At 36.7% G+C, this 60,948-nt stretch overlaps 4 protein-coding genes across 4 annotated transcripts; 1 reads left to right on the plus strand and 3 right to left on the minus strand.

Moving 5' to 3' along the window:
• Positions 1-2,032: 2,032 nt before the first annotated feature.
• LOC149023312 (exopolygalacturonase-like) lies at positions 2,033-4,285 on the minus strand. The gene is made up of 4 exons (XM_089142731.1): positions 3,683-4,285; positions 3,315-3,604; positions 2,642-2,867; positions 2,033-2,257 (listed from the first exon to the last, which is right to left on the minus strand). The coding sequence occupies exons 1-4, from the start codon at positions 4,283-4,285 to the stop codon at positions 2,033-2,035; spliced, it is 1,344 nt and encodes a 447-aa protein (XP_088998857.1).
• Positions 4,286-31,006: 26,721 nt separating this feature from the next.
• Positions 31,007-33,201, minus strand: LOC149023313 (exopolygalacturonase-like). The gene is made up of 4 exons (XM_089142732.1): positions 32,599-33,201; positions 32,229-32,518; positions 31,617-31,842; positions 31,007-31,231 (listed from the first exon to the last, which is right to left on the minus strand). Exons 1-4 carry the CDS (start codon positions 33,199-33,201, stop codon positions 31,007-31,009), a joined length of 1,344 nt encoding a protein of 447 aa, XP_088998858.1.
• A 7,789-nt stretch (positions 33,202-40,990) lies between these two features.
• LOC149023314 (exopolygalacturonase-like) lies at positions 40,991-51,075 on the minus strand. Its single transcript, XM_089142733.1, has 6 exons — positions 50,804-51,075; positions 48,521-48,950; positions 48,153-48,442; positions 47,479-47,704; positions 46,866-47,080; positions 40,991-41,348 (listed from the first exon to the last, which is right to left on the minus strand). The coding sequence occupies exons 1-6, from the start codon at positions 51,073-51,075 to the stop codon at positions 40,991-40,993; spliced, it is 1,791 nt and encodes a 596-aa protein (XP_088998859.1).
• A 3,411-nt stretch (positions 51,076-54,486) lies between these two features.
• On the plus strand, positions 54,487-55,449 carry LOC149023315 (uncharacterized). Its single transcript, XM_089142734.1, has 2 exons — positions 54,487-55,151; positions 55,209-55,449. Exons 1-2 carry the CDS (start codon positions 54,487-54,489, stop codon positions 55,447-55,449), a joined length of 906 nt encoding a protein of 301 aa, XP_088998860.1.
• Positions 55,450-60,948: the final 5,499 nt, after the last annotated feature.

Consider the following 60,948-nt stretch of genomic DNA (forward strand, 5'->3'; position numbering starts at 1 on the left):
CCACCTTGATCTGCCTTCTCCAGAGATTTTTTGCTGATGCAATACCTTCTGCACAGACTCTCCACATGAAATTCCGAATTTTAGGCAACGTGTTGCATTTCCAAAGTATCTTCCATTCCCCCTTCTTGATACTCTCCCACCTGTGTCGCCTTGAGGATGAAAGCAAATTGTTGCATGTAATTTGATTGGTAAGAACAACTTATGTTTTTCAAAATCAGACCTCTCAACGGTTTAGAAAATGCATAGGAAATGGAAGAAAGCCTAGTAGTTTCTTGTGTGAATATTAAAACCCAAATCGCGGAACCCGAACGTGATCAGTTAGAATCTTCTCCTCAAAATTGTTCCGAAGCTCAGGAAGATCGTTGTGAATTGAATGAGTCACCTGATCATCAAATGGGGATTCTAAAAGGTGTCTAAGTTATTGAGAGGGACTTGATGGCCATTGCTGAAACCTTCACCACCCTTTTCTCTTCTCTCTATCACCGGACTGCTCTGGTTTTTTGGAATCCTGGTCTCAAGTCACAGGGATCTGAGCAGGCAATATGAAACTGGGGATTTGGGAATCAGGTAAATGAGGGGTCTGCTTTAATAAATTAGCAAACTTTGAATCCTTAAAATGCAAAAATAAAAAATAGTATTTACAAGTAAACTCTTGTCATTTAATTCTCAATTGTTCGACCATAATTTGATTATGTGGTGCGATCAACGCTGCTGGCTGCTGCAAATAAAAATACGAGGATCACTCTCCGCTGTTCATTTTTTATGTGATTAAAAGAATTGCACCAAAACAACAACCTCTTTTTTTTGGTTAACCTATGAATTTATTCAAAAGCAAACCAGGAAAAGGTCAAGGCATCCTAACTAGATAGGTCTTAGAGCCATGCAGTGGATTGGAGCTAAGTTGTTGAGCCAGAAACCAACAAGCTTTCGAGGCTAGAGTATCTACCACATTATTGGCTTTTCTAGGGATGAAAAAGTAATTACATATCATCATTCGGTTTGCCAAGTAATTTAATTTGAACATCATGTAATCTGGAGACAACATTAAGTGGTAGGGTTTGGATGCACTCTATTAACAATTTGAATAGTCTACGATTATCAGTCATAAGCTCACTTCATCGAGGCCTTCTCCAACAGCGAAAAGGAGGCCTAGACGTATTGCTATGGCCTCATCTTAGATTAAAAATGGAAAGCACATGGGCTGTGAGTGGGTTAAGGTTCGTGCTATCTCTAAAGATAAAGCACGAACAACCAAGGTCTCCTTCTCCAGTACTAGAGGCATCACAACACATCTGTGTCCTATTTGCCATAAGAATTTGTAGGGGCCTCAAACATAAGAAAATAATTATTTTCTTTGAAAGAGAGTGAGTGTTGAGTATGGAAAGCAACAAGATTAGGTAATCAAAATGACAAAGGGATTGAGAAGTAACCCAATTGTGGTAGAGTTATTAAAATTGAAATATCAACTATGTTTTTAATTTTAAATATCTCTTAAGATTTTGGTGGTCAACAAATAGAATTACCAGATAATTGTACCAAATTATTTAAATTTTATACCGTATGTATTCAAAAGGAATGACATGTTACATACGTTGTCTTTTCTTATTCCTTAAACTCAAAAGGAATTAGCTGACAAGTGAAGTGATATTTATTAATCAAAATTTGAAATAATGACGATGACTTCGTTATATTGTCCCCTCCCTTTCCTTTAGTCCCTTCCTTCTGGCTACTAGAGGAAGTTTAAGAAAAAGAAAAATGCAATTGGTGATATACCAATCATCAAAACTGGAGTACTTGAAAAGAAAAAAGAAGCTCATTTTATTGAACTCCGAATCAAGTCAGAGAGAAGTAATACAAGTAGCAATGTCCACACAAAGAAAAAGGTTTTCGATGCATTTTGCCTTTTGAAATTCCTACTTTGTTGGGCTGGTCAAACTAACAAATCAAAGCCTCCAACCAGAGTAATCTCAATTTAAGGACAAGGCACAAATAACCAGACTTGTTTGTGTGTGAGAATTGCAATTGAATGGGCTCAAAAGCACGAAGTTGGCATTTGAACACCAGAAGCAACCCCTTTTGCATTTGTGCAATTTGAAGTGGTTGCACCACTAGCCAATGTAGATTTCAAGTTGATATCAACAAGCTCTACCTTTTCGCATGGTACATCTTGACTACATGAGATGAAAACTGCATCCTTGGTGGCAGATGTACCCCTGATGTTCTTGAAATGAATGTCTGTGAGCTTCACACGGGAAGGCTGTGCATTGGGTAAGGACAATATACAGCATTAGTAATGTTAGAGACTTTTTATAAAATCAATAATTACTAGTCCTCAAGGAAAAAAAAACTCAAGGAGTCAAGATTTTCTTCCGTGACCCAATCGACCTACCTCCCTCCCTTCTATTAACCACAAAAGGGGATGGTTATACAATACACCCATTCCAACCTAGCAAAGAGAGCTCACCCACAACTAAACTTGGTAGTTTTATTGCATTGGAAGTGTATGTGTATTAGTTCAATGAAAAAAAGAATGGTTTTAATGAAGTGGAATTGTCTATCGAGAGATTGTTAGGAAGACTGCAGTCATCTGAGTATTATTTTATGGATGTGACACTATCTTTAATGAGCTTATTGAACTTACCTTGGTGTCGCATTTATTCTTATCACAATATTGTTGGGTGACGATGATGGGATTTTGTACATTTGTCATGACAATATCCTCAAATATAACGTCAGAAACGGTGTTCTCTGGTGATGCTGGCCATGTTTTGATCCGAACACCATTATCAGTCTCAGTTAAGCTGCAGTTCTGCACCCTCAAACCCTTCACTTCCTTTTCATTTGGATTCTTTCCAAGGCTTCCCAAGCTACAAAACAATGAACACAATTTGCTTATGTTCAATTAAAGCATGGTTCATCTTCCCCCTTTACATGAGTCAAGATTGTCTTAAACCTGAGCCTAACCATCATAGTCTTAACCTAAACCTAGCCGACCCATGCTAGGGCCGAGAATATGGGCAACCTGATCATTCTTTTTTTTCCTGCTCTACTCCCCCCAAAGAAACAAAGAGGAGGGGACATGGACGGCTTCACCGCTTCCTGGACTTTGCCCAAACGAAGAAGCAGCTCGTTGCTCATCTATATAGAGGGGGCTGTTCTTCATCTAGCCCATGTGGCCCAATAGTAGTAACATGGTTAAGGGGGCTTGGGCTAGTTGGGTTTTCTTAGCACCCCCGAATTATATTAGATCAGTTTTCTATACTAATTACTTGGGAGATTTATTGAAGTATTTAAGCATGATTAACAGTAATTACCTGATGCCATGACCTGGTCCACAAATGACATTGGAGACAACAATGTTGGAAGTACCCGCTCCAATGGACACGCAATCGTCACCCGTTCCAATTTCACTATTAGTAACAGTGATGCCGGATGAGTCGCCAATGTGCACACCATCAGTATTTCGGCTTGTTTTAGGGGCTTGGATTTTAACATCATGGACTGTAAAGTCACTGCTTTGGCCAATAACTACGTGAAAAGCCTTACTGTTAATCAGAGTTATGTCGCTTAATGATCCACCAGTAATTGAAGTAAGGTGCAAGCTCTGCAACCAAAGTGAAAGTTAAGAAAGGGAAATAAATATTATTTTCCATTTCTTTTCATGTACAAAAGAACTACTCACTGTTGGGGCCATCTTGCAATCTGCATTCGAAGTATGAACACAACTTTTGGGCCAAGTGGCTTCTCCTTGACCGTCCAAGGATCCGGTTCCAACCCCAGTGATATTCAAATCGCTCAGGCCTTTAAATGTGATCCATGCTTCACTAGATTCCATGGTTGATGGAGCTATTAATTTGCCGTTTATCTCAACACGAGGGGATTTCTTGTTTCCGCAAGGACCACCAAATGTTATTGAAGTAAGAGAATAGTCTCCTTTCGGGACCACAAGGGTAGCTGGCTCTGTAGATTTACATGCAGCAGCCCACGCATCAACAAAGGCCTTATTGTTATCTGTTTTTCCATCACCACTTCCTCCATACTTGGTGACATCAAACACTGTACCTTGTGCATCATTTCCAGATGTTGGTGCTAATGCTGGTGTTGAAGCATTTCCTGTTGGTGATGGCGCTGTTGATGGAGTTGTTGACGGAGCGGGAGTTTCAGCATCTGAGGTATTATTTCCATCAGTTGATTTTAGAAGCCGAAACTCAAAAATTCTAGCTTCAGCCTCCCATAGAAGGAAACCTAATATACAGATTAACATAAGATGCTGGCGTGAGCCCATTATCAATTCTCCAATAAAATTCAATTATTTGAGCTAAAAGAAATTGAAACAACAAGTCACCAAATGAGATGGGATCAAGTAGAACCTTAGACCTCGTTGGGCAAGAGGCTCAACCGATCCCAGCTCAATAGATTTCTGGTAGACCTGATTCAAGTTGTGATGCATTTTGGGGGATCTGATATTTATACCCTGAATTTTCAACCTAAGTTGGGCAAAACTATTTTAGCCACGAATTTTTTGGTAGAAATTTGTATCGATGAATTTTGCATGAGAGAGGGAGATAGAGATCCATTCAACTTACTATTTTTGTTAATATTAAATTGTGGTAGGAAATCCACCTACAAATAGGAATGTGCTGCACTTTCATTAGGAAGAATAAAGGGAAAAAGAAAAAAAGGAAAAGTAATATGAAGTTTAGTATGGTTGATTTTTATCCACCATTGGTAAATTTACGGACTCCACATGGTAATATACCAATAAGTTTGATGTGGTCAGTTTTTATTTACCATTGTTGCAACTCATCACTTAACCCTTTTATACCCTTTTTTTTTTGTTGTGTCAAAAGCTAAAAACTTGATCATATAAAGGATTCAAAGCTAGGAGACCTGAACAACAACAACCAAGTATCACTCATGAAAAAAGGAGAAACATTCCACCAAGTCTTAGACACAGAATAGCGTCTTGTCCCTTAGTAGGAAAATAGCAAAAGTATTTGAAGACCTAGATGTATAATAAAAGAAATCCCCAACCAAACTAAGACGTATCCAATCTAAAGAGGAAAGAAGTTCCTGCAAGGAAAAAATCTCTGGAGAATAGTCCGAATTGACTTGAATCTTCTCCACCCCCAAAGCCTTTCCTAGAAGTAAGCCATCCCGAATAGCAAGGAGTTCCATTTCTGTGGCCAACAAACCTATACAATCCTTGCATTGAGCAGCCATAATATATAATAATGCATATGAAATGGTAGAAGTGCATAAGTTTAGCAAACATATTAACCCAAGTATCAAGTGTAAGTGCATGGACAAACACGTATAATAAAAGTACATAAAACATGTCTATAAACAACATAAGCCGAGTGAGCAACTCGGGGATGAACCAAACATCAAGAAGGTAAGCTGAGACACTAGCGCTTTGGAGGTGGTGGAGGCTATGGCAAGTATTGGAACATGAATAACTCCCAGTGGATGATGCAGTCCTGTATGTCCCTCTTCCGTCGGACCATATCTTGTTGGCGAGTGTAAATCTGGCACCTCATGAAGTTCTGGTTTTGCTCCATCTTCCCTATGCAAGCACCCACTGAGAGGGGTTGACTGTAAACGTGGTCAGTCTTGTGGACACTCCCAAGCCCGGGAAGATTCACCCATCCCGGATACCCTTATGAGAAAGAAGCTTCCTCCCTATATTCCTTCACGTACTCTCCCGTAGCTCATCTGTGTCACTAAAATCCACCCGGAAACACATGAAAATGTGGGTAACGAGTGGTTCGAACCCAAGGTTCGACAATGTGAGGTTCTCTAAAAAGTAGACCATCGGTCACTGGATAATGCAGGAAAGGTCTATGGCGTACCCTACATACAGTCTTGATGCCCTCCCTTGGGCACAATATAGCGGATCACAATCCAAGAGATAAGTCTAGGAGTGCGGAGCATGTTGATACTCATCAAGGAGATCTTGTCTTGATGCCCTCCCCACGGGGAATCCATCTCCTCTCACCATGGACATATGGAACCCCCAATATATCAGGTAGGGACTCTATGTTGAAGTGAATGAAGGTACCTCTCACCCTAGACAGAGTGGATAGCACGGTGTCTCCTCCAATGACCTCATCCTCGATAAAAGTCATGTAGCTGTAGAAATAACTGATGAGCTCACTATAGGTGGCTCATTGAGGTCCAACATGCAACTCCATCTCAGTGGTCCGAATCTCTCCTTGATATAGAAAGGAACAATGGGGGTGAGGCTCTATGAATCTCACATACTCAATGGGTCTTTCTCTGAAGCATTGAGTGTATAAGAATTCGACCACTGTTGTGCCAAACAAGTCGGGATGTTGTATCCCCTGTACGCGGCCTCCACTGGCACCTTTTTGGGTCGATCGACCAAACTAAGTCAAACTCGGTCCGAATCGCTCCGAAATCGACTCGACTGACTGAGTTACGATCGGTGTGACCACGCGGTCAACCTGTCCTGCCTACCGGCCACCCTACAAGACCACCCCCTGGTTTGCCTTCCAAATTCTTGAAGTAGGCGGTCGATTGGGTCCATGGCCAATCTACCGGTCACCCTTCTGAGACAAGTTTTGGACCCCAGAGAAGAGGCGGTTGACCGGGGTACTACTGGCCCCATTGAAGGTTGGTTTTGGGCATCTTTGGTATTTGAAGTGATTCTCACACTTGTATTGAATCAAATAGATGTGTTTCTTGGATTTAATGCATGAGATTGGATGATTAAGCTTGTACTTGTGTAATTTGGGAATGATGGAGTTTTGTTGTTTTCGATAGCATGGTTAACTTGAGAAACCAAATGGTTGGGAATGGTAGTGGTAGTAGCTCTAGTCAAGAAATTGGGAGTGGAAATCCCCCTCCTCAAGTTGAAGTGCCATCCCGCTTAAGGTGGTGCCGTACCGAATGCTCCACCAATGGTCACAACTCATAATGTGTTGAATATCATTGCCAATATGATACAACAAAAGCAAACCCAAATCACACACTCATGCAAGGGATGGTAGCAGCAATGAAGTCGGGAGCTCCACTAAAGGTGGGAATAATTGGAATTATGATTTGGGACCCTACACCAAACTCATGGAGCATTTCCTTAAGCTCCAACTTCCTGCATTCACCGGAATAACAAAGGATCCCTTTCTTCCACGTAAATGGCAAAGAGAAATGGAGAATGCCTCCGTCACTTGAGATGCACCAAAGACCAAAAGATCTTGTTTTTCGAACAAAAGTTGCAACATGAAGTGGATGCATGGTGGAATGCCACACAACCTAGTTTGGTGGCACAACACCTAGTAGTGACATGAGAAGTGTTCAAGGAAGCCTTTTGTCAGAGTTATTTTTCGGAATCGGTCAAAGATTCTAACGAAACACAATTTATGGCACTCCAACAAGGGTCTCTTTTAGTTTGAGAGTAACAGAAAATATATGAAGAGCTCTTTTTCTTTGCCCTAGCTTTCATAAAGGTCGAAATTGATAAGCCCCAAAATTCCTACATGGCAATTCAAACCATTGTAGTATTCTCCAATAGTGAAGACGGTGAAGAAAATTGAAGGAGAGAGAGAGAGAGAGAGAGAGAGAGAGAGAGAGAGAGAGAGAGAGAGACCTATCAGTTGTATAGAAACTTGGCAAATAGAGGAAGCAGTCCATATGTGAACAGGAAACAGGGAAGATTCAACAGGCATGCACCTTACCCTACCACTCAGTTCTAGCCAAGAGGTATTGGGTTTGGACAAGGAAGCAGTGGCACTATAGTTCACCTAGTTGGTGCCCCTCAACCTTCAGGCCAGTCTACGCAAATCCCCATCCAAGATTCGATTGGAGAGTTGTTTAAAGCCTATAAACAACAAGCTTCATAGTCTTCTTTACGGACTACTTGGATTATTGGATGTTGTTTGCTATTATACTTCCTTTGGATGGTCGCAATCAAATCCAGTTTGAAATTTAAAATTTTAGGACTGATGAGGTGGTGAGTTTAATTTTTTCAAATTTAGTACATTTTGGTTTTAAAATAGATGAGAAAATAGTTACTCCTACCATTTTTTCGGATGCAAGAAGATTGGGCCTTAAATTTTATGTCATTGGTGCTGCTCCTCCACAAGAATTTTTTTGGTGTCCTCCTGCTGCAGAAAGCTTAATATGGATGGGTCTTCTTTGGGCAATCCGGGAAGGGTTGGGGGTGGAGGCATTTTTCGAAATGAAGTTACTATTGTGGTTTTTAATTTCAGTGTTTTTTTAGATGTTAAAACCAACTTTGAGGTTAAATTGGAATCTTTCATTCACAGATTGCTTTGGGCAAGGCACTTAGAAATCTTTAAGCCTTGGATAGAAAGCGATTCTAAAGCTGTGGTGATTTTAATTCAGCAGAAGAAAAAACCTTGGTATATCCTTCAATAGTGGAGAGAGTTCAGGAATATTTGATGACTATAGACTGGAAGGTTTCACATTGCTATTGTGAATCTAATACAGTGACAGTTATTTTGGCGAACTTGCTTGCTAGGACGGGAACTTCTGAAATTAACATTCCTTGGTCAGCTTCAATTCTTAAAGAACTTGATTTGGATGCCTCTAGATGTCCGAGATATCGTTTTTTATGGGTTTGTTGTTTTCAAATGTCCGTAGGAACAAGTGAGGAAGGGTGTATTGGGGGCAACGGTTGTTGCGGATGAGAGAGGTTGGTTCCTCTTAAGTTACTAATTGCTGTATTTTTTTTTTCTTTTTTCTTCTTCGCTTAATATGACCCTTTTAGCGGGAAAAAAAATGTATAGGTATTGATGCAGACCATGCTTTTGAGTAGTGTTGTTTTCGTATTTTAACTTTTTTTATATACTAATTGGTTAAAATTATAATGCAACTGATAGAAAATTTGTTTTTCTAGCTTTAGTGTTGTTTGATGTCCGAACATAAAACATAGGTGTCCAAAATGCATAGTTTGGCCCCCCAAAATAAGTTCTTCTTATAGGAGTTTTATCTGGGTTAATCAATAAGCAACTCGATCTTATACCAAAAAAAGGTTATGTCTAGGTTAGTTTATGCATCATTTTGACTTAATGTAATTTTTTAGATACAATTTAAACGTATGATACAACTTTAATTTTTATTCTATAAAGCTTTCAAATTCTTTTTTTGTAATGATTTATTAAACAACAATCACCAGATAAGGTTGAAGAGAATAAGAAAGAAAACTTACGTTCCCATGCACCCACCTCCCCAACTCTCTGACTAACATTCCTTTGACATCATTAGATCTTTGCACATCAAATCATTATACATTAGAATTCCTCTCATGACTCATATTTGTTTATGCTCTTATTAATAAATATCTTTCATTCTTTTTGGTAAAAAAATAAAATCCTTCGTTGGTGACAAAGAATTATGGATGGAAATAATGAATTATTCTTTTTTTGTTTATAGGATCATTTGTATTAAAAAGCAAAAAGAAAAACTTACAAACATACAATCAAAAACCATCCCTAAAAACATTAGATGCCCCCAAATACACCCAACCGCACCGGTTCCAACTCACATAATCATAGATAGCAAATCAAAACCTAAAACGAGAACAACCATAAGCCTCTAAATCAAGTCCGCCTTATCAATGCTTTCTAGTGTATATTAACATCTAAATAACCCCATCTTGCCACCCAATTTGCCAAGAAATCAGGCCTGATTGTTTACCCTATAACAATGCAAAATTTTCCGAGGATGACTAGAAAAAAACACCACTCCTGCGCTGCAAGAAAAACCATGGAATCTTCCTTTGCTGAATTAACGCCACAACTGCCACTGAATCATATTATATCCATAAAAGGTAGAACGTGTGTGTATGAGGGACACGTCTTTAACATTATTACATCTATACATGTCAAATTAATTATATATATTACTCATATTGGTTTTTCAAGAAAAGGAAAAGGGGGAAAAAAACATATCACCATGGCATAGTTCATTTAAAATGTTAATTTTTTTTTCTTGTTTAATTTTATGTTTTCATTAATTAACATCCTTCGTTTCTTCGGTTCAAAATTAAAATCTTTTATTGATGATGTAGAATCATAGATGATAAGGAAAACTATAGAATACTGCGAGAAAGGTTCCTAGAAAAATCAGATGCAACTTCCATTGAAAAGTTACATATAAATAGGGAAGAGCATAAAAGCTAATTAGGCAGGTTAAGTGTCCTTTGTCATTGTTCTTCATTCTTTCACGTGTTCTGTCCAACTCTCAGAGTTTCAGAGGGTTCTGGTTCCTATTCAATTGATTCACAACAGTCATGGGAAAGAATGAAGCTGCCAACAAGATTTCCAAGAAGAAAGAAGTTAATCTCCTTCCTCCCCCCCCCCCCCCCCTCCCAAAAAAAAAAAAAAAAAGCGGGCAGATTAAGAAGAGGATGTTTTCTGGGTTGATCAGCTCTTATCATCACAGTTATAGACCCTTTCTTCTGGGGTCCCCGGGGAGCGGTGCACTCCATTACTCCATTGCTGCTCTCCATTATTCATTTCAGTGAGCTGAGTGTCTGTGTGATTTGGGATAGTATTTCTTGTCCTTATCTTCTTCATTATTTATTATTATTATTATTATTATTATTATTATTATTATTATTATTATTATTATTATTATTATTATTATTATTATTATTATTATTATTATTATTATTATTATTATTATTATTATTATTACTATTATTTATTTTATTATTATTATTATTATTATTATTATTATTATTACTATTATTTATTTTATTATTATTATTATTATTATTATTATTATTATTATTATTATTATTATTATTATTATTATTATTATTATTATTATTTATTTTTGTTGTTGTTGTTGTTGTTGTTGTTGTTATTGTGGGGTTCAAAAACTCATATTTATCATCCATATAAGAGATCATACTTATACAGTAATCAAGCAAGCAATTGTTTGGTACCGAGATCATATTGTAGAGGTGATGAACATGAATGTAAAATGATGATGATGATGTTGAGAGCTTTGTGCTTATACGTTTAATTCTGAAAGGTGCTGATACAGATATTAATATTATTTAGTTTTGTATCAGAGACATTCTTCATTAGTTACGCATCCTTCGAACCACCAAAGCAGACACAATCGGCTCTTCCGTTTGACTTGGTGACAGGTGGTGTTGCTTGCATATACTCTTTATTCTTTCAGTTCTTATAGTAGTAGTTGCGGAGTTTAGACCTGTGACATTTTGGAACCTCTATGCCTTTCAGAGTCTCTTTATGTGTTTCTCTTGGAACCAAGTGAAAGATCTTTCAATCTAATATTGTTCAACAAAAGGTCCTTGAGCAACGAGGAGGGCTTGCGTTTGGATGTCACTTGTGGCCTTGGTCAAGCTCAGAATGAGATGTGTTCGTAGATAACTGCTCATCCACAACCTATGTTCCAACATAACAGCATATCTAGTTACTCTTTTAGCCATTGTTTCTCTTTATGTTTAAGATTTATTCTCTACATTTGTAGTCCACTTATAGCTATAGATAGTTAACTACGATTTTTTTAACCGAAGCTACTAGTCTCTTCTAACTACAATTTTTCCATGTGTAATAATATTAAATAGTTATTGTTGCAACATGTAGCACTTGCACTAACAAATATATTTATAGATGTGCTTATAAAATTATAACTAAAAAGTGTAGTAATATGAACAACCTTTTACTACAGTATTCAAAACCGCATTAATATATTACATTTAATTGCAAAAATATAACTACAGTTATCTATTGTAGTAATTTAAAATATTTTTAACTACGATATTCAAAACCATAGTAATAAAAAGACATTGTAACTATGGAAACAAAACTAAAACTAAAAAGTGTAGTAATATATGAAACTTATTACTATGGAATTAAAAGTGTAACAATGTCAACTTTTTTGGCTACTAAAATACAACTACAATTATGTAAGTAATTTAAAATATTTTTAACTACGATATTCAAAACCATAGTAATAAAAAGACACTGTAACTACAAAAACAAAACTACAACTAAAAAGTGTAGTATATATGGAACTTATTACTACGGAATTAAAAGTGTAACAATGTCAACTTTTTTGGCTACTAAAATATAATTACAGTTATTTATTGTAGAAATTTAAAATATTTGTAACTACAATATCCAAAACCATAGTAATAAAAAAACATTGTAACTATGGAAACAAAACTACAACTAAAAAATTGTAGTAATATATGGAACTTATTACTATGGAATTAAAAGTGTAACAAAGGTAGTATGTTAAAGCGGTTAAAGACCCAACTTCCCTAGCGGAGGTCTTGGGTTCGTACCCACTCTTTTAATATAAAGCTCCCCCTGATAATTTAAGATATTTTAGATTATAGTATTTAAACCACAACAATGTAAAGTAAAAATATTCCCTCTAACTTAGAAAATATTAGTGAAGTAATGATTTAGTAAGTTCCCAAATAAAAAAAATAACTACATAAACAACACTAAAAATTAGGAATTCTAGTAATATGAGAAACATATTGCTATGATAATTAATAATGTAGCGACATTGAGTTTTTTACTCTATATTAGAATAAAACTGCAGGCTCGAGAGTGGAACCTAAGTCCAACCAGACCCTACCAAGGTCAAGTATTTTGTAATAGACTTGTAAATGGATAGCTAAATTTTGCCATCGAATTCGCATTCATATTCGTTTAAGGGTGTCCGTATTTGAAAATTTTCTTATCGGAAAATATCCATATCCGTATCCGTCCGTTAAGCAACCAGATTCGGATTCAAATAATTGCTTATCGGATCGGATAATATCCGGATAAAAAATCGAATGAAGTATTCAACATTTTTTTCTCGAAAAATGGATGATAATCGGATTTGGAAACCGATAATTAGTAATCAGATAATCGGAAATCGAAATTATCTTGTCAAAGTAAAGTATATAGCACTTTTCTCTAAAAAAGGGTTGATAATCAGATTCAGAAACTGGTAATCGATAACAGGAAATTGTAAATAAAAAAAAAAAAAGAAGACAATCACCAATCAATAATCGGATAGTTTATCAAATCAGATTATTATCGAATATTCGATAAAGTTATGGATTTGAATTCTGATGCCTTCTCTAAATTTCTGCCAGATTATTCGGATTGGATAACAGTTTTGCTAACCGGATTTGGATACTTGTGTATCCAATCCGTTTACAGATCTATTTTCTAACCCTAACTCGCCCTTCGAGTTGACTCTGCCCGAGCTCGGGCCGGGGGGGTTAGGGCTGGGCCATGTCAAGCGGGCTTTATTGGCACCCCTATATTTCATACATGGAAAGAAGGTCAAAGGGAAATTTTTTAAATTTTTATAAGGGAATGGAGTTTTTTTTTTTTTTTTTTTTTTTTTTGTAGCTTCACCCATGGGAGATATAGAAATTTCTCCTTTTCCTAGACCTATAAATTGATAGGTGAAATCCGCCTCCGAATTCACATTCATATTTGTTTAAGGGTATCTGTATCCAAAAAATATCGATGTCCATCTGCTAAGCAACCGGATTCGGATTCGGATTCGGATAATTACTTATCGGATTGGATAATATCCGGATAGAGTAAAGTATACAACATTTTTTTCTTTGAAATTGGATGATTATCAAATTCAAAAATTAGAGTTTATAAGTATTTAGAGTCTCCTTTCTTTCTACATCAACTTTTATTTTTTTTTGAATTATTGGAATTGTATTAAATTAAAATTTTTATAATGACCCATGAAAGGAGGAAAACCATGAAACATCAAACGAATTAAACAAAAAAATAAACAATAATTTTCTAGAAACAATGTTTCCCCTAAAATGAAAATATTTGATGATTTAAATTATTTAACAAAAACCCCAAATATTTAAACTTAAATCTTGCTAATACGAAAGAAAATATAATAAAGAAACAAAATGTATTTATAAGGAAAATTTATTGAAACATTAAGGAAAGAAGAAAAACTTGGATTTTATGTAATGTTTTGATTTAAAGTGGTATATTTGGATTCTTCTACCCAATAAAAATGGAAGAAGTTATATTTGGATTCAGTTTCTAACCGATTTTTTTGGGGAGAAATCGTTCTCTTTGAAAAAGACCAACATTTTCACACCCAAAAACCCACGTTTCCTAGCAAACCCATTCCCTCCTAATATTCCCACCATCTCTTCTCCTCTTTGTGAATAGAATGGTGCAATTAGATGAGTAAACAATAGTTCGGGAAACATAGGTTTGATGTGGACAGAGCAGCAAGATCAGTCTGAGGTGCTTTCTTTTGATCCCTTTCTACATCGTTTTTTCGATAAACTGATCCCTCTCTACATGTATTAAAATGAAACAATGTGTTCTAAATTTTTTTCTGATTATTCTAGCTACCAAGAAAGGTTGGAAATGGGGGAGGTCGTGATTGTGACTTCCAAAGGTGAGAGAGTGAGACAGTGAGATGAAGAAGAGAAAGAGAATAACCTCTCCTTCCCCCTCCTCTGTCTCACAATTTGCACACTCGCCCTCTCTCTCTCTCTCTCTCTCTCTCTCTCTCTCTCTCTCTCTCTCTCTCTCTCTCTCTCTTTGTGTCTCTAGTTAAATCCTATCTTCATGCTTATTCCAAAAAGGGGGTTTAATCTGAGGTTTGGGTAAAACCCACAAAAGGAACAGGTTTTTTTTAATATGTATAAATATAATATTGTTTTCCTGTCTTTACTTTGCCTTTATTATATTCTTTTCTGAGAGAACATGGAGATGTATGTATAATATGTTCTTCGTCTGCTATCCCATTGAATCTCGACAAAATTCACTACATTGCTCACTTTCCAAGACCATTTATTTGCATTTACATACTTTCTTAAATACGGTGATATTTAAGGTAAAATGGTCAATTTTTTGTTTTGCTTTTTGTTTGTGTTTCATTTCATGGAGTCTCAACCATACATATCCTCAATGTTTTCTGTTTCTAATCATTGGTATATGTGTCTGATTGCACCCACTTTTCATTTTCATTTCTTTCATTTGTCATGGTAAGTAGTACCGTGCTTGTTTTTGTATGTGTCTGATTGCACCACTTTCATTTTTGTATGCATTTGTCTTTTCATGTATATTTTCCTGTGGCACAGAATTGCTGCCTCAGGTTTTCATAAACAGAGTAGATATGACATCTGTTTCAAATGAAAGTTTTAAATAGGTTACTCCTTTGCCATGATGAAGTTATCCATGAAGATGCTGCAGCATTCATACATGCATCGTTTGATGTCAACCTCTTTAATCTATAATTAAGGGTAGTCAATTAGCTAGATTATAAATTGTTGTCTGAATTTTAGTTACAAAATTGTTTTTGCAGCCAATTCTTTTGCCCCCACCCCCTCCTTCTGTTCTCTTCTCTTCTATTGGCTTTCTTTTCCCATGAATAATTTCTTTCTTTCTTTTTGTGTGAAACCCATGAATGATTTCACAATGTATATGTAATCAATGGTATGATTGTGTTGGTTCCTTTTATTTCTATCTGCATTTGTTTTTTCGTCCCGTGGAGGGGTACTAGGAAGAGAGAGGTTTCTTAATTAATTGTCATGTTTTGATTTTAGTGTGTTTGCAAAATAAAATAACCACAAGTGCACAGTATAGTGTAGCTAACGGGTCGATCTCAGGGAGATATGCCACCTAGAATTCAACTTCTTAATAGTAATGTGAGAGTGGAATAATTCAATTTTTGTTAACTAATTACTTAAATTAAACCAACGATCCTAATCCATACATCTAATGCAATCGAATTGAAACGAAAAAAATAATAAAGCAAATATAACTAATGCATAAATAAAAGACAGGAAAAAAAATGCGAACAATAAAAATAAAAAGGAAATGCAGATGCAACACCACCCGTCACCAGAAGCAGAGGCACGACTGTAGACTTGCTCCGGTTATGTGGTCCGAGATGATGAATGAATAGGCAGAAAGTAAATAACAAAAAGTAAATAACAAAGCAATAAAAGGAAAAGGAAGCCTTAACTAAAGAGAGGCACGACTGTAGGCATCTCTGATCAAGGATCCAGGGGAAGGGAGAACAATAAATAATGCTGAAAGTAAATCCTAAATTAAGAATATGGAGGAGTAGATAGAAGCGGGAATGGAGGGGGAGAGAAGACTATTGAAGAATCTTACTTACTTGCATCTTCCAAACAAAACTTGAATAAATGATTCGAATCTCAACCAACCCTAACAACCAGATCTAGAATAAACTAGATCTGCAATTGCTAGACCCAGCGAGAAAGCGAATCCTCTTGAAACTTGAATTTGAACTTGAACTTGAAATTGCATTGATAAACTAAAGGAATTACATTTGCATAAAAAAAAAATTACATTCAATCATCTAAAAACTAGAACTAGAGCCTACAAATTAATCAAAGAACTAGAGAAAACTAGAGCAAACTAAAGAGAATAGAAAGTGTAAGACTAAAGTAAAATTAAAGAGAAAGTAAAGTGTGTCCTAGACCTAAGAGGGAGGTAATATTTATAGAAGAAGGAGAATAATTTACAAACAAGGAAAATAATAATAATAATAATAATAATAATAATAATAATAATAATAATAATAATAATAATATCAATAATAATAGTAATAATAAGGAAAAAAAAAGAAGAAAGAAAATAAATAAAGAAAGAAAGAGCTAAAATTCGTTAGACATTCAAGGGAGAGAGAGAGAGAGAGAGAGAGAGAGAGAGAGAGAGGGAGAGAAAAAATAAATAAAGTGAAAGGGAAGAGAAAGGGGGGAGAGGGAGAGAAGGGGGGGGAGGGAAGAAGAAAAAAAAAAAAAAAAAAAAAAAAAAATATATATATATATATATAATATATATATATATATATATATATATATATATATAAATATATATATATATATATATATATATATATATATATATTGTTAACAAAAATATAAGTGGGTTGGTTATTAAGGGAATAAGAAAGTAAATAAAATAGAAAATGGGGAGAGAGAGAGAGAAAAACTAATTAGAGAAATAAATAAAATCTAACAAAATAAAATTTCTAAAAAAAAATAGAAAATCCTAGTCTTTGACTACGTGTGGGCCCCATACAATTCTCAATTACAATAAAGAAAAATAAAATGAAAATCTTAATCTAATTTTACAAGATATTCTGGAGTTGGCCCATAATCGCATTTTTAGCCCATCATGCTCCAAATCAGGCCCACTTTCGCACTTGAGAATTTGAACGGACCTCTTGACGTGTAAAACTCCAGATATTCTGTTAGAACCAATAGACCAGAGGCAGAGTACAGACAGGCCAATTACAGAATCAAGAAGAAACAAATATATAAACTATTCTTTATGTCAGAATCACTTACCCGAATGTAGTAGAATGAGCGAAAGGAAAAACAGCACGAACTTTCACAGAGTGAGTTGAGGTGTACGAACTGTACTTTTCCTTAAGGTATTTGAACGCCCCCTTTATGGTGCTGGGTTTGACCTTGACGTTCTTACCTCCAAGATACAACAACTCTTAGATCCGAAGGCAGCACTCCAACGGAATCTACTTGCAAAGGAGATCCGAAGGTAATACACAACACCGAATGAAGAAAACAAAAGAAGGAATTTTCTAACACTAGATTTTCAAAATTCTGTTTTTCACAAAACGGAATGGCCTCTTGTTCAAAGCTTAACCTCTATTACGACCCGTATGGACACCTTGGGGCTGCATGTGTACGTAAGGTCATGGGCTGTATCTTGCAAAACCCAAAGCCGGGTTTTTAGATCCATGACCCCCTTTCTAGATCCATCACCCACGACCCAAGTCCCATCATAGACAACTTAATATTATTTATATAATATTAAGGTGCCCCATGGCTTGGTTAGACTAGGGTCTACGGACCACTACCGCAACAATGCCCGACTTGGTCCACCTCGTTGCATACGCGTGATCCACACATAGCTCTCTACCGGCATACACCCCACTTAGGAGCTATATACTATTATATAATCATATAATCATTAGCTCCATCCGATGTGGGACTAAACGCATATGGTAATCTAAATCACCTAATATACATCCAGAAGAGTCCTATAGAAACAAGAGTCCTAAAACAAAACTAGGGAGATAGAGTTTTAATGATTTTGAAACTTATCTAAATAGTATATTATATTATATTATATATTTTTTAAAACAAAATCCAACAATCCCCCACAAGTTTCAAAATATCAGTAAATCTGCAAAAACAACATAAAACCCAAGGTAGCTCCACTCTAAGTGTGTAAAATGCATGCTTTATGCCCTAAGATTTCACCCATAAATGTGCTCATCAGATTCCCCCACACTTAAACTAAGCTTGTCCTCAAGCAAGAATAAAAGAAAAATACAAATGTATGAAAGAAACTAATGCAACAACATAAAATCCTAACTCACTTTCGTAGGAATCACGGTTACACTTAGCATGTGCAACAAGCCTTTAAACCACTAGGTTACCCCTAGAGGACGAGTTTTGTCTCGTGTATGTTTGCAGAGAATATACATCCAAAATTCCAATTCAGCTCAAAATAAAACATTGCAAATTTCAACTCTAACAATTGGAAAATACTTATACAGAATCAACAGCTATGATAACTTTCCTCACCATTGATTTAAGATCCCCCACACTTGAACTTTATTACCCCATATTGATTCTTGAGACTAAGCATATATCTCAATCAAAGACTCACCTTATATCTTTCAAGTACACCTCTCCTTTAAGCAAAACCACTAATAGAGTAAGAGGACCAAGGACTAAGGTTTTGAAGTATTTTTGACCAAACATTTCTACCAAGGCATTGATGCCACTTGCATTTATTCTCTTTTCTTTTTTTCTTTTTCTTTCTTCTTTCTTTTGAGTAGTGAACTCTACTTTACTCCACTACGGTTGGCTTGAATAACATGGTGGAGCAAACACCAAAACCCAAGTTACTTTGTAGCTTTGCTTTGCATATACCCACATAGACAGTGATATGAGAGTTCTTTTCAATAATATCATTCCTAAGAGTTTCGAACAAGTCACCTCAATTCCTGAGTCGGAGTGCTCTGTCTAGTTCCAAGAAATTCAACTTTTACTTTCTACTCTTTTTTTTTTTCTTTTCTTTTCTTTTCACTTCTTTTTGAACTTTTGTCATGGCATACAAAAAAATTGATATCAACCTCTAGCCAAAGAACAAGGACCCACAAAACCCATAATGGTCCAACGCCTTAAGTTAAGGGCCTCTTATTTTTCTAAGGAAATTATCATCTCAACATACATACAAGTTACCTTCTTCTCAACAGGGTTTTTATGTGTTCACAATGGGTACCAAAATCACTCTCATTTCACACATCATAGCAATTGAAATAGTATGTACACTAACCAAAAGTCAAAGTTAAAATTCACAAAGAAGCCAACGTATTCCCCCCACACTTAAGTAATGCAATGTCCTCAATGCATGCATGAAAAGATAAACAAGGAAGACAAATGAAGGGTATACCTTTCAGTCAAGATGTGCTTATCATAGGAAGCTTTAGTCTTATCTTCAATATCAATGTATGATGGGGAAGACACTCCAAATAAGAAAAACCATGAATAGAAAAGTCATCCCTAAAGACTTTAAGAAAAACCTTCACAATGTCAAACAAAATACGCATACGGTGAGGTTTTCTAAAATATTTGGCATCCTTCATAAGATGAATATGAGATTGTTCAAAGGAAGAACTTAGACCTTTGATAGTAGTAAGAGACCAACTCCATGCTTCTCTATTAGCATGCAACAGTGTGATAAACTCTTCTGATTGGTCATAATTTAAATCAGAGACAACAATGACAAGAAGAGAATTAACTTGTCTTAAGAAAGCAAACTGCAAAGTAGAAACTCTTTCAATTCTAGCTTGGGAGGTTCAATTATCGAGGGTTTAGGAATGGAGATGGATAGGGGTTTAATAGGCTCCAAAGGCATGTGAAAACTTAAGACTTCAGAAAAGAAGGTTTCACTATCATCATCCAACATATCCAAACATTCTTGAAATTTATGATCGAAATCAATCTCAAAATTGGTAATCAAATCATTAGGAAAATCCAAAGACTCCCCAAGCATATTGATTTCTTCCTCAATTTGTGGTTGTTTCCCTATCCTGAACATATTAAACTCCACAGTTTGATTTCCAAAAGACAACCGTAAGAGGCCATTTCGACAATTGATTAAAGCATTACTAGTAGCCAAAAACGGTCTTCCTAAAATTATTGGGATTTCATCTTTGATTGAAAAAGGTTTAGTATCTAACACAATGAAATCAAGTGGAAAAATAAATTCTCCTACCTTCAATAAAACATCTTCAACCATCCCTTTAGGAATCTTAATTGACCTAACTACCAACTGAAGGGTAGTTTTAGTTGCTTTCAATTCTCCCAATCCTCGTTGCTTATAAACATGGTAAGGCAAAAGATTCACACTTGCACCAAGATCAAGTAAAGCATGTTCAATGTGTGTATTGCCTATAACACAAGCTATGATGGGGCTCCCTGGATCCTTATACTTGGCTGCTACAGGTTGAGTAATTATGGAACTGATGTTACCTACCAAGAACGCTTTTTTGGGAACGCTAGTGATTCTTTTATGAGTGCATAGATCTTTCAACACTTTCACATTGGCATTTAAAAGAGGGATGTTCACTTCTACCTTCTTGAAGACATCAAAAATTTTCTCCATAGTTGCAGTCTTCTTCTTATTAACTAAACAGCTAGGAAAAGGGGCCTTAGGAACATAAGGTCTCTCAGGTGAAATTTGATCTTTTCTCATTGTTTCAGCTAATGGTTCAACAAACTTAGGTACTGCTACAGTAGTTGGCTCATCTTCAACTTCTTTGGGTTTCTCAGACAAACCCTCATTAGGAGATACTTGGACATTCTCCTCATCACAATGGTCACTACTCTTGCTCTTTTCATTAATATGTGACTCACCTGTTAAATACCCTTTCCCACTTCGCAATGTAGACACAGAATTTATTGAAGCTAAAGAAGAAGGGGAGGATTCAACTTGGTTGACTTGATTTGGTAAATTTGATGGTCTTTGTTGAATTTGAATCCTAGGATTTAACTCAGGTTGGCTAGGCATTTTACCCTTTTCTCGCTTAGACAAAGCACTTGCAAGAGTGGAATTTGTCTTTCCATATTATGCATAGAAGTCATGAAGGTGCTGGAAAGTACTTCCATATTTTTCTCTAAGGTAGAGAGACGAGAAAACTTCGGATTATTACCTCTATTGAAACCAAGTGTTGATTGATTTTGTGCAGTGAGAGGCATATGAGGCACAACAGGTGGATTGACAGGCCTAGCTAGATTGGCATTTTGAAAATTTGGGGCTTGAGGAAAGAATTCGTCTTGGAGAAAGGAAAGAATTTTTTCAAGAATAGGACAGTGAATTGTTCCCATGTGGTAATGCTATCCAAAGGTAGGCTATAAAGCCACTTTTTTGCTTGGTCCTTTAATGCAAAGGTAATAAACCGTAGTCTTACGGCATCATCAATGAGTTGTTGTACTTGCATAAGAACACAAATCTCCTCAAACTCCCTAAGAAACAAATATGCATCTTGATCAGGCAACCCATGAAATTGGGGTAACATAGACAGATAATTAGGTTTAAGTTCAAAGTTGCGTATACAGGAGGGTTGTGCAGACCGAGTTGGGTAAAATCTATCCCTAAGACTCTTAGGTGGAGGTATGTCGCCCATGGTCAAGGTAGATACTAGAACAAGTCGATTAGTGGAATCACGAGTCCAGACACGCATGCACTAACCTCTTAATGCAATTAAAGGCTCTTACGGAAGATGAGTTTTTTTTTTTTTAAATAAAGAAACTAAAGAAGAAAATAAAATAAAACGAAAAACAAAAGGGAAAGTAATGGATTTCCCCACCACAAAGATTGAAACAATGATTTCAAAGCTGTAAGGTTGCCGTATAGCTGAGCGCTGTATAGGTTTGACAGCAAGGGAATCCGTATAGTCTTCGGAGCCACCTACAATCGAATCCTGGGGATTCTGCAGTAGAGTGGGGATCACTATACGTTTTTGTTTCTACTCAAATTAAGAGTAATATCTTTGATTTTTTTTTTTATTATTTTTTAAACACTTCGATTTACCTAAGAATGAGAAAAATAAGATGAACAAATATCTCCCCGGCAACGGCGCCAAAAACTTGTTTGCAAAATAAAATAACCGCAAGCGTACAATATCGTGTAGCTAACGGGTCGATCTCAGGGAGATATGCCACCTAGAATTCAACTTCTTAATAGTAATGCGAGAGTGGAATAATTCAATTTTTGTTAACTAATTACTTAAATTAAACCAACGATCTTAATCCATACATCTAATGCAATCGAATTGAAACGAAAAAAAAAATAAAGCAAACATAACTAATGCATAAATAAAAGACAGGAAAAAAAATGCGAACAATAAAAATAAAAAGGAAATGCAGATGCAACACCACCCGTCACCAGAAGCAAAGGCACGACTGTAGGCTTGCTCCGGTTATGTGGTCCGAGATGATAAATGAATAGGCAGAAAGTAAATAACAAAAGTAAATAACAAAGCAATAAAAGGAAAAGGAAGCCTTAACCAAAGAGAGGCACAACTGTAGGCATCTCTAATCAAGGATCCAGGGGAAGGGAGAACAATAAATAATGCTGAAAGTAAATCCTAAATTAAGAATATGGAGGAGTAGATAGAAGCGGGAATGGAGGGGGAGAGAAGACTATTGAAGAATCTTACTTACTTGCATCTTCCAAACAAAACTTGAATAAATGATTCGAATCTCAACCAACCCTAACAACCAGATCTAGAATAAACTAGATCTGCAATTGCTAGACCCAGAGAGAAAGCGAATCCTCTTGAAACTTGAATTTGAACTTGAACTTGAAATTGCATTGATAAACTAAAGGAATTACACTTGCATAAAAAAAAAATTACATTCAATCTTCCTAAACATTCAATCTAAAAACTAGAACTAGAGCCCACAAATTAATCAAAGAACTAGAGAAAACTAGAGCAAACTAAAGAGAATAGAAAGTGCAAGACTAAAGTAAAACTAAAGAGAAAGTAAAGTGTGTCCTAGACCTAAGAGGGAGGTAATATTTATAGAAGAAGGAGAATAATTTACAAACAAGGAAAATAATAATAATAATAATAATAATAATAATAATAATATCAATAATAATAATAATAATAAGGTAATAATAATAATAATAATAATAGTAAAAATAAATAATAAGAATAATATCTAATAATACTAGTAATTCAATGGAGTAAAATAGAGAGAGAGAGAGAGAGAGAGAGATAGATAGAGAGAGAGAGAAAGGGAGAAAAAAATAATTATAGGAAATTCACGTGGAGACAAAGTGGAAGAGAGAGAGAGAGAGTGGAAGAAGGAGAGAGAGAGAGAGAGTGGAAGAGAGGGAGAGAGAGAGAGAGAGAGAGAGAGAAAAAAAAAATAATAAATATATATATATATATATATATATATATATATATATATATATATAATAGATATATATATATTGTTAACAAAAATATAAGTGGGTTGGTTATTAAGGGAATAAGAAAGTAAATAAAATAGAAAGTGGGGAGAGAGAGAGAAAAACTAATTAGAGAAATAAATAAAATCTTCTAAAAAAACTAGAAAATCCTAGTCTTTGACTACGTGTGGGCCCCATACAATTCTCAATTACAATAAAGAAAAATAAAATGAAAATCCTAATCTAATTTTACAAGATATTCTGTAGTTGGCCCATAATCACATTTTTAGCCCACCATACTCCAAATCAGGCCCACTTTCGCACTTGAGAATTTGAACGGACCTCTTGACGTGTAAAACCGTATGTTTAATACCAAAAACTCCAAATATTCGCTCAAGTTCCTAAAAATTCATAAAATCTGCAAAAACAACATAAAACCCAAGGTAGCTCCACTCTAAGTGTGTAAAATGCATGCTTTATGCCCTAAGATTTCACCCATAAATGTGCTCATCATAGTGTATTGGATTTCAACTAACTTCTGATTTATATTGTTGACATGTTTGTTGTTTTGGAATGGACAATTGGATCTCATTGGATAAACATATCCTAAGTGTTATGCTATCAGTTGATACTTGAGCATTGACAAATAACATTGCGAGATATTTAATAGCTTCTCTCCTTCTCCAATACTGAAGATTTGTTTGATAGCTTCACCACACCACCTTCTTGAGCCTCTCACTTGGTTGATTATGTACGTATCGTTGATTCATATCTCATGGATTGCAGTCTACTTGATTTTGAATTGTTTTCATGACTTCTGTAAGTCGTTTTAATTCAATTTAATAATCTCTTAAACTTCAGTTGATTTCAACAATATAATCCTTAGATTTAGACTAAAAGAGTGAAAAAGATGAGCATGACTTAAATACAACTAGTTTGTCTTGTATTGCAACTATTACAACAATCTGAAAAAACAATTAATTCAAAACTTGTGAATGGGCCTTGTTTGGTTGGTGAACTCCACATTCTCCACTGCTCATGGAAACTACCAATCACAGCAAATTGATTTTTATGCCCAAGCAAATTTGCCAAGTTTTCATGATATGCCATAAAGTCAACACTTTCTTATACTTTGACTAAAAACCTTTGCTTTTCATCAACCTCAATTTCTCCATCATTGGATTTATCACCTGTAGCAAGTAGTTTAATGGACTTGACTTGAAAAGATTTTCTCGATTGTTAAGCAATCAAATTCAAATTGTCAGATAGAAGATTTTTCAACTGAGGAACAGGTAATGTTACTAAAATTTTATCAATCTCTAAAGCATATTCTATTCCTAAATTTTATGATTCTTCTTGTTATTAATTTTGCAAATATTGTATCCCTGTGATAGGGGCTTAATCAATTTAATAGTCATGAAGGAAATCACTCTTCTAGGAGCAATGATGCATCTTGTTCTCATGAAGGTAATGTGATACTCTAAGCTATGGGCTTCTTATGAACTTTTTTATAATATTATTAATTGTAATTTATTTATTTATTTTTATATTGATTGCAGGATAATTTATTAAGAAGCTGATTCAACCACTACAGAGTTCCACATAACATAAAGCACAGAGCCTTGGATCGACTAGTTGATTCTAGTGTTTTTTTTTTCAAGTACACTTGGAACTTTAGCACAGACCCTTTATCTAAAATTTAGTTTTAATTTGCAGTTATTCTAGTTTGAGTCAATTGGATGACAAGTAACTTTCTTTTTATTTTTAATTGATGTGTTTGAATTTCAGATGATAATGAATTCAGTAAATATATATTTTGTTTCTATATATTTGTTGTGAAGAAATGCATATCCAATAGATGATCTGTGAATACATTTGTAAAATAAAATCTGCAGCCACATCTTCATTGTGGATGAAATACCTACAAATAAATTTGCACACCTAAAGCATTGTAGCAGAAACATTCGTAGTTAATATACCGTAGCTATAGATTAGCCACGGAAATGTCAGTCTCTACAATGTGTATACCAAGAAATGAGATGCAAAAACATCCGCAGCTAAAAGATATATAGCCACGAAAACATCTGGCGCTACAATATGTGTAGTTAGAAGTTAGCCGCAGAATATCCACAGTTATAGTTTTCGTAGCTATAGGGTAGCCGAGGCAAATATGTAGTTTTACTTTCCGCAGCTAGAGAATATATAACCGTGGAATTATATGTTGTTACAATATATGTAGGTAGAAGTTAGATGCGGAAACATCCACAATTATATTTTTCGTAGCTATAGGGTAGTCGTGGAAACATCCGGAGTTATTTTTTCCGTAGCTAGATGGTATATAACCACAAAAATATCCGTCGCTTCAATATGTGTAGCTAGAAGTTGGATGTGGAAACATTTGTAACTAACAATCCGTAGCTATAGATATAGTTACATAAATACCTGTACCTAAAAAACCATAGCTATGGACAACCTTGTACATGCAGTATTTTATGTGTAGCTATTGAGTTTGCGACGGAGCTTGTTGCGACAGATAATAAACCGCATGTAATCCGTAACTATAGGCTATTACTACGGATTTCGGTACATTTTAGTATGGAAAATTCCGCGGTTATATGCCCTTTTTGTTGTAGTTAGCTCTTATCTTAAGATTGCGTTATTATCCCATGAGTTTTCTTCAACCTCCGTGTAGCTCCACCTCTTCTTCAGCCTCCTCTATCTCCAGTTTTACCCCTGTTACACTTCCCTAGAATCTTAAGGTTGATCTCCTTTATGATATCAACTGTCATTGATCATGAAAAAGTACCTTTAGCAAATCATATCCATCCTACTAGTTTCCCCTTTTAAATCCTTAGCCTGTACCTTCACCTCTGCTCCAAGTGCATACATTTTTCATCTTAAGTAAAACTTTAGCAACTCAAATAATAGACTTGGTATTAATATTTTCTGGTGTTTACTCAATCTAATCTTTCTTTTAAATTTTCCACAATAAAAAATGTTATATTTATCTCTCTTGATTAAATAAATTGGTATAAGTTTTTGTTATTATCTTTTTACTTTTTTGCATAATATGTTTGACATCTAATATCAAACTATTTTTATTTTAAAGAGCAAAGAAAAATCTCATAATCCGGAGTGGATTTTGTAACCAATATATATAAATATATAATAATAATAATAATAATAATAATAATAATAATAATAATAATAATAATAATAATAAAATAATAATAATAATAACATAAATGAAACTATCCACATGACCTAGAAATAAAAGAGAGGAAAAAAAGTATATCTATTCTCAATTATTTTTCTTCTAAATTCCCTAACTAAACCTTTAAAAATCAAAATAAAAAAAAAAAAAATTCACACCCATTCAAAAAATCTTGCAAAATTATTTACAGGTATTCACATACCAAACATATTTTTATTTCTTAATTTATTCTAAATAGTAATTATCAAATAAACTTTTACTTTGGATCAACATGCATTTTTACTATTAATTTCTTTTACTTGATAAAAAATAAAGATGAAAAGTCAAACGAGCCATGAATTAGATGAATTTATTAGTATAAAATAAGTAAAAATGGCTTTACCAAATTTGAACTCGTCTCCTAGAACGTTACCCAAGTTATTACGAATTACGCTTTGAACAATCTCCAATGTATGGGTTTTAAGTTGCAGCAGCCTCTGCTGGCTGCTCCCAAAGGTGTTGATCTTGCCACATAATTAAAATGTGATAGAATGGTTGAGAATTAAACAGGGGGGGGGTTTACTCGTAAATACTATTTTTTTATTTATACATTTTAAGGGTTTAAAGTTTATTAATTTAATAAATCAGACCCCTCATTTACCCAAGTCATCAAACACTCTCATCCAAATACTACAAACCTGGATATGGTACCTTCTGAGTGTACGGGATTCCTCACAGGTTGATTCGGAAGGAAGTGTTGCAGGCTGTGCTTCCACAACAACGCCAAGGAAATTGCTTTGTTATGTACCATTAAAGATGAATCTTTTTTCGCCCCCTTGTGGAGAGATTCTTAGTTTCCCCTTTCTATTGCTGGTTGGTGTTAGATCGCTTGCAGCTTAAGATAACTATTAATATTTAATGATTTTCTTTTTTTTGGTGAAAATCTTTTCATTCCAGAAAACTATGAAAAGACTTAGAAAGTTGGACAAGAAATACCCCAGCTTCTGGAGAGGAAATAGGCCAAAAGGTCCGCCTAGAAACGGGCCCTCAGGGCAAGAGAATGGGCACATTCATTCCCATCTCTTGAAATAAAAAGCAACCTACTAGAAGTAAAACTCTTTCAAAGACAATACATCTTCAAGTACGGTAGCAGCTGTCAAGGGGGGTGGATCAATACTGACGCCGGCCAGATATTGTTGAAGGCCTAGACAGTCAGTATAGATGTTAACCTTAATCCATCGATTTCCTTAGCCCAGCACATAGCCTCCCTAATCGCTAATGCTTCACTAGCAAATATAGATGGCAACGAACAATGTGTAGAACATGCTGCTCTTAGTTCGCCCATGTTCCAAACTCCAAAACCAGCACCTCCTACCCCCGATTCTGGACATCCTGCAATATCATAGTAAATAGAGCACATTTCCAAATCTTGAGTTGGTTCTACAGCTTCCTAGCTAGTGTTCAAGCAATTCTTTGAAGCTCCTCCATTATAAGTCCATAATTCATGGAAGGCCTTCTCCGCTTTGACTACAACTTCCAACGGTGTCTTCTTTTCTCCATTAAACTGTAGATCATTTCTGTGTAACCAAAGGTGCCAGCAAACAAAGGAGAATTGACATAAGATTTCTTTACTATGCTCCTTAGTTGTAAAATGAAGTGTTCCAAGCCTCCAATATTCCTGGTAGTGATATTTCAGTAGTTGTTTGTAATAGAAACTCTAGACCGCTACCCACCCAGACTGCTCTAGAGAAGTGGCTTGAAACAATACATGGCTCCTTGTTTCCTCTACTTGACAGCACCATTTGCATAATGGTTCCACCTTGATCTACCTTCTCAAGAGATTTTCTGCTGAAGCAATACCTTATGCACAGACTCTCCACATGAAATTCCGAATTTTAGGCAACGTGTTGCATTTCCAAAGTCTCTTCCATTCCCCCTTCTTGATACTCTCCCACCTGTGTCGCCTTGAGGATGAAAGCAAATATGTTGCATGTAATTTGATTGGTAAGAACAACTTATGATTTTCAAAATCAGACCTCTCAACGGTTCAGAAAATGCACAAGAAATGGAAGAAAGCCCAGTGGTTTCTTGTGTGAATATGAAAACCCAAATCGCGGAACCCGAACGTGATCAGTTAGAATCTTCTCATCAAAATTGTTCTAGAGCTCAGGAAGATCGTTGTGAATCGAATGAGTCGCCTGATCATCAAAGGGGATTCTGAAAGATGTCTAAGTTATTGAGAGGGACTTGATGGCCATTGTTGAAACCTTCACCGCCCTTTTCTCTTCTCTCTATCACCGGACTGCTCTGGTTTTTTGGAATCCAGATCCCAAGTCACAAGGATCTGAGCAGGCAATATGAAACTGGGGATTTGGGAGTCAGGTAAATGAGGGGTCTGCTTTTGTAAATTGGCAAACTTTGAATCCTTAAAATGCAAAAATAAAAAATAGTATTTACAAGTAAACACTTGTCATTTAATTCTCAATTGTTCAACCATAATTTGATTATGTGGTGTGATCAACGCTGCTGGCTGCTGCAAATAAAAATACGAGGATCGCTCTCTGCTATTCATTTTTTATGTTATTAAAAGAATTGCACCAAAAAAACAGCTTTTTTTATTGGTAAACCTATGAATTTATTCAAAAGCAAACCAGGCAAAGGTCAAGGCATCCTAACTAGATAGGTCTTAGAGCCATGCAGTGGATTGGAGCTAAGTTGTTGAGCCGGACACCAACAAGCTTTTGAGGCTAGAGTATCTACCACATTATTGGCTTTTCTAGGGATGAAAAAGTAATTACATATCATCATTCGGTTTGCCAAGTAATTTTGAACATCATGTACTCTGGAGACAACATTAAGTGGTAGGGTTTGGATGCACTCTATTAACAATTTCAACAGTTTACGATTATCAGTCATAAGCTCACTTCATCGAGGCCTTCTCAAACAGCGAAAAGGAGGCCAAGACGTATTGCTATGGCCTCGTCTTAGACTACAAATGGAAAGCACATGGGCTTTGAGTGGGTTAAGGTTCACGCTATCTCTAAAGATAAAGCACGAACAACCCAAGTCTCCTTCTCCAGTACTAGAGCCATCACAACACATATGCGGCCTATTTGCCATAAGAATTTGTAGGGGCCTCAAACATAAGATAATAAACATTTTCTTGGTAAGAAAGTGAGTGTTGAGTATGGAATGCAACAAGATTGTGTGAACATTTAAGTTGGAGGTTAGTTTGCATTGCTATGCTTTACAAAAGATGAGACTATTGTCTAAGGAAGTGTGAGATTATAAATTTGACTCCTTATACCTTTGAGACCAGTCACATGAGGTGATTAATTCTTTATTGCTTTTGGCTTTCTGGTTCGACCCAAATGATTTTCTTTTAAAAAAAGAAAAATTACGTTCCTTATCTACATAATAAAAAAAACTTTTGTACACTACAGAATAATGGTAAAATTATCTAAATATAGGGATATGACAGATCCCTTTTGCAGTTGATAGGATTTATTAATATATTTTCTATTTTAAGTTGGAGGAGATTTGGTTTCGGCTTCTTTGAACCTCTTAGAGAAATTTCACATGGTTATCTAGTGTTTAGTTTTTCTTGGTAAAGCTTTGAGTGTTCAATTGTGTATTATTATCACCAAAGGATTGTCAAGGCACCTCAAAGTAATTAGGTAATCAAAATGACAAAGGGATTGAGAAGTAACCCATTTGTGGTAGAGTTATTAAAATTGAAATATCAACTATGTTTTTAATTTTAAATATCTTTTAAGATTTTGGTGGGCAACAAATAGAATTACCATATAATTGTACCAAATTATTTAAATTTCATAACGTATGTATTCAAATGGAATGACATGTTACATACGTTGTCTTTTCTTCTTCCTTAAACTCAAAAGAAATTAGCTGACAAGTGAAGTGATATTTATTAATCAAAATTTGAAATAATGACGATGACTTCGTTATATTGTCCCCTCCCTTTCCTTTAGTCCCTTCCTTCTTGCTACTAGAGGAAGTTTAAGGAAAAGAAAAATGCAATTGGTGATATACCAATCATCAAAACTGGAGTACTTGAAAAGAAAAAAGAAGCTCATTTTATTGAACTCCGAATCAAGTCAGAGAGAAGTAATACAAGTAGCAATGTCCACACAAAGAAAAAGGTTTTCGATGCATTTTGCCTTTTGAAATTCCTACTTTGTTGGGCTGGTCAAACTAACAAACCAAAGCCTCCAACCAGAGTAATCTCAATTTAAGGACAAGGCACAAATAACCAGACTTGTTTGTGTGTGAGAATTGCAATTGAATGGGCTCAAAAGCACGAAGCTGGCATTTGAACACCAGAAGCAACCCCTTTTGCATTTGTGCAATTTGAAGTGGTTGCACCACTAGCCAATGTAGATTTCAAGTTGATATCAACAAGCTCTACCTTTTCGCATGGTACATCTTGACTACATGAGATGAAAACTGCATCCTTGGTGGCAGATGTACCCCTGATGTTCTTGAAATGAATGTCTGTGAGCTTCACACGGGAAGGCTGTGCAATGGGTAAGTACAATATACAGCATTAGTAATGTTAGAGACTTTTTATAAAATCAATAATCACTAGTCCTCAAGGAAAAAAAAACTCAAGGAGTCAAGATTTTCTTCCGTGACCCAATCGACCTACCTCCCTCCCTTCTATTAACCACAAAAGGGGATGGTTATACAACTACACCCATTCCAACCGAGCAAAGAGAGCTCACCCACAACTAAACTTGGTAGTCTTATTGCATTGGAAGTGTATGAATATTAATTCAATGAAAAAAATAATGGTTTTAATGAAGTGGAATTGTCTATCGAGAGATTGTTAGGAAGACTGCAGTCATCTGAGTATTATTTTATGGATGTGACACTATCTTTAATGAGCTTATTGAACTTACCTTGGTGTCGCATTTATTCTTATCACAATATTGTTGGGTGACGATGATGGGATTTTGTACATTTGTCATGACAATATCCTCAAATATAACGTCAGAAACGGTGTTCTCTGGTGATGCTGGCCATGTTTTGATCCGAACACCATTATCAGTCTCAGTTAAGGTGCAGTTCTGCACCCTCAAACCCTTCACTTCCTTTTCATTTGGATTCTTTCCAAGGCTTCCCAAGCTACAAAACAATGACCACAATTTGCTTAAGTTAAATTAAAGCATGGTTCATCTTCCCCCTTTACATGAGTCAAGCTTGTCTTAAACCTGAGCCTAACCATCATAGTCTTAACCTAAACCTAGCCGACCCATGCTAGGGCCGAGCATATGGGCAACCTGATCATTCTTTTTTTTCCTGCTCTACTCTCTTCAAAGAAACAAAGAGGAGGGGACATGGACGGCTCCACCGCTCCCTGGACTTTGCCCAAACGAAGAAGTGGCTTGTTGCTCATCTATATAGAGGGGGCTTTTATTTTCTTAGCACCCCCGAATTATATTAGATCAGTTTTCTATACGAATTACTTGGAAGATTTATTGAAGTATTTAAGCATGATTAACAGTAATTACCTGATGCCATGACCTGGTCCACAAATGACATTGGAGACAACAATGTTGGAAGTACCCGCTCCAATGGACACGCAATCGTCACCCGTTCCAATTTCACTATTAGTAACAGTGATGCCGGATGAGTCGCCAATGTGCACACCATCAGTATTTCGGCTTGTTTTAGGGGCTTGGATTTTAACATCATGGACTGTAAAGTCACTGCTTTGGCCAATAACTACGTGAAAAGCCTTACTGTTAATCAGAGTTATGTCGCTTAATGATCCACCAGTAATTGAAGTAAGGTGCAAGCTCTGCAACCAAAGTGAAAGTTAAGAAAGGGAAATAAATATTATTTTCCATTGATCTTTTCATGTACAAAAGAACTACTCACTGTTGGGGCCATCTTGCAATCTGCATTCGAAGTATGAACACAACTTTTGGGCCAAGTGGCTTCTCCTTGACCGTCCAAGGATCCGGTTCCAACCCCAGTGATATTCAACTCGCTCAGGCCTTTAAATGTGATCCATGCTTCACTAGATTCCATGGTTGATGGAGCTATTAATTTGCCGTTTATCTCAACACGAGGAGATTTCTTGTTTCCGCAAGGACCACCAAATGTTATTGAAGTAAGAGAATAGTCTCCTTTCGGGACCACAAGGGTAGCTGGCTCTGTAGATTTACATGCAGCAGCCCACGCATCAACAAAGGCCTTATTGTTATCTGTTTTTCCATCACCACTTGCTCCATACTTGGTGACATCAAACACTGTACCTTGTGCATCATTTCCAGATGTTGGTGCTAATGCTGGTGTTGAAGCATTTCCTGTTGGTGATGGCGATGTTGATGGAGTTGTTGACGGAGCGGGAGTTTCAGCATCTGAGGTATTATTTCCATCAGTTGATTTTAGAAGCCGAAACTCAAAAATTCTAGCTTCAGCCTCCCATAAAAGGAAACCTAATATACAGATTAAGATAAGATGCTGGCGTGAGCCCATTATCAATTCTCCAATAAAATTCAATTATTTGAGCTAAAAGAAATTGAAACAACAAGTCACCAAATGAGATGGGATCAAGTAGAACCTTAGACCTTGTTGGGCAAGAGGCTCAACCGATCCCAGCTCAATAGATTTCTGGTAGACGTGATTCAAGTTGTGATGCATTTTGGGGGATCTGATATTTATACCCTGAATTTTCAACCTAAGTTGGGCAAAACTGTTTTAGCCATGAATTTTTTGGTAGAAATTTGTATCGATGAATTTTGCATGAGAGAGGGAGAGAGAGAGATCCATTCAACTTACTATTTTTGTTAATATTAAATTGTGGTAGGAAATCCACCTACAAATAGGAATGTGCTGCACTTTCATTAGGAAGAATAAAGGGAAAAAGAAAAAAAGGAAAAGTAATATGAAGTTTAGTATGGTTGATTTTTATCCACCATTGGTAAATTTACGGACTCCACATGGTAATATACCAATAAGTTTGATGTGGTCAGTTTTTATTTACCATTGTTGCAACTCATCACTTAACCCTTTTATACCTTTTTTTTTGAGTCAAAAGCTAAAAACTTGATCATATAAAGGATTCAAAGCTAGGAGATTTGGACAACAACAACCAAGTATCGCTCGTGAAAAAAGGTGAAACATTCCACCAAGACTTAGACATAGAATAGCGTCTTGTCCCTTAGTAAGAAAATAGCAAAAGTATTTGAAGACCTAGATGTATAATAAAAGAAATCCCCAACCAAACTAGAAGAGATCCTCAAATATCTAGCACTAAACTAAGACGTATCCAATCTAAAGAGGAAAGAAGTTCCTGCAAGGAAAAAATCTCTGGAGAACAGTCCGAATTGACTTGAATCTTCTCCACCCCCATAGCCTTTCCTAGAAGTAATCCATCCCGAATAGCAAGGAGTTCCATTTCTGTGGCAAACAAACCTATACAATCCTTGCATTGAGCAGCCATAATATATAATAATGCATATGAAATGGTAGAAGTGCATAAGTTTAGCAAAAATATAAACCCAAGTATCAAGTGTAAGTGCATGGACAAACATGTATAATAAAAGTACATAAAACAAGTCTATAAACAACATAAGCCGAGTGAGCAACTCGGGGATCAACCAAACATCAAGAAGGTAAGCTGAGACACTAGCGCTCTGGAGGTGGTGGAGGCTATGGCAAGTATTGGAACAAGAATCGCTCCCAGTGGATGATGCAGTCCTATATGTCCCTCTTCCGTCGGACCATATCTTGTTGGCGAGTGTAAATCTGGCGCCTCATGAAGTTCTGATTTTGCTCCATCTTCCCTATGGAAGCACCCACTGAGAGGGGTCGACTGTAAAAATGGTCAATCTTGTGGACACTCCCAAGCCCGGGAAGATTCACCCATCCCGGATACCCTTATGAGAAAGAAGCCTCCTCCCTATATTCCTTCACGTACTCTCCCGTAGCTCATCTGTGTCACTAAAATCCACCCGGAAACACATGAAAATGTGGGTAACGAGTGGTCCGAACCCAAGGTTCGACAATGTGAGGTTCTCTACAAAGTAGACCATCGGTCACTGGATAATGCAGGAAAGGTCTATGGCGTACCCTACATACACAAAAAATGTGATGAAAGCTTGCATCAAGGAGATCTCGTCTTGATGCCCTCCCTTGGGCATAGTATTGCGGCTCACAATCCAAGAGATAAGTCTAGGAGTGCGGAGCATGTTGAAACTTAGGAGAACGTGATCGCACTCACTGTTGCATAGCCTAGTGAAGATAAGAAATTGCTCAATGTAATGGATGGACTCATCCCCATCCCCACAGGGAATCCATCTCCTCTCACCATGGACATATGGAACCCCCAATATATCAGGTAGGGACTCTATGTTTAAGTGAATGAAGGTACCTCGCACCCTAGACAGAGTGGATAGCACGGTGTCTCCTCCAATAACCTCATCCTAGATAAAAGTCATGTAGCTGTAGAAATAACTGATGAGCTCACTATAGGCGGCTCATTGAGGTCCAGCATGCAACTCCATCCCAGTGGTCCGAATCTCTCCTTGATATAGAAAGGAACAATGGGGGTGAGGCTCTATGAATCTCACATACTCAATGGGTCTGTCTCTGAAGCATTGAGTGTATAAGAATTCGACCACTGTTGTGCCAAACAAGTCGGGATGTTGTATCCTCTGTACGCAGCCTCCACTGGCACCTTTTTGGGTCGATCGACCAGACTAAGTCAAACTCGATCCGAATCGCTCCGAAATCAACTCGACTGATTGAGTTACGATCGAGGTGACCACGCGGTCAACCTGTCCTGCCTACCGGCCACCTGACCAGACCTCCCCCTGGTTTGCCTTCCAAATTCTTGAAGTAGGTGGTCGATTGGGTCCATGGCGAATCTACCGGTCACCCTTCTGAGACAAGTTTTGGACCTTAGAGAAGAGGCGGTTGACCGGGGTCCTACCGGCCCCATTAAAGGTTGGTTTTGGGCATCTTTGGTATTTGAAGTGATTCTCATGCTTGTATTGGATCAAATAGATGTGTTTCTTGGATTTAATGCATGAGATTGTATGATTAAGCTTCTACTTGTGTAATTTGGGAATGATGGAGTTTTGATGTTTTCAATAGGATGGTTAACTTGAGAAACCAAATGGTTGGGAATGGTAGTGGTAGCAGCTCTATTCAAGAAATTGGGAGTGGAAATCCCCCTTCTCAAGTTGAAGTGCCATCCCCCTCAAGGTGGTGCGGTACCGAATGCTCCACCAATGGTCACAACTCATAATGTGTTGAATATCATTGCCAATATGATACAACAAAAGCAAACCCAAATCACACACTCATGCAAGGGATGGTAGCAGCAATGAAGTCGGGAGCTCCACTCAAGGTGGGAATAATGGGAATTATGATTTGGGACCCTACACCAAACTCATGGAGCATTTCCTTAAGTCCCAACTTCCAGCATTCACCGGAATAACAAAGGATCCCTTACTTCCACGTAAATGGCAAAGAGAAATGGAGAATGCCTTCCGTCACTTGAGATGCACCAAAGACCAAAAGATCTTGTTTGTCGAACAAAAGTTGCAACACGAAGTAGATGCGTGGTGGAATGCCACACAACCTAGTTTGGTGGCACAACACCTAGTAGTGACATGAGAAGTGTTCAAGGAAGCCTTTTGTCGGAGTTATTTTTCGGCATCGGTCAAGGATTCTAACAAAACACAATTTATGGCACTCCAACAAGGGTCTCTTTTAATTTGAGAGTACAAGCAAATATATGAAGAGCTCTTTTTCTTTGCTCTAGCTTTCATAAAGGTCGAAATTGGGAAGCCCAAAAAGTTCCTACATGGCAATTCAAACCATTGAAATATTCTCCAATAGTAAAGATGGCGAAGAAAATTGAAGGAGAGAGAGAGAGAGAGAGAGAGAGAGAGAGAGAGAGAGAGAGAGAGAGAGAGAGAGAGAGAGAGAGAGAGAGAGAGAGAGAGAGAGAGAGAGAGAGAGACCTATCAGTTGTGTAGAAACTTGGCAAATAGAGGAAGCAGTCCATATGTGAACAGGAAACAGGGAAGATTCAACAGGCATGCACCTTACCCTACCACTCAGTTCTAGCCAAGAGGTATTGGGTTTGGACAATGAAGCAGTGGCACTATAGTTCACCTAGTTGGTGCCCCTCAACCTTCAGGCCAGTCTACGCAAATCCCCATCCATGATTCGATTGGAGAGTCGTTCAAACCCAAAAAACAACAAGCTTCATAGTCTTCTTTACGGACTGCTTGGATTAATGGATGTTGTTTGCTATTATACTTCCTTTGGATGGTCCGCAATCAAATTTGCTTTGAAATTTTAAATTTCAGGACTGATGAGGTGGTGAGTTTAATTTTCTCAGATTTAGTACATTTTGTTTTTAAAATGGATGGGAAAAGAGTTACTACTACCATTTTTTCGGATGCAAGAAGATTGGGCCTTAAATTTTATGTCATTGGTACTGCTCCTCCACAATAAATTTTGTGGGGTCCTCCTGCTGCAGTGGGGTAAGGCTTAATATGGATGGGTCTTCTTTGGGCAATCTGGGAAGGGCTGGGGGTGGAGGCATTTTTCGGAATGAAGTTGTTGTTGTGGTTTTCAATTTCAGTGTTTTTTTAGATGTTAAAACCAACTTTGAGGTTAAATTGGAATCTTTCATTCATAGATTGCTTTGGGCAAGGAACTTAGAAATCACTAAGCTTTGGATAGAAAGCGATGCTAAAGCTGTGGTGATTTTAATTCAGCAGAAGAAAAAACCTTGGTATATCCTTCAATAGTGGAGAGAGTTACAGGAATATTTGATAACTATAGACTGGAAGGTTTCACATTGCTATCGTGAATCTAATACAGTGACAGATGTGACAGATATTTTGGCTAACTTGCTTGCTAGGACGGGAACTTCTGAAATTAACATTCCTTGGTCAGCTTCAATTCTTAAAGAACTTGATTTGGATGCCTCTAGATGTCTGAGATATCGTTTTTTATGGGTTCGCTGTTTTCAAATGTCCGTAGGAACAAGTGAGGAAGGGTGTATTGGGGGCAACGGTTGTTGTGGGTGAGAGAAGTTGGTTCCTCTTAAGTTACTAATTGCTGTATTTTTTTTTTTCTTTTTTCTTCTTCGCTTAATATGACCCTTTTAGCGGGGAAAAAAATGTATAGGTATTGATGCAGACCATGCTTTTGAGTAGGGTTGTTTTCGTATTTTAACTTTTTTTTTTTTTTTTATTTACTAATTGGTTAAAATTATCATGCAACTGATAGAAAATTTGTTTTTCTAGCTTTAGTGTTGTTCGATGTCCGAACATAAAACATAGGTGTTCAAAATGCATAGTTTGGCCCCCAAAAAAAGTTCTTCTTATAGGAGTTTTATCTGGGTTAATCAATAAGCAACTCTTATACCAAAAAAAGGTTATGTCTAGGTTAGTTTATGCATCATTTTCAATTAATGTAATTTTTTAGATACAATTTAAACGTATGATACAACTATAATTTTGATTCTACAAAGCTTTCAAATTCTATTTTTATAATGATTTATTAAACAACAATCACCAGATATGGTTGAAGAGAATAAGAAAGAAAACTTACATTCCCATGCACCCACCTCCCCAACTCTCTGACTAACATTCCTTTGACATCATTAGATCTTTGCACATCAAATCATTATACATTAGAATTCCTCTCATGACTCATATTTGTTTATGCTCTTATTAATAAATATCTTTCATTCTTTTTGGTAAAAAAATAAAATCCTTCATTGGTGACATAGAATTATGGATGGATATTATGAATTATTATTTTTTTGGTTAAAAGGATCATTTGTATTAAAAAGCAAAAAGAAAAATTACAAACATACAATCAAAAACCATCCCTAAAAATATTAGATGCCCCCAAATACACCCAACCGCACCGGTTCCAACTCACATAATCATGGATAGCAAATCAAAACCTGAAACGAGAACAACCATAAGCCTCTAAATCAAGTTTGATCTTTATCAATGTTGTCCAGTGTATATTAACATCTAAATAACCCCGTCTTGCCACCCAATTTGCCAAGAAATCAGGTCTAATTGTTTACCCTATAACAATGCGAAATTTTCCGAGGACGACTGGCAAGAAACACTTCTCTTGCACTGCAAGAAAAACCATGGAATCTTCCTTTGCTGAATTAACGCCACAACTGCCACTGAATCACATTCTATCCATAAAAGGTAGAATGTGTGTGTATGATGGACATGTCTTTAACATTATTACATCTATACATGTCAAATTAATTATATATATTAGTCATATTGGTTTTTCAAGAAAAGGAAAAGGGGGAAAAAAACATATCACCATGGCATAGTTCATTTAAAATGTTAATTTTGTTTTTTTGTTTAATTTTATGTTTTCATTAATTAACATCCTTCATTTCTTCGGTTCAAAATTAAAATCATTTATTGATGATGTAGAATCATAGATGATAAGGAAAACTATAGAATACTGGGAGAAGGTTCCTAGAAAAATCTGATGCAACTTCCATTGAAAACTTACATATAAATAGGGAAGAGCATAAAAGCTAAGTAGGCAAGTTAAGTGTCCTTTGTCATTGTTCTTCATTCTTTCACATGTTCTGTCCGACTCTCAGAGTTTCAGAGGATTCTGGTTCCTATTCAATTGATTTACATCACAGTCATGGGAAAGAATGAAGCTGCCAACAAGATTTCCAAGAAGGAAGGAAGCAGTTAATCTCCTTCCCCCCCCCCCCCCCAAATGCGGCCAGATTAAGAAGAGGATGTTTTCTGGGTTGATCAGCTCTTTTCATCACAGTTATAGACCCTTTCTTCAAGGGAGTCCCCGGGAAGAGACAAGGTAGCAACTCCATTACTCCATTAAGCTAGCTCTCCATTATTCAAATTCAGTGAAGTTGTAGAATGTCATGTAATAGATTTGGGAATAGTATTTCTTGTACCTATCATCTTCTTCATTATTATTTATTTATTATTATTATTATTATTATTATTATTATTATTATTATTATTATTATTATTATAATAATAATAATAATAATATTAATAATATTAATATTAATATTAATAATAATAACAAAAATGAAAGTATCCATATGACTTGGAAAAAAAAGAGAGGAAAGAAAGTATATCTATTCTCACTTATTTCTTTTCTAAATTCCCTAACTAAACCTTTAAAAATAAAAATTAAAAATAAAAAAATAAATTCACACCCATTCAAAAAAATATTGCAAAATTATTTACAGGTATTCACATACCAAACATATTTTTATTTCTTAATTTATTCTAAATAGTAATTATCAAATAAACATTTACTTTGGATCAACATGCATTTTTACTATTAATTTCTTTTACTTGATAAAAAATAAGGATGAAAAGTCAAACGAGCCATGAATTAGATGAACTTATTAGTATAAAATAAGTAAAAATGGCTTTACCAAATTTGAACTTGTCTCCTAAAACGTTACCCAAGGCATTACGAATTACCCTTCGAACAATCTCCAATGTATGGGTTTTAAGTTGCAGCAGCCTTTGCTGGCTGCTCCCAAAGGCATTGATCTTGCCACGTAATTAAAATGTGATAGAATGGTTGAGAATTAAATAGCGGGGGTTTACTTGTAAATACTATTTTTTATTTATACATTTTAAGGGTTTAAAGTTTATTAATTTAATAAATTAGACCCCTCATTTACCCAACTCATCAAACAGTCTCATCCAAATACTACAAACCTGGATCTGGTACCTGCTGAGTGTGCGGGATTCCTCATAGGTTGATTTGGAAGGAAGTGTTGCAGGCAGTGCTTCCACAACAACGTCATGGAAATTGCTTTGTTAAGTACCATTAAAGATGAATCTTTTTGCGCCCCCTTGTGGAGAGATTCTTAGTTTCCCCTTTCTATTGCTGGTTGGTGTTAGATCGCTTGAAGCTTAAGATAACTATTAATATTTAATGATTTTCTTTTTTTTTTGGTGAAAATCTTTTCATTCCAGAAAACTAGGAAAAGACTTAGAAGGCTGGACAAGAAATACCCCAGCTTCTGGAGAGGAAATAGGCCAAAAGGTCCGCCTAGAAACGGGCCCTCAGAGCAAGAGAATGGGCACATTCATTCACATCTCTAGAAATAAAAAGCAACCTACAAGAAGAAAAACTGTCTTTCAAAGACAATACATCTTCAAGTACGGTAGCAGCTGTCAAGGGGGGTGGATCAATACTGATGCCGACCAGATATTGTTGAAGGCCTAGACAGTCAGTATAGATGTTAACCTTAATCCATCAATTTCCTAGCACAACACATAGCCTCCCTAATCGCTAATGCTTCACCAGCGAATATAGATAGCAATGAACAGGGTGTAGAACATGCTGCTCTTAGTTCGCCCATGTTCCAAACTCCAAAACCAACACCTCCTACCCCCAATTCTGGACATCCTACAGTATCACAGTGAATAGAGCACATTTCCAAATCTTGAGTTGGTTCTATAGCATCCCGGTTAGTGTTCAAGCAATTCTTTGAAGCTTCTCCATTATAAATCCAGAATTCATGGAAGGCCTTCTCCGCTTTGACTACAACTTCCAACGGTGTCTTCAACGATGTCTTCTTTTCTCCATTAAACTGTATATCATTTCTGTGTAACCAAAGGTGCCAGCAAACAAAGGAGAATTGATATAGGATTTCTTTACTGTGCTGCTTAGATGTAAAATGAAGTGTTCCAAGCCTCCAATATTCCTGGTAGTGATATTGCAGTAGTTGTTTGTAATAGAAACTCAAGACCGCTACCCACCCAGAGTGCTCTAGAGAAGTGGCTTGAAACAATACATGGCTCCTTGTTTCCTCTACTTGACCACACCATTTGCATAAGGGATAATTACTGTTGTCCCCTTGTACTTTAATTTTATTACTATTTTATCCCCTCTACTTTTTAAAATTGCTAATCCAACCTTTAACTTTGTCTAAAATTACTAATGCCCTCTTCCGTTAAGCTCAATTAGTTTACAGATGATGTGGCATCTATATAATTTTTTTAAAACCCAAAAATAACTTTACAATTATCTCTTTACTTATTTACTCTTTTGCAAGTTATAATACTATCCTTAATTAACTATGGAGAAAAATTAACTTTAAATTAATTTTTCTTTTCTAAAAAGAAATTATAGAATAAAGAAAAGACTTGATTTTTCTTCTCTAAAAAGAATTCGCCGAATAAAAGAAATATGTGATTAATAAAACTTAAAATAGAAACTAAAATATTAGGAAATATCAAATGTAATTCAAAGTTGAAAATTGAAAATCTCCTAATATATGCTAACCATTGTACAAAGTGTGTGGTCCCACCAAAGTCAAAATTTATTGTAAAATATAAGATTTTAAGGATATAATTGATATTCAATATAGTTTTTAAAAATGAGGATAATGTCATATTTTTTAATTTCTTAATTTTAATGAAGGGCAAAATAGACATTATATATTTAATGTTAACAACCACTTAACACCGTTAGAAGTGAATGGGGCAATAGTAATTTCATAAAGAAAGATGTTTGATTAGTAATAAAACCAAAGTACAAGGGGGCAATAGTAATTATCCCTTTGCATAATGGTTCCACCATGATCTGCCTTCTCAAGAGATTTTCTGCTAAAGCAATACCTTCTGCACAGACTCTCCACATGAAATTCCGAATTTTAGGCAACGTGTTGCATTTCCAAAGTCCCTTCCATTCCCCCTTCTTGATACTCTCCCACCTGTGTCGCCTTGAGGATGAAAGCAAATTGTTGCATGTAATTTGATTGGTAAGAACAACTTATGTTTTTCAAAATCAGACCTCTCAACGGTTTAGAAAATGCATAGGAAATGGAAGAAAGCCTAGTGGTTTCTTGTGTGAATATGAAAACCCAAATCGCGGAACCCGAACGTGATCAGTTAGAATCTTCTCCTCAAAATTGTTCTGAAGCTCAGGAAGATCGTTGTGAATTGAATGAGTCATTTGATCATCAAATGGGGATTCTAAAAGGTGTCTCAGTTATTGAGAGGGACTTGATGGCCATTGCTGAAACCTTCACCGCCCTTTTCTCTTCTCTCTATCACCGGACTGCTCTGGTTTTTTGGAATCCTAGTCCCAAGTCACAGGGATCTAAGTAGGAAATATGAAACTGGGGATTTCGGAATCAGGTAAATGAGGGGTCTACTTTAGTAAATTAGCAAACTTTGAATCCTTGAAATGCAAAAATAAAAAATAGTATTTACAAGTAAACACTTGTCATTTAATTCTCAATTGTTCGACCATAATTTGATTATGTGGTGCGATCAACGCTGCTGGCTGCTGCAAATAAAAATACGAGGATCACTCTCCGCTGTTCATTTTTTATGTGATTAAAAGAATTGCACCAAAAAACAGCTTTTTTTTTTGGTTAACCTGTGAATTTATTCAAAAGCAAATCAAGCAAAGGTCAAGGCATCCTAACTAGATAGGTCTTAGAGCCATGCAGTGGATTGGAGCTAAGTTGTTGAGCCGGAAACCAACAAGCTTTCAAGGCTAGAGTATCTACCACATTATTGGCTTTTCTAGGGATGAAAAAGTAATTACATATCATCATTCGGTTTGCCAAGTAATTTTGAACATCATGTACTCTGGAGACAACATTAAGTGGTAGGGTTTGGATGCACTCTATTAACAATTTGAACAGTCTACGATTATCAGTCATAAGCTCACTTCATTGAGGCCTTCTCCAACAGCGAAAAGGAGGCCTAGACGTATTGCTATGGCCTCGTCTTAGACTACAAATGGAAAGCACATGGGCTTTGAGTGGGTTAAGGTTCGCGCTATCTCTAAAGATAAAGCACGAACAACCCAGGTCTCCTTCTCTAGTACTAGAGCCATCACAACACATATGCGTCCTATTTGCCATAAGAATTTGTAGGGGCCTCAAACATAAGATAATAAACATTTTCTTGGTAAGAGAGTGAGTGTTGAGTATGGAATGCAACAAGATTGCGTGAACATTTAAGTTGGAGGTTAGTTTGCATTGCTATGCTTTACAAAAGATGAGACTATTGTCTAAGGAAGTGTGAGATTATAAATTTGACTCCTTATACCTTTGAGACCAGTCACATGAGGTGATTAATTCTTTATTGCTTTTGGCTTTCTAGTTTGACCCAAATGATTTTTCTTTTAAAAAAAGAAAAATTACGTACCTTATCTACATAATAAAAAAAACTTTTGTACACTACAGAATAATGGTAAAATTATCTAAATATTGGGATAAATGTAACACCCGCAACTAAAACATAGGGGTAGTCTTGGCATTTTGTATTGATATTCAAATAATTACCGTTAAAAGCCAAACTAGTATGGGATTAACATAGTTACTAGTATTTATTTGCTAAATTCCATCATAGGTTGAGAATTAGCTAGATGGCTAACAAGCTCATTGAATAAAGAAAGGGGTCCGGGGTTCAATGCCTCATAGCTACATAAATTATATTTCACATTTTGATATTGTTTTAACTCCATCCGGATCTACTTTAGAATCTTGGGGATTTCATGCGTGGAAGTCAAAAACATTGCATAAATAAAAGAATGATTAAATGATAAAGAAAATATTGCATAAATAGGAAATAAAAGACAAATCTTTTTTTTTTTTTTTTTTTTGGTAGGAAAGACAAATCAAATATTGCATGAGAGATAAAATATGTAATCAAATAAAAAGAGGAATCCAATATTGAGGGAATCAAGTATTGAGAGAAACTAAGTATGGGAATATAAGGAAAACGTGGGAATTCAAGAGGAGATGGTTGATGGAATCGTGGAGGTTAGGAGGAGGGAATATTGAGGAGAGAGAAATGGATGGTAAGAGGAGGGAATATTGAGAGGAGAAAGAAATGGATGGTGAAAGAAACGTGGAGTTTAGGAGGATTTAGGTGTAGTTTAGGAAGAGACAATATTGAGGAATCTTGAGGAACATTGAGGGGAGAGAAGAAAGATGATGAGAACGTGGTATATTAAATAAGAAAATTGAGAGCCTATATTGGTTAAGCAAGAATAGAAAAGAAAGACAAGGGTGCAGAGAAAAGAAGAAGATAATTTAGAGCGTTGAAGGCCCTCTATCTAAGGGTGATATTCTTTTTGTGATTTCTCCACTGTAAGTACAATCTTCATACTTTCAACACATTATTGTCTTCTTTTTCTATGATCAGATTTATAGTTTTACATGATTTCTTAGTGATTGATTCTTTTCTTGAATTTATAACTTATTTTGAGTATGAATACATTTTAGATTTTGTCTATCTTGATTTATTAGTATTTTGTCTTTGAGTATATAAATACGTATTATTTTAGATTATGTTTTATGAAATTATTATGATCTACCAATAATTAATCTCTCCCTTGAATTTATTAATCTTTTCTATAAACATGAATGTATGTTTAGATTTGTGTTTTATTGAGTTATTTTATGCATCGATTTTATAATGGACTATATCCAAAATTCATCATTTTCATATGATCTTGCATTGTTTGCATATGATTTATCAAGACATGTCATGATCATATTAGCATTATGTGTGATGTTGAGTTAGTAGATGTTTTGGATGAGAATGTATGTTAAGGCTGTGTAATGCGCGCAGGCCATGTAACGGCATGGAACATACATTGAGTTTGGAAACATTTGGGTTAGGGTAGATGGATGTTGGGCTATGTAACGCGCGCATGCCATGTAACGGCATGGGACATCCTATCGACCCTAGACCAGTGAGGGTGTGATTTATTTCTATCTTTTTGGCATCATTGAGTCTCATTCATATCATTGGGCATGTCATGACTTTATTTTCTCATTTATACATGTTAGTTAATTTTATTTGTATAAGATTCTATTTAATTAAATATTAAATATAAAAAGAAAGGAAATTGTTGATATGTGCTAGGTTGTACTTGCTAAGTTTTTTCCCGAAACTTACTTCTACAGATGATGGACTTGATCAGAGGGATGATGGATATTCAGAGGATGAAGATCAAGATCATGTCTACTACATCTCTTAGGATAGATAAATATTGAAATTTCCTATTAGTTGTAAATCTTGGATTCTAGACCATTGCTTGGATTTCATTATAATTATGAGACAATTCATGGAAGCATTTTGATTTATATTTGAATATTTTCCACTGCGATCATTTGTAGTTTTGGTGGATTTTATTATTCACATTGTCTGTGGAAACTCTCTTAGTGTATTTTGGTTCACTACCTAAGTAACGTCGATCCTTGATCAATGACGACTTTCTCCTTACATGGAGATTGGGGCGTTACAATATGATAGATCCCTTTTGCAGTTGATAGGATTTATTAATATATTTTTTATTTTAAGTTGGAGGATATTTGGTTTTGGCTTCTTTGAACCTCTTAGAGAAATTTCACATGGTTATCTAGTGTTTAGTTTTTCTTGGTAAAGCTTTGAGTGTTCAATTGTGTATTATTATCACAAAAGGATTGTCGAGGCAGCTCAAAGTAATTAGGTAATCAAAATGACAAAGGGGTTGAGAAGTAACCCAATTGTGGTAGAGTTATTAAAATTGAAATATCAACTACGCTTTTAATTTTAAATATCTTTTAAGATTTTGGTGGGCAACAAATAGAATTACCATATAACTATACCAAATTATTTAAATGTTATACCGTATGTATTCAAAAGTAATGACATGTTACATACGTTGTCTTTTCTTATTCCTTAAACTCAAAAGGAATTAGCTGACAAGTGAAGTGATATTTATTAATCAAAATTTGAAATAACGACGATGACTTCGTTATATTGTCCCCTCTTTCCTTTAGTCCCTTCCTTCTTGCTACTAGAGGAAGTTTAAGGAAAAGAAAAATGCAATTGGTGATATACCAATCATCAAAACTGGAGTACTTGAAAAGAAAAAAGAAGCTCATTTTATTGAACTCCGAATCAAGTCAGAGAGAAGTAATACAAGTAGCAATGTCCACGCAAAGAAAAAGGTTTTCGATGCATTTTGCCTTTTGAAATTCCTACTTTGTTGGGCTGGTCAAACTAACAAACCAAAGCCTCCAACAAGAGTAATCTCAATTTAAGGACAAGGCACAAATAACCAGACTTGTTTGTGTGAGAATTGCAATTGAATGGGCTCAAAAGCACGAAGCTGGCATTTGAACACCAGAAGCAACCCCTTTTGCATTTGTGCAATTTGAAGTGGTTGCACCACTAGCCAATGTAGATTTCAAGTTGATATCAACAAGCTCTACCTTTTCGCATGGTACATCTTGACTACATGAGATGAAAACTGCATCCTTGGTGGCAGATGTACCCCTGATGTTCTTGAAATGAATGTCTGTGAGCTTCACACGCGAAGGCTGTGCATTGGGTAAGGACAATATACAGCATTAGTAATGTTAGAGACTTTTTATAAAATCAATAATTACTCGTCCTCAAGGAAAAAGAAAAAAAAAAAAAAAACTCAAGGAGTCAAGATTTTCTTCCGTGACCCAATCGACCTACCTCCCTCCCTTCTATTAACCACAAAAGGGGATGGTTATACAACTACACCCATTCCAACCTAGCAAAGAGAGCTCACCCACAATTAAACTTGGTATTCTTATTGCATTGGAAGTGTATGTGTATTAATTCAATGAAAAAAAGAATGGTTTTAATGAAGTGGAATTGTCTATCGAGAGATTGTTAGGAAGACTACAGTCATCGGAGTATTATTTTATGGATGTGACACTATCTTTAATGAGCTTATTGAACTTACCTTGGTGTCGCATTTATTCTTATCACAATATTGTTGGGTGATGATGATGGGATTTTGTACATTTGTCATGACAATATCCTCAAATATAACGTCAGAAACGGTGTTCTCTGGTGATGCTGGCCATGTTTTGATCCGAACACCATTATCAGTCTCAGTTAAGCTGCAGTTCTGCACCCTCAAACCCTTCACTTCCTTTTCATTTGGATTCTTTCCAAGGCTTCCCAAGCTACAAAACAATGACCACAATTTGCTTAAGTTAAATTAAAGCATGGTACACCTTCCCCCTTTACATGAGTCAAGCTTGTCTTAAACCTGAGCCTAACCATCATGGTCTTAACCTAAACCTAGCCGACCCATGCTAGGGCCGAGCATATGGGCAAACTGATCATTTTTTTTTCCTGCTCTACTTCCCCCAAAGAAACAGAGAGGAGGGGACATGGACGGCTCCACCGCTTCCTGGACTTTGCCCAAACGAAGAAGCGGATAGTTGCTGATCATCTATATAGAGGGGGCTTTTCTTCCTCTAGCTCATGTGGCCCAATAGTAGTAACATGGTTAAGGGGACTTGGGCTAGTTGGGTTTTCTTAGCACCCTCGAATTATATTAGATCAGTTTTCTATACTAATTACTTGGGAGATTTGTTCAAGTATTTAAGCATGATTAACAGTAATTACCTGATGCCATGACCTGGTCCACAAAGGACATTGGAGACAACAATGTTGGAAGTACCCGCTCCGATGGAAATGCAATCGTCACCCGTTCCAATTTCACTATTAGTAACAGTGATGCCGGATGAGTCGCCAATGTGCACACCATCAGTATTTCGGCTTGTTTTAGGGGCTTGGATTTTAACATCATGGACTGTAAAGTCACTGCTTTGGCCAATAACTACGTGAAAAGCCTTACTGTTAATCAGAGTTATGTCGCTTAATGATCCACCAGTAATTGAAGTAAGGTGCAAGCTCTGCAACCAAAGTGAAAGTTAAGAAAGGGAAACAAATATTATTTTCCATTGATTTTCATGTACAAAAGAACTACTCACTGTTGGGGCCATCTTGCAATCTGCATTCGAAGTATGAACACAACTTTTGGGCCAAGTGGCTTCTCCTTGACCGTCCAAGGATCCGGTTCCAACCCCAGTGATATTCAACTCGCTCAGGCCTTTAAATGTGATCCATGCTTCACTAGATTCCATGGTTGATGGAGCTATTAATTTTCCGTTTATCTCAACACGTGGAGATTTCTTGTTTCCGCAAGGACCACCAAATGTTATTGAAGTAAGAGAATAGTCTCCTTTCGGGACCACAAGGGTAGCTGGCTCTGTAGATTTACATGCAGCAGCCCACGCATCAACAAAGGCCTTATTGTTATCTGTTTTTCCATCACCACTTGCTCCATACTTGGTGACATCAAACACTGTACCTTGTGCATCATTTCCAGATGTTGGTGCTAATGCTGGTGTTGAAGCATTTCTGTTGGTGATGGCGTTGTTGATGGAGTTGTTGACGGAGCGGGAGTTTCAGCATCCGAGGTATTATTTCCATCGATTGATTTTAGAAGCCGAAACTCAAAAATTCTAGCTTCAGCCTCCCATAAAAGGAAACCTAATATACAGATTAAGATAAGATGCTGGCGTGAGCCCATTTTCAATTCTCCAATAAAATTCAATTATTTGAGCTAAAAGAAATTGAAACAACAAGTCACCAAATGAGATGGGATCAAGTAGAACCTTGGACCTTGTTGGGCAAGAGGCTCAACCGATCCCAGCTCAATAGATTTCTGGTAGACGTGATTCAAGTTGTGATGCATTTTGGGGGATCTGATATTTATACCCTGAATTTTCAACCTAAGTTGGGAAAAAGTATTTTAGCCATGAATTTTTTGGTAGAAATTTGTATCGATGAATTTTGCATGAGAGAGGGAGAGAGAGATCCATTCAACTTACTATTTTTGTTAATATTAAAATGTGGTAGGAAATCCACCTACAAATAAGAATGTGCTGCACTTTCATTAGGAAGAATAAAGGGAAAAAGAAAAAAAGGAAAAGTAATATGAAGTTTAGTATGGTTGATTTTTATCCACCATTGGTAAATTTACGAACTCCACATGGTAATATACCAATAAGTTTGATGTGGTCAGTTTTTATTTACCATTGTTGCAACTCATCACTTAACTTTTTTATACCTTTTTCTTTTGTGCCAAAAGCTAAAAACTTGATCATATAAAGGATTCAAAGTTAGGAGACCTAAACAACAACAACCAAGTATCGTTCATGAAAAAAGGAGAAACATTCCACCAAAACTTAGACATAGAATAGCGTCTTGTCCCTTAGTAAGAAAATAGCAAAAGTATTTGAAGACCTAGATATATAATAAAAGAAATCCCCAACCAAACTAGAAGAGATCCTCAAATATCTAGCACTAAACTAAGACGTATCCAATCTAAAGAGGAAAGAAGTTCCTGCAAGGAAAAAATCTCTGGAGAACAGTCCGAATTGACTTGAATCTTCTCCACCCCCATAGCCTTTCCTAGAAGTAAGCCATCCCGAATAGCAAGGAATTCCATTTCTGTGGCCAACAAACCTATACAATCCTTGTATTGAGCAGCCATAATATATAATAATGCATATGAAATGGTAGAAGTGCATAAGTTTAGCAAACATATTAACCCAAGTATCAAGTGTAAGTGCATGGACAAACATGTATAATAAAAGTACATAAAACAAGTCTATAAACAACATAAGCCGAGTGAGCAACTCGGGGATCAGCCAAACATCAAGAAGGTAAGCTGAGACACTAGCGCTCTGGAGGTGGTGGAGGCTATGACAAGTATTGGAACAGGAATAACTCCCAGTGGATGATGCAGTCTTGTATGTCCCTCTTCCGTCGGACCATATCTTGTTGGCGAGTGTAAATCTGGCGCCTCATGAAGTTCTGGTTTTGCTCGATCTTCCCTATGGAAGCACCCACTAAGAGGGGTCGACTGCAAAAGTGGTCGGTCTTGTGGACACTCCCAAGACCGGGAAGATTCACCCATCCCGGATACCAATATGAGAAAGAAGCCTCCTCCCTATATTCCTTCACGTACTCTCCCATAGCTCATCTGTGTCTCTAAAATCCACCCGGAAATACATGAAAAGGAGGGTAACAAGTGGTCCGAACCCAAGGTTCGACAATGTGAGGTTCTCTACAAAGTAGACCATCGACCACTGGATAATGCAGGAAAGGTCTATGGAGTACCCTACATACACAACAAATGTGATGAAAGCCTGCATCAAAGAGATCTCGTCTTGATGCCCTCCCTTGGGCACAATATTGCCGCTCACAATCCAAGAGGAGTGTGGAGCATGTTGATACTCAGGAGAACGTGATCGCACTCACTGTTGCATAGCCTAGTGAAGATAAGAAATTGCTCAATGTAATGGATGGACTCATCCCCACCCCCACGGGGAATCCTTCTCCTCTCACCATGGACATATGGAACCCCCAATATATCAGGTAGGGACTCTATGTTGAAGTGAATGAAGGTACCTCGCACCCTAGATAGAGTGGATAGCACGGTGTCTCCTCCAATGACCTCATCCTCGATAAAAGTCATGTAGCTTTAGAAATAACTGATGAGCTCACTATAGGCGGCTCATTGAGGTCCAGCATGCAACTTCATCCCAGTGGTCCGAATCTCTCCTTGATATAGAAAGGAACAATGGGGGTGAGGCTCTATGAATCTCACATACTCAATGGGTCTGTCTCTGAAGCAATTAGTGTATAAGAATTCAACCACTGTTGTGCCAAACAATTCGGGATGTTGTATCCCCTGTACGCGGCCTCCACTGGCACCTTTTTGGGTCGATCGACCAGACTAAGTCAAACTCGGTCCAAATCGCTCCAAAATCGACTCGACTGACTGAGTTACGATCGGGGTGACCATGCGGTCAACCTGTCCTGCCTACCAGCCACCCGACCAAACCTCCCCCTGATTTGCCTTCCAAATTCTTGAAGTAGGCGGTCGATTGGAGAGGGAGAGAGAGAGAGAGAGAGAGAGAGAGAGAGAGAGAGAGAGAGAGAGAGAGAGAGAGCTATCAATTGTATAGAAACATGGCAAATAGAGGAAGCAGTCCATATGTGAACAGGAACCAGGGAAGATTCAACATGCATGCACCTTACCCTACCAATCAGTTCTAGCCAAGAGGTATTGGGTTAGGACAAGGAAGAAATGGCACTATAGTTCACCTAGTTGGTGCCCCTCAACCTTCAGGCCAGTCTAAGCAAATCCTCATCCAAGATTCGATTGGAGAGTCGTTCAAAGCCTCTAAACAACAAGCTTCACAGTCTCCCTTATGGTATGCTTTGATTAATGGATGTTGTTTGCTATTATACTTCCTTTGGATGGTCCGCAATCAAATCCAGTTTGAAATTTTAAATTTTAGGATTGATGAGGTGGTGAGTTTAATTTTTTCAAATTTAGTACATTTTGGTTTTAAAATGGATGGGAAAAGAGTTACTCCTACCATTTTTTCGGATGCAAGAAGATTGGGCCTTAAATTTAATGTCATTGGTGCTGCTCCTCCACAAGAAATTTTTTGGTGTCCTCATGCTACAGGCTGGGTAAAGCTTAATATGGATGGGTCTTCTTTGGGCAATCTGGGAAGGGCTGGGGGTGGAGGCATTTTTCGGAATGAAGTTGTTGTTGTGGTTTTCAATTTCAGTGTTTTTGAGATGTTAAAACCAACTTTGAGGTTAAATTGGAATCTTTCATTCATAGATTGCTTTGGGCAAGGAACTTAGAAATCACTAAGCTTTGGATAGAAAGCGATTCTAAAGCTGTGGTGATTTTAATTCAGCAAAAGAAAAAACCTTGGTATATCCTTTAATAGTGGAAAGAGTTACAGGAATATTTGATGACTATAGACTGGAAGGTTTCACATTGCTATCGTGAATCTAATACAGTGACAGATATTTTGGCTAACTTGCTTGCTAGGACGGGAACTTCTGAAATTAACATTCCTTGGTCAGCTTCAATTCTTAAAGAACTTGATTTGGATGCCTCTAGATGTCCGAGATATCGTTTTTTATGGGTTCGTTGTTTTCAAATGTCCGCAGGAACAAGTGAGGAAGGGTGTATTGGGGGCAACGGTTGTTGCGGATGAGAGAGGTTGGTTCCTCTTAAGTTACTAATTGCTGTATTTTTTTTTCTTTTTTCTTCTTCGCTTAATATGACCCTTTTAGCGGGGAAAAAAATGTATAGGTATTGATGCAGACCATGCTTTTGAGTAGGGTTGTTTTCGTATTTTAACTTTTTTTATATATAATTGGTTAAAATTATAATGCAATTGATAGAAAATTTGTTTTTCTAGCTTTAGTGTTGTTCGATGTCCGAACATAAAACATAGGTGTCCAAATTGCATAGTTTGTTCCCCAAAAAAAAGTTCTTCTTATAGGAGTTTTATCTGGGTTAATCAATAAGCAACTCTTATACCAAAAAATGGTTATGTCTAGGTTAGTTTATGCATCATTTTGAATTAATGTAATTTTTTAGATACAATTTAAACGTATGATACAACTTTAATTTTGATTCTATAAAGCTTTCAAATTCTTTTTTTGTAATGATTTATTAAACAACAATCACCAGATAAGGTTGAAGAGAATAAGAAAGAAAACTTACGTTCCCATGCACCCACCTCCCCAACTCTCTGACTAACATTCCTTTGACATCATTAGATCTTTGCACATCAAATCATTATATATTAGAATTCCTCTCATGACTCATATTTGTTTATGCTCTTATTAATAAATATCTTTCATTCTTTTTGGTAAAAAAATAAAATCCTTCATTGGTGACATAGAATTATGGATGGATATTATGAATTATTCTTTTTTTGTTAAAAGGATAATTTGTATTAAAAAGCAAAAAGAAAAATTACAAACATACAATCAAAAACCATCCCTAAAAACATTAGATGCCCCCAAATACACCCAACCGCACCGGTTCCAACTCACATAATCATAGATAGCAAATCAAAATCTGAAACGAGAACAATCATAAGCCTCTAAATGAAGTTCGCTTCTTATCAATGCTGTCCAGTGTATATTAACATCTAAATAACCCCCGTCTTGCCACCCAATTTGCCAAGAAATCAGGGTTGATTGTTTACCCTATAACAATGCAAAATTTTCCGAGGACGACTGGCAAGAAACACCTCTCCTGCGCTGCAAGAAAAACCATGGAATCTTCCTTTGCTGAATTAATGCCACAATTGCCACTGAATCACATTCTATCCATAAAAGGTAGAATGTGTGTGTATGACGGATATGTCTTTAACATTATTACATCTATACATGTCAAATTAATTATATATATTAGTCATATTGGTTTTTCAAGAAAAGGAAAAGGGGGAAAAAAACATATCACCATGGCATAGTTCATTTAAAATGTTAATTTTTTTTTCTTGTTTAATCTTATGTTTTCATTAATTAACATCCTTCATTTCCTCGGTGATAAGGAACACTGTAGAATACTAGGTGAAGGTTCCTAGAAAAATCAGATGCAACTTCCATTGAAAACTTACATATGAATAGGGAAGAGCATAAAAGCTAATTAGGCAAGTTAAGTGTCCTTTGTCATTGTTCTTCATTCTTTCAATGTTCTGTCCGACTCTCAGAGTTTCAGAGGGTTCTGGTTCCTATTCAATTGATTCACATCACAGTCATGGGAAAGAATGAAGCTGCCAACAAGATTTCCAAGAAGAAATAAGTTAATCTCCTTCTCCCCCCCCCCCCCCAAAAGCGGGCAGATTAAGAAGAGGATGTTTTCTGTGTTGATCAGCTCTTATCATCACAGTTATAGACCCTTTCTTCATGGGAGTCCCCTGGAAGAGACAAGGTAGCAACTCCATTACTCCATTAAGCTAGCTCTCCACAACTTCACTTGCAAATATTCATATTCAGTGAAGTTGCAAATATTCATGGTTTCTCCATTTTGTCAAGCTTAAGAAAGGAGAGTGCCTCCATGATGGAGGAGAAAGAAACTCTGGAGAAAGAAGCTTTGGAGAAAGATGGTATGCATAGGTCTTTGGAAAGGGCTGGTAATGGCTTCTCTCAGAAGATGGACGGTGGGAGATCTTTAGTTGGGGTGGTAGAGACTTCCATTATGCCTAAGATTGATTCCCTCCCAGCCCCTATGCAGGCTGGATCTTATCGGCGTATTGTTATTCCTCAAACTGAGTACGAGTTGCAGCGTACTCAATTTCGTTTCTCCTTGATTGGGAGGGCAAAATTTCATCAGACAACAATGGATGCTTTATGTGATCTGGCTTCTAAATCATGGAAACTGAAACAAGGAGTTTCTTTACATTCCTTGGGGAAGGGTGTCGTGATTTTTCAATTTAGTTGTGAGGAAGATTTGTCAGAAGTTTGGAGAAGAGGTGTCTGGAATATTGGCAATCAACTTATTCGATTCCAACGTTGGCGTCCGGATTTCAACATTCATGCTCCTCAACCGTCAGCCAAACTGCTTTGGATTCGATTCCCTGATCTTCCTCTTGAATATTGGCCTGCCAAGGTACAACTTTCTATTGCTAAGACGGTAGGTCATCTTGTTTCATTAGACCGTCGTACTCGTCTTGGTTCTGTGGGACATTACGGAAGAATTCTGGTGGAATTAGAATTGGAAGCTAAGTGAGTGTCTGAAGTTCAAATAGAGCGCCTTGAACCTGATTCTACACATGTTTTCAGCTTCATTCAAAAGGTGATCTATGAGGATGGAATTCAAAGATGTTTTCGATGCAATCGAGAAGGTCATTTGGGCAAAAGTTGCAATGCTAATATTCCTTCAGCTAAAGAGAAGTTTGTTCCTCAACACTTGGCGCATAAAGATGTTGTTCTGAATGAAGGTCCTAATTCTATTAGGATTGCAAAGACGCTGGAGTTTGAGGGTGAGAGTAATTCGTCCTCTCAAGTGGTTCATGCAGCTTAAGTGAAGGCAGGGCTGGTGGACTCTCTATTAGCCAATGGGAATTTAGTTAATTCTTTTTTAAATCAAGGGGTTTCTGCTAATGAGGTGTTGGTTTTGGGTTAGGACTTTTCTACGAATCATTCTTCTTCGACTCCTACCTAGGACAACGAACCTTTTGAACTTTAAAAAATCCTTGATGCGGATAAGAGTTCTAAATCTCATGGAAACCTTCAATTGGATGATGGTTTTGATTTTAAAAATGGTGTGGTTATTGGTTTAGGCCACAAATTTTGAATTTCAAAAATCCTTAGATGCAAATAAGTGTTTTAAGTTAATTGGTAACTCTCCTTTGGAGAGTTTTCTAGTGGGACCCGAAGAAAAGATTGAAGATTGTGATTCGGCCAAGCATTTTGAGTTTCAAAATGTCCATGTTGCCGGTAAGACTTCTATTCAAATTGAAAACCCTACTTTGGGGTATTCATTAGTGGGAACCAATGATAAGAATGAAGGGTGTGATTCGGCCAAGCATTTTGAATTTCAAAATGTCCATGTTGCGAGTAAGACTTCTATTCAAATTGAAAACCCTACTTTGGGGGATTCATTTGTGGGACCCAATGATAAGAATGAAGGGTGTGTTTCGGCCAAGCATTTTGAATTTCAAATAGTTCATGCTGCGGGTAAGAGTTCTATTCAACTTGGAAACCTTACTTTGGGGGATTCATTGGTGGGACCCAATGCTCCAAATGCATTAAGAGATTTTAACCAAGGAAGGAAGGTATTTTAAAGAGAGTTCCTTAGGGGCTGACATGGCAACTAGGGAGAATGCGTTGGACTCTAGTGGGGCCCAGAAGAGTTCAACCAGATTTGAAAATGATGGAACGCTGCAATTGGAAGTTGTTCCTCCTCCTTCGTCTTCTATCTCAATGAGGGCTGAAGGGTCTCCTCGTCGGAAGCCTGGTTGTCCTAAGAAGGCTCATGCAATGAAGAAAGTGGCCACAAGTAAAAAGGGTATGTTGGCAGAGGATATCAAGAAGGTAGATGTTGCTTTAGGGAAAGTCTCTACTGTAAATAAGAGCCTCTCATTGGGAGAGGAAAGTGCTGCTCTGTAACTGTTGATATGAAGCTTTTCTTTTGGAATACTTGCGGCATTGGTAATGCGTCTGGTAGGAGGGCCCTTAAAATGCTGTTAATGACTCATCAACTAGACATTTTTTGTGTCGCTGAACCAAAAGTGGATGTCAATAAGTGCCCAATTCTCTTTATTAATAGATTGGGATATTCTTCTAATTTTGTGTATAATTTTTGGCTGGAGAAAGTTCCAGATCTTTGGGTCTTTTGGAAGAGAGAGTTGCAGCGGCCCTTTGTTCTCTCTTCATCTGACCAACAACTCTCTCTTCAATTCTAGTGGCAAGGTGTGCAATTTGGGTTATCAGTGGTTCATGCTTGTTGTGATAGATCTGATCGCAAACGGCTTTGGGAGGATCTTATTGTTCTCCCTTTGTTCAGCTTACCATTTTTGGTTATGGGGGACTTTAATGCAGTGTTATAGGTGTTTGAAAGGAGGGGTTCAGGTAGATTCCAACTAGGTGCAGCAGCTGATTTTCAAGCTACCATTGATGCTTGTGAGCTTGTTGAAGTTCCATCTTCGGGTAGGAAATTTACATGGTCAAATCAACGCAAAGTTGGTAATGTTCGTTCGGTCCTTAATAGAAGTTTCTTCAATGCTAGATGGTTTAGAGTTGTTTGGTGATTCTAAACAGATCACTCTTCTGATACACTAGTCAGATCACTCTTTGATTTGTGTCTTTGTTGACAAAGGTGTCAAATCGGTAAACTCTCCTTTCAAGTTCAATAATTTTTGGATGACTGGCGATTCTTTTTTGGAGGTGGTTCGTTTGGCTTGGGTGGAACCAGTTGTTGGTGATCCCATTTTTGTACTAGCACAGAGATTGAAGAATGTTAAGCAACGTCTTAAAGCTTGGGCAAAAATGACATTTCCTAATCTTTTTATTGAAGTACAGCAAGCGGAGAAAGATCTAGAATCCTTTCAAACTAACATTGATCAACTTGATATGACAGATGAATATTTTGATCAAGAGGCTTCCTTGAAGTCAAAACTTGTACAAGCAATGGTCTCTTCTTCAGCAAAAAGCAAAGGTCAGGTGGTTAAGGGAGGGAGAAAGGAATTCAAAATTTTTCCACCTCTCAACTAAACTTCGAAGGAATAAAAACTCTATTAAATCTTTGCGAAGAATGGATGACACTTGGACATCAAGTTCGGTTGAACTGCAGGATTATGAGGTGACTTAGTTTGAAAACTATCAGAAAACTAGTTCCTACTTGGGTCACCCAGAATTGCTGTCTGTGATTCCAAAAGTGCTAATGGATGATGATTGTTTATTATTTGAAGGTTTGCCTTCTAATGAGGAGATCAAAGGAGTGGTATGGGACCTAGATCCTGACAGTTCTCCAGGAATAGATAGCTTTTCGGGAAGTTTTTTCCGCAAATGCTAGGATATTGTTTCAGCCGATTTTGGGGCTGCAGTTCGATCCTTCTTTCGAAAAGGGAAACTTCAAAAAGAGGTAAATAATTGTTCCTCACTTTAGTCCCAAGGTGGAGAATGCAGCTACACTGGACAAATTTCGGCCTCTATGTATGGGAAAAAATTTTTTGCAAAGCATTGTCAAAGATAATGGCTTCTCGGCTGAGTCCTCTTTTGCCTAAGCTTATTTCTGAGGAGCAAGGAGCTTTCTAGAAAGGTAAGATGATTTCTGAAAATAATGTTGTAGCTTCCGAACTTACAAATATTTTACATTTTTCTGTTAGAGGGGGAGGGATGGGAATGAAGATTGATATTATGAAGGCTTATGATACTCTATCATGGGAGTTTTTATTCTTGGTCTTGAAGGCTTTCGGATTTTCAAATAGATGGGTTGGTTGGATTCATGAGATGCTTAAGACTACTAGAATCTCAGTTTTATTGAATGGTGGACCAGTTGGATTCTTTGGGGTTGAGAAAGGGCTTCGGCAAGGGGACCCTTTATCTCCTCTTCTTTTTCTTCTTACAGAAGAGGTACTATGCAGGGGCCTTCATTCTTTGATAGCTGCTGGTAGATTGAGAGTTTTGCCAGGTCCCAGGGGAATAGAAGTTCCTTCCATACTAATGTATGCTAATGATATTTTTATTTTTTCAAATGCTACTTATGTTATGTTAAAGCTTTGAAAATTTTCTTATTGAAGTATCAAGAATTTTCAGGTCAACATATCAGTTTGGAGAAGAGTAAGCTTTTTCTTGGACATGTGTCTCCTAATCGGAAACAGAAAATTGTGGACATATTAAATATCCCAATTGCTCTCTTTCCTAGTTGATATCTGGGGGTAGATATTTTTTAAGGAAGAGTTAATCGTGTCAGATTGTTGCCTATTTTAGAGAAGATTAAGAATCGGCTACAAGGATGGTGTGGAAAGCTGTTATCTTTGGTAGGTAGAGTGGAGATGGTACATTCAATTATTTCTAGCATGCCGATTCATAATTTTTCAATGTACTGGTGGCCTAGCTCTATTATTTCTCAAGCAAAGGCTTGGATGCATAACTTCATTTGGACAGGGAATATAGAGGCTATGAAGAAGGTTACAGTGTCTTGGGCAAAACTATGTACTCCAAAATATGAGGGTGGTTTGGGTATTCGGAGATTAAGAGATGTCGATTTTGCTTCCTTATGCAAGTTGGCTTAAATAATTTAACATAAACACTCTGGTTTTGCTCACTTTTTAAAGGGGAAGATGGTAGACAAAAGGGGAAATTTAAAGATTTATGGGCAGCAGTCATCTTTAATGTTGGGATTGAGGAAGATTTGGGGTTTTGTTCAAGCTCATGAACGGTGGTCAATTGGAGATGGTCAAAATATAAATTTCTAGTTTGACAGATGGTTGGGGAATTTTACCATTGCAGACTATGTTGGTATTCCTCTGGATCTAGCAGGTCATTTGAAATTGACTGTTGCAGATTGTTTACAGCAAGGGGAGTGGAGATTTTTGTCAGTGGACAATGCCAAATTTCAAGAGGTAATCTCTCTTATTATGTTATATCTTGTTCCTTGTGCTGGTTTTGTTGATGTTTGTCATTGGCAAGGTTGGGGGGGGGGGGAGTTTAGTTTTCGATCGGCATGGGATCTCTATCATAGAAAAGGAGAACAACTGGAATGGGCAAAAAGTATTTGGAAGACTTCTTTGCAACCTAGACAACAAGTTTTTCGTTGGAGACTTTTTCATGATAGGCTACCTGTTGATGCCTTGTTGACTCGGAAAGGGATAATGCTAGCCTCTCGTTGTAATCTATGGGATAAAGCTTTAGATGACATAGGACATCTCTTTCTTCACTGCTCATTTTCACATGGATGTGGAGAAGCTTTTGCAGCAAAGTTTGGTTATAGCTGGACAGTAAAAGATTCGATTGTAGAGTCGTTCAAGGCTTGGAAACACCAGGCTTCAAAATCTCCTTTATGGACTGCTTGGATTAATGGATGTTGTTTGCTTTTATACTTTCTTTGGATGGTCCGCAATCAAATCCAATTTGAAAATTTAAATTTTAGGACTGATGAGGTGGTGAGTTTAATTTTTTCAGACTTAGTACAATTTGGCTTTAAAACGGATGGGAGAAAAGTAACTCCTACCGTTTTTTGGATGCAAGAAGATTGGGCCTTCACTTCTCTGTCTTTAGTGCGGCTCCTCCACAAGAAATTTTTTGGTGTCCTCTTGCTGCAGGATGGGTAAAACTAAATATTGATGGGTCTTCTTTAGGCAATCCAGGAAGGTCTGGAGGTGGAGGAGTATTTCGAAATGAAGTTGCTGCGGTGGTTTTCAAAAATTTCCATATTCTTTTAGATGTTAAAACCAACTTTGAGGCTAAATTTAAAACTTTCATTCACGGATTACATTGGGCAAGGCATTTACAAATTACAAAGTTTTGGGTAGAAAGTGATTCAAAAATTGTGGTGACTTTAATACAACAAAAGAAGATACCTTGGTATATCTTTCATTTGTGGAGAGAGTTACAAGAATATTTGCTGACTATAGATTGGAAGATTTCACATTGCTATCGTGAAACTAATATACTGGCAGATTTTTTTTACAAATTCAATAGCTAGGTCAAGAAATTCAGTTATTAACATTCCTTGGTCAGCTTCAATCCTTAATGAACTTGATGTGGATGCCTCTAGATGTCCTAGATTTCGTTTTATGAGTTAATGGTTTTCTAATCTGAGTAGGAACCAGCGAGGAAGGGTGTATTGGGGGCAACAGTTGTTGCGGGTAAGGGAGGTTGGTTCCTTATAAGGTATTAATTGATATTTTTTTAATATTTCTTCTTCGCTTAATATAATGATCCTTTTAGAGAAAAAAGATTTGGGAATAGTATTTCTTGTACCTATCATCTTCTTTATTTGATCAGTGACCGGGAAGTCTGCTGAAGTCGTTTGAGTCTTTGACAACCACTCTCTCATGCGCCTAAAAATTTTATT

This window comes from Hakea prostrata, chromosome 2 (genome assembly GCF_041222555.1).
Source record: "Hakea prostrata isolate BN-2017 chromosome 2, UWA_Hpros_2, whole genome shotgun sequence".
NCBI classification, from domain to species: Eukaryota; Viridiplantae; Streptophyta; class Magnoliopsida; order Proteales; family Proteaceae; genus Hakea; species Hakea prostrata.

Coding starts and splice junctions, on each gene's coding strand:
- LOC149023312 (XM_089142731.1), bottom strand. CDS start 4,285: ATGGGCTCACGCCAGCATCTTATGTTAATCTGTATATTAGGTTTCCTT. Junction 3,605..3,682: donor ATTGCAAGATGGCCCCAACA/GTGAGTAGTTCT, acceptor CTTTGGTTGCAG/AGCTTGCACCTTACTTCAAT. Junction 2,868..3,314: donor GGACCAGGTCATGGCATCAG/GTAATTACTGTT, acceptor ATTGTTTTGTAG/CTTGGGAAGCCTTGGAAAGA.
- LOC149023315 (XM_089142734.1), top strand. CDS start 54,487: ATGGAGGAGAAAGAAACTCTGGAGAAAGAAGCTTTGGAGAAAGATGGT. Junction 55,152..55,208: donor GAATTAGAATTGGAAGCTAA/GTGAGTGTCTGA, acceptor ACATGTTTTCAG/CTTCATTCAAAAGGTGATCT.
- LOC149023314 (XM_089142733.1), bottom strand. CDS start 51,075: ATGACTTTTATCGAGGATGAGGTCATTGGAGGAGACACCGTGCTATCC. Junction 48,951..50,803: donor CTCCACACTCCTCTTGGATT/GTGAGCGGCAAT, acceptor CATCACCAACAG/AAATGCTTCAACACCAGCAT. Junction 47,705..48,152: donor GGACCAGGTCATGGCATCAG/GTAATTACTGTT, acceptor ATTGTTTTGTAG/CTTGGGAAGCCTTGGAAAGA.
- LOC149023313 (XM_089142732.1), bottom strand. CDS start 33,201: ATGGGCTCACGCCAGCATCTTATCTTAATCTGTATATTAGGTTTCCTT. Junction 32,519..32,598: donor ATTGCAAGATGGCCCCAACA/GTGAGTAGTTCT, acceptor CTTTGGTTGCAG/AGCTTGCACCTTACTTCAAT. Junction 31,232..31,616: donor AGAATAAATGCGACACCAAG/GTAAGTTCAATA, acceptor CCCATTGCACAG/CCTTCCCGTGTGAAGCTCAC.